This window comes from Phocoena sinus, chromosome 11 (assembly GCF_008692025.1).
Source record: "Phocoena sinus isolate mPhoSin1 chromosome 11, mPhoSin1.pri, whole genome shotgun sequence".
Taxonomy (NCBI): Eukaryota; Metazoa; Chordata; class Mammalia; order Artiodactyla; family Phocoenidae; genus Phocoena; species Phocoena sinus.
Genome location: NC_045773.1, coordinates 77470947 through 77543035, shown reverse-complemented (window position 1 = coordinate 77543035; position 72089 = coordinate 77470947). Strand labels below are relative to the sequence as shown.

General features: G+C 42.8%; 1 protein-coding gene across 5 annotated transcripts; it reads right to left on the bottom strand.

The window, feature by feature from the left end:
* Positions 1 to 18043: 18043 nt before the first annotated feature.
* TFAP2B (transcription factor AP-2 beta) lies at positions 18044 to 47091 on the bottom strand. 5 transcript variants are annotated; one of them, XM_032650368.1, is made up of 9 exons: positions 47011 to 47091; positions 42133 to 42591; positions 37287 to 37347; positions 29589 to 29808; positions 27942 to 28060; positions 25673 to 25814; positions 22544 to 22803; positions 21414 to 21476; positions 18044 to 19952 (listed from the first exon to the last, which is right to left on the bottom strand). In XM_032650368.1, the coding sequence occupies exons 1-8, from the start codon at positions 47089 to 47091 to the stop codon at positions 21415 to 21417; spliced, it is 1404 nt and encodes a 467-aa protein (XP_032506259.1). In that variant the 3' UTR covers positions 18044 to 19952; position 21414. The 5 variants fall into 5 exon arrangements, with proteins under 5 accessions (XP_032506259.1, XP_032506262.1, XP_032506261.1 ...); XM_032650371.1 differs by lacking the exon at positions 18044 to 19952 and adding an exon at positions 43782 to 43808 and having other exon boundaries at positions 20704 to 21476; positions 47011 to 47048; XM_032650370.1 differs by lacking the exons at positions 18044 to 19952; positions 47011 to 47091 and adding exons at positions 43782 to 43808; positions 46009 to 46112 and having other exon boundaries at positions 20704 to 21476.
* Positions 47092 to 72089: the final 24998 nt, after the last annotated feature.

Sequence of the window (72089 nt, the reverse complement as noted above, 5' to 3'; positions counted from 1 at the left end):
TTAGGGTTACATGACTGCCAGTTCCTTGCAGGCATTGTGGTTGGCTTGTCCTGGGATACTCGAGTTGCCTTATCCCCATTTCTTTTGCAAACTTAGTCAAGATTTTAAAGGTCATTTTTACTAGCCTTTGGGATGTCATGTTTCATGGAGTGCCTCATCCATGGTCTGGAGCTCTAAACAGTATGCACAGTCACCTGCATCATTGACAGAAGCTGCTTTACTTAAGGTGTTGCACCACTTGGGAAAGCTCCAGAAAGAGGAGAATTTATCACAATAGTAATATAGTATGAAGTTATCTGCAAAGAAATATATTACCAGATAAATACCCAACATGGATATCAGGGTGGATTAGCCCTGCATGCCATTTAAAGAAAGAAAACTACTTTGTAATAGGAAAATTATTTTTATATCTCTGATCTCACCTGCTGCATTTCCCTTCCATTCTGCTGATGATTTTATACACTTTTATGAAGAGCAATTCCAGACTTCATTATTGTTCCAAGTGCTGACATTCTTGTAGAAAATGAAAAACTGCCATCACCTTCCCTCCTGCTCTTCAAGTCCTCGAAGAGGTGGATCAGACCAGAGAATCTTCTGACTTAGGGTAAATTTTTTATTCTTTTACATAAATCCCCCAGGCAGGAATAAGGAAGAAGTATTTCAAACCAATTCCAAATATTTCACTTGGAATCGCTCCCTGAGAAGAATGGAGCCACTGCCAATTAGCATATCTGTAGATGTTCTGAACAAACCCAGTAATATTTTCATTAATGAGTTGACAGAACAGAGCCCCCAGCTGTCACCTGGGTACATACCCCAACAGAAGAAGTAAAACGTTAAATAAAATAAAGAAGGTCAAATGATTATTATTTCTTAAAATGCCTTTGTAAGGCATGGAGAGGCAGGGTCCACAGTCCAACTGGTCTACCTCAGCTCTCTCATTTTACAGGTGAAGAAACTGAGGCCTGACGAAGTTAGAAGAGCTTTACAAGGCCATGTGGCTACTTAGTGACAGAGCCAGCACTGATGCCCAAGTAAGTATCTTGACCACTGATCTAGTGTTCTTCTCACACTGATAAAAATAATCTCTAATGTGCTACTTAACTATTTTCATAGCTTAGAGAGATAACATAGCAATTTGTTTTGTTTTTCTCAAAAGCTTAATTATACCTAGTAATCACATATCATTGTTCTTTCAGATGTCCACTGAAACAACTGTAACGTCACTAAAATATAAATGTTGGTCCCGTTTCCTCTTTTTCATTTTTATCCAAAATATGTTATTGGGATGGTTTTCCACTCATCTGATTCAGGGTGCTTTTAGTGCCTTTTACCCAAGTAGTTGTAAAATGGTCCTCTATCTGGAGTTGCCCAGGGCACAGAGTGGCCATAACTCTCTACTTCCAGAATGCCTGAGACAAGAGGGGGAAACAAACAAACCACAGTGTTCACCTGACTCTCTCAGGTGCCCTCAAAAAAGTACCAGCTTTAAACTCTGGTACTCCTAGGACATCTGAAACTTGGGTTGAGATTAAAATAAGCCAATAACCAGGGGTGGTCTTTCTGAGCCTCTTACATGTGCCAGGGAGCTAGGTAGGAGCTGGTGAGATACAATGTCCGAGGTACAAATTTACCCATATTACAAAGAAACACTGATTTGGGCCCCAGGTTTAAAAGCTAAGGGGGTTTTCTCAGGGAGTGTCTTAGCTCAGCCAGCTACAACAAAAATATCATGGACTGTATGGATTTCTAAACAACAGAAATTTAGTTCTGGAGGCTGGAAGTCCAAGGTCAGCTGCCAGCATGGTCAGGTTCTGGTGAGACTCTCTTCTGGGTTGCAGGCTGCCGACTTCTTATATCCTCACATAGTAGACAGCAAAGGGCGGAAGCAAGCTCTCTCTCATCACACTTATAAAGGCACTAATCCCATTCATAAGGGCTCCACCCTCATGATCTCATCTAATCCTGATACCTGCCAAAGACTTCACCTCCTAATAATATCACTGGGAGTGGGGGTAGAGTTCCAATATATGAATTTGGGAAGTTGGGGTACACAAACATTCAGTCCATAAGAGGGAATGTTCACTCAGTTATGCATAATACAATATGAAATTTAAGATACTTCAAAGAACTTCACCTTATTAGTCACTTGAGTTCTTTGGGGAAAAAGGGAAATCTCAGGAATTAAATCATCACTCTTAAGGAAAAGAATGCACTATTTAGTATTTCTTTGGGTTTCATTAAATTTCTGTTTATGCTCTGCACTTCAGTTTTAAAACATGGCCAGATACATCCTTATTAACCACTTCAATCTTGTGGCTAATATTCAGATGTTTCCCATCATCTGCTCCAATTTTAAATGCTCTTACTTGTCCATGTCAACATAGACGGAACTCTTTATCAAAAGAAGTTTTCCTTTCTTTTTTTAAATACATTTGTACCTCTAGGACAGAAGCTAACATATTTTATGGATATCATGGAAAAATAATAAAATTAAAATACGATATGGCTATTACCAAAACCTAGAGAAGGGAAATAACGTTGCACACAATTTCAACCATTTGATCATGACGTATTTTTAGATTAAAAAATTATATCTGTGAACTCCAATAGTTTCCAAATTACCCTTTGATGACAGACTTCAGAGACTGAATCAATTGGGTTTTAGCAGCAGTAGGTACCAAGATACTGTGTTAATAGGAACAGTAAAGTGGTCCCTTCTTTTAACAACATCCTCTCCTTTTAACTTCATGCCAAATAAACACAACTCCTGGAACGAAGATTTCATAGGGGGGAAAAGGGAAAATTTCTCAACAAATAATAGCAGCAGCACTTAAAGCACATGAGGAATTAAGATACATCTCTGCCACCAGATTAGTAACGAATAAATAGAGCCCACTAATCTTTACTGTGCTTGCAGTAAAACAGACCACACAGGCCTTCTCTTCTGGAATCTGTAAGTAGTGCTTTAAAATCCTTACATGGCTTTAGCACCTGTAATGACTTAGGATGTTCAGGGATGTCTAAAGGAACAGGTACTCAGCATTTTCTTACACACACAGTTAAAAATAATTTCCTGACTGTTAGCTACTCTGACTCAGAGGACAGCTTCAGGCCCAAACATCAGGGGTATTATTTTCTAGTCACCTATTATCTCCATTAGCCTTTTTTTAATGTGACTCATCAATTACCCGTATACAAATTCATCCTCCAGCCCTAATGATTGATATAAATGTTCCCCATCCATGATAACATAATTTACAGTACTAACTCCTTTCATCTACAATTCTGCATAGGTTTTTGACTTGTACTAAGATCCCACATCACTTTAATTTTTCATATGGAATTCATTTCAAGAGCTGCACCCCGGGAACCCCTCACATGACATCTCATTTTCAGGACAATCTGTAAACACTATGACAATCTGTAAGCCAGCCTGATAGGAGGCTATGTTTACAGAGACCCCAAGGACCCACTGCTGCTGAAGGGAGAATCACTCCTACTGTGTTGCTGCTCCCCACATTCCTGAGAGTTCCTGCTAACGGCTGTGTTCTGACTGATGCTGGCACAGAAAGAACTCAGATACAGCAGAAATCACTCAGGCAGAGGCTTGGATAGCTGTACAGCCTTTAGTTCTCTGGGAGCAAGGCAGGGCTACGAATGTTTATACAGAGGCAGAAACATCCCACATTCCCCCTTTCCAACCCCAAAATTCCCACTGTCATTGTACTATCCAGATGTGCCCTGAGTTATGACGGAAATTTGACAGTAAAAGTTTTCAGGAAAGCCCCACGGATTCTGTGCATGTGCCACCCTTTATTTCCTATAGCTCAACTCTAAACCTGCTAGTTTTAAAAAAACAGACATGTCTTTAAAGATTATGATTTGGACCTGGAACATGTGTCATGGTAAAACTCACTGAGAACACTTGGAAGCATGGGTATATGACATATTCAACTGGGCATGAAACAGTTAAACAGTAAAAGCCTGTCGAGGCAGCCAGTGAACAGCTTTTAACCAAGGGCTGCTGATGTCATGGGGCGGGGGGGGGGGGGGGGGGGGGGTCCTTGAGAGCAAAACACAGGAAGTAACAATAAAGTAAATGACTTCTGAGTAGTGGGGGAGACTTTTTTTTAACTAGTGCTCAGCTTGAAGTTTGTTCTATTTCCCACCCTTAAATCTGAGAGAATCTTCAAAACCTTTCCATTACCACGGCAAAGAAAAGGCATTTATTTCCAGGCAGCTACAGAATAACTAAACAAGCACCAAATGAGAGGCTAATCATATGTCCAGCATTAACATGAATCCATATAGTAGGAAATGCGAAGCAAATAACTAAAGCCATGAAAATCAGTAGATACGGAGTTGGCACTTCAAATGCTAAACTTTGTAGCAGAGGGACTAAGAATTCTCCATAATTCATATATCAGTCCTGACACAAATAAGTGACCAAACCTACATGGGCCACTGTAAGATGGAATGCATCAGCATGGGCCATGGATCAACGTGATACCAGGTGATAACAGAAAAAGCAAGTGGCCAGACTTGAACCAGGGCAGTTTTTTGAAACAGACCACTTGTCATGTGTATTATCCTCAGATTTGGGTTTGTCTAATGTTTCCCTGTGATCAAATTCAGATTATGCGCTTTTTGCAAGATATCAAAGTCCATCGTGACAATGTAAGTGACATTTTCTTCTTCTCACGGTATCACACCAGGAGGCGCCTGGCCCTGATTAAGGCAGTGGAGGCCAGGTTTCTCCACTGATATGTTAAGAGGCCCCGCTGACTTCCGCCACTCGTTTTCAGTTCAACAGCAACTCCATCACATTGTCAAAGGCACAAAGAATATTTAGTTATAAATACTTCCCCTATATCCAAACAGGAAATAAGCTGAAATCGTCATTTACACTTTGATTGAAAGTCATCCGTACCGCATACTCTTTTACCTGTATAGTTGTACTTAAATGTTTTAAATTGGTAGTAGAGAATTGAAAGACTTTGCCTCGTGTCAGGGAAATTTCTGGCATCAAAAATCACGTAGAAGAGACCTTAGAGGGGAGGAAGGCTTTTTTGGTCTCAAAGTCTTATTAAATGTCTGGCCGACTCTAAACATAATATTTTAGGGTCCTAAATATCAGGTTTTCTGTGATAAAGAATGGTGGTATTACTATGATCTCACTCGCCCATTCCTTAATTCATTCTTTATTTCTTAGTTCTGTCTTTCTATCTTGCTTTCCTTTCTGTCCTTATATTCCCTTCATTCCTTCCTCCTGTGGATAATCATATAAGCTACTTTTCGTCTTCCTGTGCCCTAAGTACTGATGGCTAGACGCCAGAAAGCACAGGTAGATATTTCTCAAAATTCAGTGCCCTCTCTTTCTCCTGTCCCACTGCCCTTGACCTGGACATACACCTCTCCTTAGGTGCTAGATGACTGGAAATACACACTCATCATCTAAGCACACACATCCATCTAATTCATTCTTTCATTATTTACCTAAATTATCATAGTCGGATTGATAAGTGTGGTTTTCCGTTGTAGTTTGGAAGATTCTGGTGTGACTGGATGTCCACTGCCAATTAGAAGGCTTCCAGAGAATAAGCTGAAAGTCTCTTCATTGCTTGTCACGGGACAAAGCCTATTAACTTTCCCTGACTTCCCTTTACTCAGCCAACTCTGTGCAGTTCATAATATTCCAGACAACTTATGGTGGGGGTTAAATGAAACAAAATAGGTGAAGGCACACTACCAACTGCAATAAAGCTGAACAAATATAAATTACCGCTTTCAAAAAAAAAATTACCGCTTTCCAAAAAAAAAATTACCACTTTCATTACTCTTTTAGACAAAAGATTATCCTTTGAATTTGCTCAAGGCACCCGTCTGATACGTGTGCTTATGCACTGGTTCTGAAGATACCAATTAGAAGAAAGAGACATAGTCTCTCAACTGGAATGATAATAAAACTCCAAGACAGAAAAGTACATTAGATTTCCCCTAGGTATATCCTGGGAGTCCTACACCTAAAAATGAAGATTTGGTGGGCTCAGTGATCTAGTCAAAGGAGAAGAGGAAGAAGGAAAGGATGAAGATCATTTTCTACATCCATCTTTTACATCTATTTGTCTATCTATCTATCTGTGAGAAACGAAGAGAGAAAGTGCAAGAGAGGAAAAGAGAAAGAGGGAGATTAAAAGAGAGAAAGAGTGCACATCTTGGCTTCACTTATTAAATCTCTCTCTAAAATAAAAAAGAGGAGGAACACCATGAAACAGAATATCCCCGGGCCTGGCAGGTCTGACTAAATACTCTGAGGAGGTCTCATTAGTGGACCTGATTCTAATGCTACTTCTAAAGGATACCTGATGACCGGTGTCTACTGACGAACATTAATCGTTAAGTTGCTTTTCCTTCCCGAAACAAAGAGTCAAGTGCATTGCCTGTGCTGTGGTTTCCTTAATGCCACTATTGTGCAGGGATTCACTCAGCAAGCTAGGGGAATAGCATGTGGATATTGAATACAAAGAGACAGTAGTTTCCAAATGCAGCCTCCAAAAGACAAGATCGTCCCTGCACCCTGCATGGGTTGGAATGAAACTGTGTCTTGTCCAAAATTTATAAAGCCTGACCTGCGGGTCCTTAGAACAGAAAAAGATTTCCTATGAAGGTGACATCTGGATTCTCTCCTTGCTTCTGCTACTACCGCTGTTTTTACCACCATTTTCTGTATTCCCATTTCTTTGCTGCCACCGTCAAAAGTTAAGTTTGAAAATATTTTATCCAGCCCTCTTGCACTAAATTCAGGTGAGAGGGAAATTTAGGATTTCTCAAATGGATATATTTTTAAAGGGTTTAAAGGTCCCACCATTTCTTCCAGAAATTTTAATAAGCGTATAGAAATAACCAGCTGGCTAATCCTGGGAATATCCCTTCTCCCTGTTCATTTTCTAGAAAGATCATGCGGTCAGGAAATATAAAGCTTTCAACACACTGACCACAGCTAGGATTATAGCCTCATATGGTAGAGCTTTTTTCCCACTGTCTTTTTCTGGGTGTTGGCACTATCCAGCCGTTCTTTCACGCGTGTCGAAGTCACCTTCACCCTTCACTCACCGGGGAGAACTTCAAGATTGACTGCACTAATGAGGGAGTCTGGAATTGAGACATTACATGTAAATCCATCAGTGTGATTAAACTTAGTATGCATACTGTGTATGCTCGGTATTTTCAAAGAGCCTGGCTATTAAATGGCTTCATATTTTTATACCTTTTGGCACCCTCATAAAAGGACTTAAGGAAACAGAATTTTTCCTCCACTGCTACAGATGGACTAAGGCAAATCTATGCTAAGAAGCTATAAAATAATTTGAAACGTCTCAGGTTCATTGGTAAATCAAGTCGGTAGCTCTGCAGAATATTTTTACATGTATAAAAATGCATATATTAGTAAAGTTATAAGTGTATATAAAAGCATATATATGGTTCAAAACCTGTTAAGTTGCAAATAAAGTAAAACCTCATTAATTCAGACCCACTTAAATCAGAATTTCTGACCTGACAAAGGTCTGGCTGAGCAGAAGTTTTCTTTACCATATCAATGGAGAAAAGACTTGCTGAACAATTGGCCAGTGTAAATACAGATTACAGGGAGAGTACATAAACTGCTTAAGAGAATACACTGTCTTTAGTATTCTTGAGCACTTGAGGAGCACTTATTTACATACAAATAACTGAGAGTATGCTTACAAAGCAATCTTATTATTAACCAGAGTACTCTTAAGAATTTCTGAAAGGATTCTTTAATTATTTCGAGTATGCTTCTTCTGTATACTTGAAAGAGGTAAAGCTGCATCCTTTTAAAATATTTTATAGTTCCAACTTCTCACAAATGTATACACCTTTTTGTCCAGTTGATATAAATTAGTATGTGTTAAAATATGTATCATGCTATTATTCAATAAAACACTACCGTTGTCATTTTTGCATATCAAGTTCTGTAACAAAACTTAGTACAGTATTTGTGAATTTCTGTGGTTCCTGTAGATACAGCCTCCTGTTAAGTATGGCAGTATGGAATGATAGGAAGAGCATGGAGCTTATCTGCTCTCCGACTACCTGCAAGTTGACCTTGAGTCTCAACCTGAGCCTAGGTTTCTCATCCGATAAAATCAAGAGAGGTGCTTTTGCACCCACTTTACATCTCCAACTTGTTGCGAGGACCAACTTACATGATGTTACTTAAGTCAATGAAAATACTTCATAAAGTGGAATGCAAATGTTACACCTATTTTATCTATATAATGGATACTTTGATTTAGAAGGAAATGTTGATGAGGCATACCATATTAAGATATGCAGATATAAACTTCAAATTCATTATTACCTGAAAAATATACTGTGTCCTAGCTTGGGGTGGAACTAGAGTAAAAGAAATGGAAACAATCTATAAATATCAATACGCACTCATTCTATTTACCATCTAAAGTGCATCATTAGGAGTTGAAACCACCAGGAGTTTTAGCAATCTGTCGAAAACTTTTAGATTTTAAAAATCTGAGCTACGTTGTGTAGGTAAGGGTTAAACAAAAATTTCACAAATGTACAGGGTTTAGGAAACACAGGGTGGGTCAATGCAAAGCACAGATAAAACCATGTCCAAACCGAGAGCCCTTACAGCCTTGTGCATCTGCCCTGACCTAGCCAGGAACTAGCACAGTGGCTGGCACAGAGAAGGCACTCAACAATTACCTGTCATACTAAGATGCCTCTTGGCCAACTATCAGATAACCCTAGATAGATCCACAAAGGCAGGGTCAACATACTTGCCTTCCAGGACTAAAGACTGTACATTTCACAGGTAAAAGCCCATGTCTGTCTTGTTACTGATGTGTCCCCAAATTCTGCAATTTAGTAACTGCTCAGCAAGAGTTTGCTGAATGAATGAGTAAGAACTACATGTTTCCTGTAAGTTGACTAAGACGTGGCCTTTACACTTGGAGTTTATCATATGAGGTGGCCAGGGAGAGACTTTCATAATAGGACAATGGGGAAGTGTCCTGTTATGAAGTTAGTGCTCTGAGAACATAATGCATTGATTTGTTATCTCAGTTGTACCTTAGAATCACCCGAGGATCTTCTGAAGCAATACCAGTGTCTCAGATCAAATAAATCAGAGGATGGGGCTTGGACATCAGTATTTTTTTTAAACTGTCTCTGGGTGATTTTAATGTGTAGCCAAGGTTGAGAATCTTGGGACAAGAAGTTAAAACAAGTAATTATAACAGCAGGTAAAGGAGTTAGGAAAGAAGTGTTTCTCAGATGAGGTGATATTTATGTTGGGTCTGTTTGTCCCTATGATCCATCAAGCCCAGAAAAATGCTAAGATTTCTTCCCCTTCCAAATTTCCAACACAGCGTCTCTTCTCTAGGGAGTATGAAGACCTGCTTCTCCCACACTGCTTCTATAGACTCTTCCAAGTTATAAATCTCAAGGACTGAGAGGGGCATCAGTGAGGCTTCAGAGTCCTAAAGTCACACCTCCCTGGAGGGTAAGATTCAATACCTCAGTCTGGAGCAAGACTGGAATAAAAGGCAGAACAGAGACCTAGTGATTCTCAAATGGATGAATTGGCTAATAGTGTCCACTTTTCTTCACTTTGGGAGTTCTTCACATGTGATCATATTAAAGGTGTGTGGTTTCAGATTTAATCATGACTGGCATGATGTGAGAAGTCAAAGCATCATTTTTATCTGCCACAAGTTTCAATCATGTTCACCCTGAGTTCTGTTAACTTACACTCACTTTATCTTATGAACCTGACCCTCCAATCCCAACTAAGTTGGAGGAACAATTTTCACCTTCCTTTTGTAACTAATACAAAAAATTGTAATACCAAGAGAGTATCTGTCGTAAGGGATCTGTCTTTAAAATACTGTACTTCAGTCCCATCGGATCAGAATTTTTTAAGGCCTCTTCTTCAAAACTACTGAAAGATATGTTAGAAAAACAATTTGACACTTATTTAGAATAAAAACCAAAGTCCTAAGATCTTTTGTAGAGGAAAGAGCACTTTGAAACTAAAGTTCTAATGGCAATCTGCCAGGAGCTACACGCATGAAACTGGACAAGCTATTCTCTAAGCATCTGTAAAATGAAGTGGTCAGGCTGATGTCGTTAAAAGAAACTTTTCCATGTTAACATTTTGTCCTACTTTACATTCAACACATCGACAATAGTTTCCAAATGCATCCAAGGCAAGCAAGAGAGGATCCTGAGGTAAGAAAAAGCCAAGCCTCCCCCTAGTGCTTTCAACATTTGTTTAGCGATTTCCACATTAAAAATCCTTTGGGGTTTGATCTCACCACCACCACCTTTGGACAGGGCCTTTTTTTGTCTAAGTATATTAGCACCAAGGCAGTTCTACCCTGACCAAGTTCTGAAGAATCCTGGAAGATTACATCTATATAACTTTTATGAGTATAGGCAGCCCATATGGACTTTATTGGTCCCTAGAAACTTCTTCCTACACAACTACGCTCATTTAAATGAAAGAGCTACAGCTCACGTGCTTTATTTCTCTGTGTAAGGTAGGCTGTATGTGACTAAAAGGAAGGGGCTGCGAGGCAGTAGAAGGCAACATACAAAAGGTACTGTTAAAATTACTGTTTTCTGTCTCATCATACTTATTCAGGGACTATAAAGCAATGAATAAAAAGGATACGTGAGTAGAATGACAGGGTGGGTCAGTTCTAAAGACAGTCATACTTTCAGGCCCACCACCAGTGGATCCAACAGGTGTATTCAATACAACTGCATTTACAGATCTAACAGAGCTGGAAAGAATTTATGACCTCCATTGCCTGTGTAAACAAACAAAAAAAAGGTGCTTCTGGGGGAACATAAAACTTTCCCTTCACATCTATATATTTCATAGGCCCTTCTCTCATATTAATGAGATTTTAGATATTACCTATAGGATCTCTAAAACCCTTTCTATATGTATTTTTGTGGCCAGGTACTTATAAAGCCAAAGACTTGTCAAGGAACCAATTGGACAGAAAGGGAACTTAACGTGCATTTGATCAGCATCATGAATTAGCTTATTAAACCAACCCAGGGTATGAATGACGGCAGGTCCAAAGGAAAACTAAAATCACCCACATCTTCCCCAAAGCTGAGAAGGGCCACAAAGGACCTAACTGATTATGAGGTTAGAAATTATGTTTTCAAGCTCCCATCTGGAGGCATGTTTGTTTCTTACCGTGTGAGTTTGCTCATGAGTTCTTCAATGGTCTGTTCTGAAAGGGTGAGACTGACTGAAACAAATGCCTCTGTCTTCAGGACTTAAAAAAAAATCATTGAAAACAATGTAGGGATATAAATGTCTGTGCCCACAGCCAAGATAAAAAATGCAAAGTCTGGGCCACCTTGCCTTTAATTTTCTAACTGCTGTTTTGTAAGGCTGTGTCATGCTTCTCAGTTCAAACACGCTTTGGCTCTTTATTATTCATGGACCTTTTTCCCAGTCAGTGGTGTTGAATAATAAAACAGCCCAGGATCAAATGGGCCAATTCTCCACGCCTGACACCAACTGCTACTGTTCGCTGGGCTCTGCCAAGCATTGCCTCTGATAATGAGTGGGATTTGGTTAAACAGTAAATTAATGAATAATGAAATATCCAGGTTGATCAGTTAGAGAGCACGCTTGCTTTGCCCTGGGCTAAACGCTTGGGGCAGAAATTACTCTCAAAAGGCACTTGCCTGGCTGCTGGTCTGGATAACTATTTTACAGCCTATTGCTTGACAGAATGCCGGGGAGGGGGGAACCAGTGGGGGAGAGGAAAGGAAGAAGGACAGAGTTATTAACGGCAAAAAAAAAAAAAAAAAAAATGAGAGAGAGAGAGAGAGGAAGAATAACCTAGTTATCACCTTGTAGGTTTCTAAACTGCATGTGTGATAACAAAGTCACAAATATGATCTGGAGAAGTCTGAGTTCTAAAATTCCCAACACATGTTTAACATCAAGGAGGAATGATGAATGAAAACAGTCTTCCGTGTGTGCCTGTGCACATATGAGACTAAACGCAGAACGACTGCCCCGCAGACGCATGTTCCTGGGTAGGCGTTCGAGTGAGGACATGCAGAGAAGCCATCCAGTGTCTAGCTGACAGGAAAACAATACTCTCATTTGAAGGCTTCATCCTCTGATTCTTAGACATACCCCTTGTACGAATTTTAGAATATTAAAAATAGGACTTTTCCAAAAACCTCCATTAGGAACAACGTTTCACTGCAACTGAGATTCTATATCTGTGTATGTGCATGTGTGTGTAGTTTGTCACTTTTCAACTTTAACTTCACGCAAGAGTCTTAAATTGTTATGTAAGTTTATGCATGTATTAGTAATAGGTTTGCCCATTCAAGATCAGATACGCGTCCTTTACAAGAAACAAGCTTTGAATCATCAAAAACCCACAGCAGAGTGCCACAGGGACACCACATACTGAGAAAAACGTGTTATTTCACTCGATATTTGTTTTGGAAATAAATGTCTCTAATTGGTTATCTCTGGAATATCTTATTCTTTCAGAACTTGAGCCCCTTTCAAATGGCCTCAAGATGGGTGGACTTTGAAGTTTTACACAGTGGAAGCTGAAATACTTCTCAATAAATTAACACGTGGTGGGTGTTTGTGTTTTGTCAAGTTGTTTGGGTTTGGTTTGGCTTTAGTTTGTTCTTAGGTGCAAGAGAGAGAAGGGCTTTCATAAAAGTAGGAGGAAAGTGAGGATGTATTCAGGAACCTCATTAACTGTCCTCACAGCTGGAAGTAAACTCAGAAAAGTGCCGGGGAGAGGTGGACATTATCTTCTTCTGGTGCAGAGGTGACAAATGATAGGACTGTAAGAAAAAACTGCCCACAGCCTCATGGAGAAAGGAGCAACATGAATCACCTACAGCTTCAGTGTACACGATTACCACACTCCACTCCTAAGGGCCTACAAAGCAACAAGGCCTAGCGGCTGCTACTCCCCTAGTTTCACCCTGCAGACTAGTATCATAAAGTTTTTACCTCTCCACACCAGTATCCAAACCCCTCCCCCAAGAAAAAATAAAATGCTCTAATTGTCTTTATTACTTTCAGACACTAGCCACCAAACACAGATGTTCACTATTGAGAATTAAAGGAAGGGTAAAGGTCACAGAGACCCAGATCAGCTTGATCCTTCTTTGGACTATTTGACCCCATTGTCTAGAATGGCCCTTATCTTTGAAGAAGAAAAGAATATTTATATTGCACATAAAAGTGAATGAAATCATTCAGTGGGCCCATTTCGTTGGTAGGGCTCAGGCCTGTGCCGTACCCACCCCTTCCCTAACCCTAACCCTAACCTAACCCCTTCTTAAAAACAGCAAAAGGGAAAGTGCGTGAAACAACCCATAAAACGAGTCAACTGTACTTCTGCCTCAAATCTTGGTAGTTTCCTATCTTTGGGAATCTCTGGCCAAAAGAATTCTCTTGAATGCAAGAGCCCTAAAACCTAAAAAGCAAACAAACAACAAAAAAACCTTTCCTGGGTTCCTTAACACATAGGACTCCCTTGGAAAAGAAAATTCACACTGGTAAATGTTTTTTTGTGGATGTTTTTGTAGTCCTGCTATTAGGGAATTCCCATATTGTGTGTGTGTGTGTGTGTGTGTGTGTGTGTGAGAGAGAGAGAGAGAGAGAGAGAGAGAGAGATAAAGCCCTAACTACAACCCCCCAAAAGGTCTCATACCTTGTTTCTGGTAGAATCATTTATCAATGAGGATAAGATATACACAAAATTCAACCTGGTCCAAGACTGATACTTTGATCTCAAAGTTAGCACTAGCACCTTTTGGGGGGGGCGGCAGCGGCGGGGGTTTTTGGTTAATGGAGCACTAAGATTTGGTTCGGTTTTACACTTGTTTTCTCTGCATTGATTGGCATTTTCCCAGCCATTTTGTACAACCCCTCCCCACCCCTTCCCAAACCTACAAGGGTGGACCGTTTCCCAGTAAAATCCACTGCTGTGTAGAAGCTATCTAATATCCTGTTTCCTTAGAAACTCAGATGATGGTCGCACTCACTTTGCCCACTTGAACAGCCACCGGCGCTTCCAGGTCATCAGGTGTTTCCGAGCTGCCCGGCCTCTACTTGCGCATCCGGACGCCAGGTTCTAGCGTTCAGGACCTGATGGTTCCCGCAGGGAGCGCTAGAACTCATTGGGGTGACTTGTGTCCGATTTGGGTCCGAGTTTCCCCAAAGACTTGCAAGCGTCCCTTCCACGCCTCTGTACCCCACTGCTCACGTGCCAGCTTTTCTCCAGTCATTTGATAAATGTCTGTACAAGAAGGAACATTTGACTGTTTCAGAGGTCAGATTCTGACCTCCCCAGAATATTCTACGCAAACACGCCCTGGACGTGTCCTCCTCCCGGTAAAACGCGTGGGCTAATGGCAGCTGACAGCCACATCCTTGAAACGTTTGCTAATACGTCAGCGAACAGGTACGTCCCGGACGTTGACTGGTGGTCCAGACACAGATGACTGCCAGGCCTGCCCTCCGAGCGGCCTGGACGGGTCACGCTTTGCTAAGTCCATTGGCTATTCTGCTGCTTTTTAAAAATTTTAAAGAGCATTTTTATGCAGAGGCCTCTCCCGGCAGCATGTGTGACCCCTATTTGAGTCTGGACGCCTCTCGACTGAGTCAGCTCCAGAAGGCTGCAGCCCGTCCGAGAGAAGGGAAAAAGCGAAAAGCAGCAGAGTGGGAAAGAACAAATAGGTTCCGAACAAATGGGCCAAAAATCGCCGCTTGACCTTGCTAGTTTGAGACCAGCGGCAGCGTAGAACGTGTTGAACTTGTGTGACAAAAAGGCTCCCTCAATCTCAGCATAAACAGTTTGAAAAAAAAAGAAAAAGGTTGCCCACGCCGCAGCCGTTTGCAAACTTGACCTCCAGGGCGCGGAGCGAAAAGCCTGACGCGCCGACCGCGCCCTGGGTAGTCGCTAGGCCCGGAGTTACGCCCCGGGGCGCCGCGGCGCGTGCGTGCGTGCGCGTGCGTAGGCGACCGCGCGTGCGCGCTCGTTGACACTCGGCCCTGACACCCGGAGAGCGTGCCTAGTCGCGGGCAGGGGCGCCGCGTGCGTGCGCTCCGGGCGGGCAGGGGCGGCTTACGCGCGATACGTACGCACGCAGACTGGGCCAGGGGTGTGAATGGCTCAGCGCTGGTGCCTAGTCTCCGCGTTGCTGTCCGCGGCTGCGTCCTGGAAACGTGGCGGTGGGAGTGCTCCAACCTGTGACTTGAGGGAGGGACCCGTGCCAAGAAAGTGGACCCGGGGAGACGTTTGACTGAACTCGCCCTCAGGAAGCGCTGGGATTATTTATGAGGCCTGATTTAAAAGTAGTGGCTGCCAGGGATGTGAAAAAGGAGCTCACCCCAAGCTATGAGAGAAGTTATAGTCGTAAGAATGCTGTTTATGACGGTATAAATCAGTGTGGAGCTTGTGATGAGAAATAACGGAGAGCATGAGTTTGGGATAGACACAAGAAAACAAAGTCAAGAAGGAAAATTGAGTTTTCGCCCTCTGTGTTCTGCCCCCGCGTAGTTCCTCCTTTCCAAGGCGCCCACGATTCCTGCGGGGAAGCTGGGGAGGGGTGAGCCCGCCCCGTGGCGGGGCGGGTCGGTTCGGGTCTTCCCCAAGTTGAAACGAAGCTTGTTAGAGGGCGAGGGAATACATGTAAATAAACAACTCAGAAGATTTATGGGAAGGAGTTCAACTTTATAGGACTGTATTTATAGAGCCATTGCTGGTTCACTTTTTAAATAGATTAATGGGAATCTAAAATTAATGGACTTGTGAGCTGCACATTTAATTTCTGAGGCTTCGACATGACAGACAACCGCCTTCGAAGTCCACGCACGGACGGCAGCCTGCGTCGGGAGTCATGAGCGCCCCCAAGAAGACACACGTCCCATCGGGCCAGTATATCTCTGGTGGCTCTAAGCTCTGGCTGCCCGGGGTCCCAGGGAAAGGACCCCATGGGGCTGTTTTTGCAAATGAAGAGAAACAATGTGGCCTCGTAAAAAAACAATCGGCTCTTCTTCCTCCTAGCATTATTTTTAATCAGGGGCCGTAAGCCGCTAATGCGGGCGGGCGAGCAGGTGGGCTTCTTGGCCACTGGAAGCCGCGCACCTGGGCTGGCTGCCTCCAGGTCACCTCCTCCAAGGTCACCCAGCGTCCCCGCGCTGGGCCTGTGGTCAGGGTCCACGGCCTAGCGGTTCCAGCTGCCGTTCTTTCCTTACTCCTTCTGCAGCCTGGTTAAGACAGTAACAAAAGGGCCGGCGAGGAGCTGTAACTAGCAGCCCAGGGCCATTTTGTTAGGCAAGGCTCTCTCTGGCTTCCTATCTTTCCTTCCCTCTCCTCAAGTTCCTTCCCCACATTCAGGCCCCTCAGGACCTTGAGTTCGGGGTGACTGTCTCAGATCCTTGTCAAATGGTGGTGGAAAGAGGAGGTGGTCTGGAATTTACCTATGGAATAATAGATGGAAGGTCTGTTTCTCCAGAGCTGGTGTTAACCCTTCAGTAGGAAAACTTGCCATAGGATATGGAAATTACTCATCACCGCCTTTGTATAATCCTAGTGGTAACCAACCCCTCACTCTCCAAAAGGCAAATGAAAAGGAAACTCAATGTAAAACATTTGAGCCAGAGACAAAGGCATATACCTATTTTCTTTCTAGATAAATGGATTGCATGCCCTCTTAATCACACTTCCCTTGTGTATTTTTTCTTCCTTCTACTTCCCTTCCCTTTTTGATTCACTCATTTATAATTCTAGCCATGATACCCCCCCCTTTTTAGTTAATAGGGAAGCCAAGAAGTGGAAAATCTCACATAAAGCAGATTCCATTGTCCTTTCTGTCTTTCCCTATAGGGAAGTCCAACTGGGAATGAGTCATCTGAAAAACAGAAAATTGATATGGGAGGCATATTATTAATTACCTGAGTGCCAACTATATGCTAAGCACTCTTCTAATCCAGGGTTTTCGAGATTTAACTTTGCCAGTTATCCTTAAATATATGCATGTTGCTGTTCCTGCTTTTTATAATTAAACTAGACAATGTTGGAAAGGACCTTAGGAGGCCCACATTTTACAGATAAAGACTTTGAGGTCCAAAGAGAAACAGTGACTCGTGCATACCGTTTAACAGCTTGGACGGATTTACTTTCCTAGCCTCAGGGAAGACACCCAAGCCTTGGGATGAAATACAGATTGAGAAGATGTTTGATCACTGCAGCCCATTAGGGCTGGGCTGCAGCCCATTAACCCAAATGAGAAAAGCTCTGGCTTCCCTGGGCATCTTCTGAGCCTAAGGTAGGAAACCTCCTAAGACAGCCTCTTTCCTCCTCTGGTCAAGGGAGCTTTTCCTCATTTGTTTATGGAAGGCCTTGCACTGCTGGTGAGGTCAGGGTTGGGTTCAGTCCTGAAATGAGCCAGTTAACTCCCCCAGATCCCAAGGTGTGGGGTGCAGGAGCCCATACCTGGCCCTGTGGGCTTCTGTCCTGCACCATCTCCGTCAAAGACATCATGGCAGAATGCCATCCCACCAGCAACATGAAGGGAGCATCATCTTTGACTTGGACCCAGAGGCCCTTCGTTCCTGGGACACGGACTCTTAATAACCTGGGAAGTAAGTAATTTGACAACCTCATTTTTTTAAAGGGCAATATAAACCAAGAGATGCAGTTAATGTGGCTTTTATTGCAAATCCAGCTAGAAATAGAGAGAAGAGTGTCAATTTGGAATTTTAATGAATCAAAAACACCTTCTAGTGAAAACAAAAGTGTCCATTTTTTCTGGGAGGCAAAATTTATTGTATTTATTGTAAGGAAAACACTGCCTGTGTTTCAATGATTGGGGGGGGACAAAAAGAAAAAAAATTCTTGGCCATAAATTGTTTCTGTCTGTAGAATTAAACAATATCTATACTCAAGAAACTGAAGATGAAAACACAACAAAAACACAACAATCTTTTTATTTATGTAAATCAGGTCAACACTGGACAATAAACCAATTTCTACCCATTACCATAACAGCTTGTCTATAAAGAACAGAAAAATTCAGATAGGATTCTACCTAGGGTCAAGCGGTTTGTTTTTTTTTTTTAACCACCCATTCACAGAGGTATAGATTCACAGATAAATAATCCCAAACTACCTGCTCACCATATTTACACATTCCCATTAAATTAAGCATAAATAAATATATACAAACTTAACATGGATACCCTCCAGAGCTCTTCTCGTGAAGAGTCAATAGATTGATATTTCTCGATTGTTGTCAAAAACAATGTTAGTGAATTAGAGACCAACTCAACAGAGGAGTCGATTTTGGCATTTCAAGAAGAATAGTGTTCATTCTACTTTTTAAAAGAAAACAAAACGAATTTTGTTATTTTTTTTTAACCTGATCATTTAACATACATCAGCACAGGAGGGGAAACACTGTTTGGGCTCTTGAGGCAACATCAGATTATTTCCTTTCCACAGAATGTATTACGCATACAGGATATCAAAATGTGAGGACAAACTCCCTATAAACACTCTAAGTAGGGACAAGTTGCCCTTTTAAGTAAGGCTTTGTACCGGAGAAACAGTGTGTAGATAAGTTTGGGGTATTTCAGGTTTTCCATTCGACCGAAGTTTTCATAGGATATAAAATAGTTGTTTGAGAAAAAGTGATTTCCTTGGCCAAAGAAAATAAAACAGCCAGGTCTTTGAAAGGTTCTTCAGTTCTTTATGTAGGGGTGGAGAAAGCTAAGGATATGGTGCCAGAGAGAAGGAAAAAAAAAAGCAAGCTAACTAGGGGAGAATCCTCACCCAGAACAGCCCTTTTTTTCTCTCTTTGCTTCCAGGAGAGCCACAATATGTGCAAGACGAGGCAGGACTGGACAGAGAATGGTCAGGAGACCTTTAGAACCTCCAAAGGAACTTGCAAAGTGGGAAGTGTGAGGGCAGCGCTGCCACGTCCTGACTCTTGCTTTCTACCTTTAGCTCTTTTGGTTTGGGACCGGGCACTTAGGAGTGGGCACGCGGCTTGGATACAGTGTCTTAAGAGTGCAGGGGTGGGGTGGGGGGAGAGCAGCAACTCACCTGTTTAGTTTGGAAACAAGACTCAAAGGGGCTTGCTTTAAACGTTTCCCTTGACTTAAAAGGCAAACTCTTGAGTTAATCCCACTGTTTATTGATTTATGGGCCCAAGGAAACCAAATCTTTTAATAACTCAATTATCAGATAAACGTAGCAGGCCTGGCTAACGAAAGCAAGGGGGCGGGGGTCGTACAGGAAAGGAGAAGTGGGGGAGGGAGAGGGGGCAGTGGGTTCTCTCCACGTTGCGTGGAGGCGGGGTGCGGGGGAGAGATGCTAAGCGCTCTGCTCTGCCCGGGCGCCAAAGGAACGCCCGGAGGAGGGCGAAGGGCGACGAAGGAGCCTGCGTAGCCCAGTAAGACAATTCCTACCCCATCACCCGCCTTTGGGAGCCTGAGGGTGGAGAGATTTCGTACCGGCAAAGGCGGGGGAAGCTTCCGATCCCCTGGACATTTCTAGGCCACTCGCCCTCGGGAAGCACGCGCCCGGGGCGGCCGCTGGCAGCAAGGGGCTCGGGCAGCGCTGAGACCCCTCCCGCCTGCAGCCCGCGGGGCGCCGCCCCATTACCTACTGGAGCACCGGGCTTTCTCGGTCGCCTTAGCCCTTAGGGTGAGACCGAGAGCGGGAAGGGCCCGCGCGGCCCGCGGCCCCTCCAGCGGCTGATTCTATGTCCTCAACACGACTGGGCGCGAGTGGCCCCCACGCTCTCGGGACCTGCACAGTAAGAGCAAGGCGCGTCCATCGCGTCTCTCGCACGTCACACGCGTGGGGCGCGTTGCCCTGCAAGGAAAGGAGACGATGGTTTTCAGTGCGGTTTCTCCCGGCCTTTGGCAATCAGAATACGTCTAATGCAAGCGGCCAGGCCCTCGGACAAAGGCGCAGGCTTCTGAGCTGGGAAGAGATGGAGTGTCTACACGCTCCCTGAGGTCTAGTTCCCGGCCTTTGCACTCCTGTCAACTCATCAATGGCTGAGCCCTCAACACCCAGAGGCCCCCAAAGAAGCTGACGTGGATGGGCTGGGGTCTGACATCAGCCATTGCTTGGGCCCTCCTGGTGGTCTGAAACCAGCTCCCTAACTCAGCCCCCCCATAAAAATGTCAGTGCAAAACTCATTAGGTTCCTAAATCCAACCCTCTAACCTCCCTCCTCCCCAGGCCAAGGCCCATGGGGCAGCAGACCTGAGAGTCCCCGTGGGTCCTAACTGTAAATCCTGCAGAACAAACCTCTGGATCTTTATATTCAAGGGATGCTGCAAAGGTCCTAATGCCTACTTTGTTTAAAGAGATGCGTTAGGGGCTTCCCTGGTGGCGCAGTGGTTGGGAGTCCGCCTGCCGATGCAGGGGACGCGGGTTCGTGCCCCGGTCCGGGAAGATCCCACATGCCGCGGAGCGGCTGGGCCCGTGAGCCATGGCCGCTGAGTCTGCGCATCCGGAGCCTGCGCTCCGCAACGGGAGAGGCCACAGCAATGAGAGGCCCGCGTACCACAAAAAAAAAAAAAGAAAAAAAAAAAAAAAAAAAAAAAGAGATGCGTTCATGCACACTCTATTTAGAGACCTAGGTCATCCACTCCTCCGCCCCTGGGGATTTCCCACTGCTTTGGGGATGGTGGGAACAATGGGTTTCAGATCTTATTTCAAGATAATGCTCAGGTGAAGCCCAAGAAAGGAGCAGGGCTGCCAGAAGTGAGAGATATTAAATGTATGAAACTTTATCCACTGGGAATAGTCCCAGTGTATCCAGACAGTAACATTCAAAGCTGAAATACATCTCCTTTCACTTTGCATTATTTCACCATTATTGCCAAAAACAAGTGCACGTCTGGGAGGGGAAAAAACGCCTCATTCATAAAGCATCTTGTAAGAAAGCAATTGTTGCTGAAACACGGGAGCTTGCACCACCCCCTCCCCGCGACCACTCGACCACTAGCAAAGCTGCTGCTTTCCCCACAATCACCAAAGAGCCCAAGGAAATGGAATCCGCTTTAAAGGCAAGGGAATAATGTTAAACTATTGGGCTCCAAGAACACTTACTCCTCTCCCCTAAAATTCATTTAGCAGCTCCCCACTTCCCCGGAATTCTGTGTTGAGGTATCTGTTAGCAACTAGACTCAAAGCTGTTTCAATCTCTTATTGGCCACTTTCTAAATTATTCCCTTTGAGCTTCTTTAAAGAAGTGCACCTGCAGAATTCTGACACACAGGCTGTGATTAAAAAGGGATCGGAATTTTTTTTTTCTCTGTACCTTATAGATTGTGTAGGAAGCCCAAGTCCTCTTTGAAGAAGCTCATAAACCATGCGGGCAAAGCTTTGGAAAACAGAAGAGAATGAAATGGTACATACCCCTCCGAAGGAATTACATACTAATCAACGTATTCATATTGTGTTTGGGTTTTACTATTGTTCTTAAAATTGGTAGATGACACATATGATAACAAATGCAAGATGCTCTGTAGGCAGATGCTGGCAAGGCTGGGAACTAGTAACGTTTCGGAAAAGAACTGATGAGGAGTCTGAATCAACTTATTTGTCCGGATTTTCCTCGGCCGGGCCGCGGGAGCCTCTCCTCGGCCAGCCGGCCCGAGAGCTGCAGCCACCGCCTGCGTCCCTGCGGGCCTCCCGCCCAGCCCGCCCTCGCCCTCCCTAATTAAGCAAACGGCCCGGAGTTGGGCCCCCTTGAGTTAAGGACACAGGGCGGGGCGGGGGCGGGGTCACCAAGGGGACCACAACAGCGCACCAGAGGGCTAACCACACGCCTTTTCATCCCGGAAGATTCCCGTGACAGCCGGAGGGAGGGAGGGCAACGTAGAAAAAGGGTGGCTGGGAGAGGGGCGAGGTGAGATGGAAGGGCGGGGACTGCCAGAGAGTTTCCTAAAAATATATTAAAAATTTAAAAAGTTCGTGCGTTTCAGTCAACCAGCTCTCAAAGCACTGACACCGACACGGTTTCTCCGATTTTCTTCCAATAAGTTAGAGTTTTCTCACGTTTAGTCTTATGTTTATTTTCCAAAGGGAAAAAAATTCATGGTTTTCTTTTTATTATCAGTATTACTAAGCTCGAAAGAACCGAAGTGGAAAATCCGGACGGTTGTCTCCAAGTGTATCTTGAAATAGACACTGAGAACCGATACTGTTGCTCCGTGGTACGCCTCAAGTTTTTTTTTTTTAAGTTATTTAGCTTTGTTTTTTTTTTTTTAACTTTGATTGTATGTGTATTCTACCTAATATAATTCTTCCAAAGCCAATCCAATATTTTTAGAGCTAAAATTAAAATTTTTTCTGTTTTCCTTTTGTATTTAAAACATTTTTCCTTTTTTTTTTTTTTTTTAATTTTTCATTTCCTGTGTTTCTCCTCCTTGTCGCCAGTTTTACTACCTGGGCCTTCCCCAGACGTGTGCCTGTTAGTGGTGGTGTTGTTCAAGAACATCTTGTCCATGCCTTTGAGCGCCTCGGTGAGATAGTTCTGCAGGGCCGTGAGCGCGGCGCAAATGGCGGGGGCGCCGAAGCCATGCGTGATGAGGCTGAAGTGCGTGAGGCAGCTCTGGATCCCCGGCTCCAGGATGGGGCTGGGCCGGCTGTTTCCGATCGGCGTCCGGTCCTGAGCCAGCAGATCCGTAAATTCTTTACAAAGTTGCCTGCAAAGGGGCGGGAGAGGAACAACAACAATAAGAAAGCAAAACAACAACAACAAAAAAAAAAACCACCCTCAGTGTCGTTGTCATTGACATTCTAAAGGAGACGCTCACAAGAGCCCAGGGGCGCCCAGTCACGGGAGAGCCGGAGAGCGAGGCTAATGTGGGCGATTCCGCTCTGTTTCCTTTCCCAGCGTTCTCCCTTCTAGAGCAGCTGGGACTGGAAGGAAAGCGGGGGTGGGGATTTTAGGCACCTCTTCCATCCCAAAGCCTGGCCTCTCCCCCCACCCCCCGCCCGTCTTTCCCCCTTCATTCCAGGACTGCATAAACCCCGCTTTGGGAAATGTGCTAGGCTTTAGCGTTTGATTTGCAATCTTCAGTAACTTTTAGCTCTTACCTGACAGTTCCTCTAAAAGCCCTTTCCCCCTCCTCTCCCCTGCCTCTCCAACCTCTTGGTGATCAGACTCAAAAAGCCGGGAAGGAGTTAGGGCCCTGGGCCACAAGGCCTGTCCCTGGCACAGAAGCAGATTGCTGGAGCCTTGCGTGGCCCAGGGCAATCAACTGTTTATTCCAGGAGAGAATGCCGATTCCATTCAAAGCAAAAAGCTGTTCACCTGCAGCATTTGAGAAGGGAAGTATTCCCACCACCACCACCCCTTTTCCCCTTCCTTTTAAAGTACAGGCTACCGAAGATCTTTGTACAACAATATTGTTGTCCATATAAAAGGATTCCCACATTGTTTAAATAAAACCTAAAGGTAGATGGTTAAGACTCCAGGGAGGGTAGATTTTTATTGTTGAAGGTTTTTATTTCAAGGCACTGACAATTTAGAGGAATCTCCCAGCCTTAGAAATCCTGCGTGCCTAACTATGGACTAAACTTATTTGAGAAATTTTTAATATAGGAGGTGGACAAAAGGATTTTAGCCCTGAAGGTCCAGTGGCTTGGTTCACCTTGTAGTCAGAAGTATGGCATCCCAAAGGTCATAGCCTTTCACAGGCTGGCAGACTTCTGCCAGCCTGCCTCCACCTGGTCTCCAGGGTGGTGAGAAAAGAAAAACTACAGAACGCCAATCACAGGCCTCCCTGGGATAGTCTGACACTTGGTGACACCTGGCCTGGCCAACAGGTGAATAGGGCAGACACCTGGAGGCCCACATCAGTGACCCTGGGGCACCTTTTCCCAGGGGATTACTCCCAGGAGGAGAAATGGAATACCTCCTCCCCAGCCTGCAGCAGCCAGAAAAGGTGTTTGGTTTTAAGGCTGATGGGTAGAGGACACTACCAGGAATCCTCTCACTACTCGTTTCTCTGTTCAAAATGCATACATACATCCTCCCAACCAGGAAGAAACGGGTAACAGTTCTGACCTAAATAGGGCAGCTCTTAAGTCAGACATACCTCAGGATCATCTGTGGGGTTCAAAGACACACATCCAGGCCTCCACCCTCACTGATTCCCACTCAGGGAGCCTGGGGCTAGGTCCACAAATAATTACCTTGAAAATGCTCCCCAGCTGATTCTGATACTCCCCCCAGGTTAAGAAGTGCTGCTGGCCTTAAGAGAAGCCACAAGCACTCCTTAGGGAAACCACAGAGTTGTTTGTGGAATCCTGTCATCTAATTTAGCCACTTTAGTTTTATTTTTTCCCCAAAGTACCTTTACTCTTTTATAAAGCACCAACAGTTCCCCTGCCACTAGCCACCAGGGCAAGGGGTAAGAGGGCGATTTACTGATAAAGATCTATTATATCGCTAGCTGGTACATCAGAGGAAAGCCTTCTAAAAAGACGGTGGGTGCCAGGTTTTGATCGTTGGAAGAGATGGTTAAAGGCTTTCCTGAAGTTTGTACTCATTACCAAAGTGCCAAAAAGGAAATGCTGAACTGAGGAGAACAAATGCTTAGAGTCAAACATTTTAAATCTTCAAAGCCCAAACCAGGGTCTGTAAGCAATTAAAGTTCTGGGACATTAATATTTTTTGACCCTGCGGAAAGGGGCAATCAAATTCCAATCACGTTTCAAAAACATCTGGACAAATTTGAGCAAATGATTTTTCAGCCTTCCATATATTTCTTTAAATTACGCTGTCAACAGAACAAACCGCGTCCTCCAGCACTAAATAAATGAGCGCCGCTGTTTGGGCCGCGCCCGCGAGAGAAACGTGCGGGCGCACGCAGCGCCGCCCACTGCAGGCCTGAGCCGGCCATAAAACACCAGCAATATGACATCGAAGCCAAAGACAGGAGTAAATCAAATAAATAGAAAACCCACTGTAAAAGTTCAAATGAGCTCTAGACCTAAATTTAGCCAAAGATTTACTATTTTCCCCTCTAGAGTTGTAGTAAATTTTACGTCTGTGGAAGATGCCAAACAGCAACGTTGGAAAGAGAGTAATTAGAGCTGCGGGTAGAGATGGGTGAACGTGGGTGACATATAGACACCCTGAGCGAGCACGCGTGGCTGTGTGGATAAGACAGGGAGATGTGGACCCCACGGAGAAATATGCATCCAGGGATGCAGGAAATAACTGGAACAGGGACCCAACCGGAAAAGGTCTGCCTGCCATCCCCAGGGTTGGGGATGTGAATTGTAAAAAGCCTGGATTCGGATTAATAAAGCCATCCCTCTCAGAAACTAGGAAATAGAGAAAACACACAAATACGAAGTCCATAATCAACGCTGAGGGGTGGGTGCGGAGGGGGGCGGAGGGGGGAGGGTTCCCTAGCCAGCCATCCACGGGCTTTCCACCACTGAGCTGCTTCCCTGCCCCACCGAGGAAGTCTGCGCTGCCGCTCCCACCGCCTCCCCCCAAGCGAGGCGGCTCCGCAGGTTGGGAGTCTGGGATGAGGACCACGAGTCCAGGACACTCACTTGGTGGCCAGCAGCATATTCTTCCGGGAGTGCAGGTCACTGGGGTCCGTGTGCTGCCGGTTCAAATACTCAGAAACAGCTTTGGCGGGAAACTCCGTTTCGCAAATGTACCCAAAATCCCGAGCTAAGTGAACAGCCTCTCCTGAAAAGACAACCGCAGAGGAAATAATCAGCAGCCAGTCCCTGACCATCCCAAGGGCAGGAGGCGTTTCCTGGTCAATTCTGTTATTATTTACAAAAGAGGCCAACTGTTAAGGGTTAATAGCAAAGATGAGACAGATGCCCAAACTAAACATGGTTCTCAGACCGTAATTGACGTTGATGGAACAAACTTTGTTCCTGCCGCTCTTTCCAGCCTCTCCCTGATCATCCTTCCAGCCAAGTCCTAGCTAGACATCCCCTGAACAGCTTCAGGTCTCCCACACCCCATGCTTTGTCTTAAGGGAAAGGTGGTCAGGCATTCAGGAACTACCTTACAATTGCACCTAGATAGACAGTGAGCTGGATAGTCAAGCCAGAGTCCCCCTTTCTTTTTTAAAGCATCTGTTACACCTGCTTTAAATAAAATTTAAAAGTCTTCCTATCTTTTGTATCTTCCTATAATAACTAATATATACAAATATAGATGCCTGTGTGTCTATGTCCACATATATTAAAGAATATGTAAATCGTATATGGATCCGTTTCTATCCAGCAATGAAATATTTAATCTCCTTGTCAGTTTCCTGCCAGTTAGGTTTCAGGTTTCTCCTCTTCAGAGGTTCCTGCCATCATTCTCTTACTTAAGGACTTTCTACTGCACAAATGTGACACAGCAGCTATAGAAAACCTGGACAGCTGAAAGATTCCTTAACTTATGTGGAAGCCCCTTTCGAATAAAGCATTATTGCCCTTTAAAGCACAGCCTTTGGGGTTCAAGGGAAGATCCCGACATGAAAAAGAGATATGTTGAATTATCCCATAGCTATGTTATTTTAAGGAGCATGACTTACTTTTAATCATCATTAGCATAGTAACCAGACTTCAGGTAGAGTGCTTACAACAACTCATAACACTGAAAACTGCCAAATGAATATTGGCATTTCAGTGCGTTTTCCAGTTTCCTTCCTTTTCCACCTAAATCCGTCTTGGGCTGAAATTACTTTGACTGCTTTTCAAAATGAAGATTGTGATATTAGCAATGCCTTAAAGGGCAAAAAGTAAAAACCCCAGGCTAAGAGTCAACCACTAATAAATGTGGTCCAGAAATTTAGTGACCGCTGTCCCTGGGGGTAAGTTTGGGCCAGGCAACTTTGCCTTAAAGATAGCAAAGTGCATTGCCTGTAAATGTGATGACTTTATGGTTGCTGCCTAAATATTCTAAGATCCCCTCCTCTAAAAACTAACTCCCCACAGGAGTGTCATAATATCATATCCATAAAAATAGAAGAAAAAACCAAGACCTACATGTTAGACTCTAGAGAAAATTCTACAACTTCCTCCATTAGGTCCATCTGGCTCTATTTCCTATCCCTTCCACATCCCACAGATTCAAATGCAGATCCTCTTGTTCTAGACTGTGGAGAAGATCCTGTTTATTACATACCATAAATATCATCCGCAATCCCAAAATGATGAGCAAATTAGAGTGTGCTTGTTATAAGTATGGGCCTTTAAATTCACAGCTGAAGATCATACGCGACTCCCCTCCATGTTTCCTCACTCCCCACCCCATCTTTTTCCTAGGTCACTGATCTTATAAAGCTGTATTTCAATAACAATAAGTCCCAGGTAATCAGCAGGAGATAGGGGCCCTGAGAGTGACACGAGTTTTAAAATAACCATTAGAGGTCATGAATGCAATAATAGTTTCATAAATCGACTGTGTTTTCTACTACTAACGACTCACAGGTAAAATCTGGGAAGGAGAAGGGGTATAGAATACATTGCTTCTTACAGAGTTACTGTTGCAGGAGTTCATACAGAGGGTGTTTCAGGCACCATGTCCTGCACCTGGCGGCAGAGACGACCCCTACACTGGCTTGGAGACTAGACCTGAGCACTCTCCAGAGCTCAGGGACCCTTGCATTGTCCCTTGGCCTCTGGACAATTGCCGCTCCCTCTAAGTAAAAGGACCTTTGAACTTCTCTCAAGCAATCGCTTGACATCCAACTCAAAAGGGCACAACAATTGCAATGATTTCCAGTTAATCATAAAACATGTAAAATGTCAGCCTTCAGCCGACAGTTAAGCTCCACCACTTCGTGAAATGGCCAAACGTCTTGCTTACCTTCCACCAGGGAGGTGAGTAACGTGACATTTGCTGCCTTGCGCCTGCCCGCGGGTAAATTCAAACCGATTTTTTCTAGCCTTTCTCGCAAAGATCTCCCCCCATTTTTCGATTTGGCTCTGAAATTGCAAGAATTAACATTCTGATTAACCTCAGAGTGTTCCTGAAACAAAGTTTAGACTTAGCAATCTAAAGCCCAGTGGAGCTTGAAGAGGTTTTAACTTGAGGTTAGCACTTTTTTTTTTTCTTCCTTTTGGTTATTTGCTGATAGTTTGCTGAGGTTTGCTTAATTTCTGCAATACAGAGCATAAAAAAAAAATTGAGTCGTTTACTTTTTTTATCTGGTGAGGAAAAAAAAAAAAGATACCAGATGGGAATAATTAGGGTGTAGGTTGTCGGTCCAGAGAAGGTAGAAGTTGCACATTCACAAGCCCAGCTCTTTCCTTGTCATGGAGCCAGTGAGGTGAGCAGAAACCGGGCAAGTACAACCTTGCCAAAAAAAGGGAAAGAACTGTGTGGTCCAGAAAGGAGAAGGCTTGGCCTGAAACAGATGGGCTTTGAGAGGAAGAGGTCAAGAGTTGCTATAAAATGGAATTGGGTTAAAGGGGGAAGGACACTAATGACGATGGTCATAATAACACTAAAACTAGCATTAGAGAGAGTTTAGTTATGTGATAAGCACTTTATATTGATTATCTCACTTAATCGCATAGTAAGTTTCATACACCCACCATCAATGCCCAGGGGTGACTGAAAGAAACTTCCACATTGTGGGGCTCAAAGGACTCAGTTGAAAACTGAACTACAAAGTAGACCAGAGCAAAAGGACTCAAAGTGAGAAAAGTCTGTGGGTCACACCCTTACTGCTTCCCAACAACCCTCCTTTATGTGCTAAGGTCTGAGCAAAACTACAAGAAGTAAACAGTTACTCTGACCTCTCTTGCTGTACTGTTCACCCAGCCACTCTTAGGAAAGAAAGGGACTTTCAACCCCCTTGAAAAATTCATCTCATGCAATGTCACTTTCATATCAGGGACACTAACCAAAGGGTTCAGGCGTTAGCAGGGACTTTGGGGGAGGCGTTGAATCTTAAGATAAAAGCCACCTCCTTCCCCAGTTTCCACAAGGAGTCTATAAGATTGTCTTTCTCCAATATCGGGGAGCATATGAACGGCCCCAAGGAATAATTGTCAATACTTCTAAAGTGGTGTCACTGTTATTACTGGTGGTGGTACTGAAGAAAGGAAGTCACACCAGTCTAGAACAGAGCTTTACAAACTGCGGGGCACAATGCATTAGTGGGACTGGACAAACTTAGTCGGCCGCCAAGTGCACTTTCAAACAAAGTAGAGATCAGAGTACATTGCAGGTACGAAAGGGGTTGCTCCATGAAACTCCTGTTTTAGGTAAGTTTAGGTTGTGGGTCCCATTCAAGGTAGAGAATGCCCCGAAGGGTCCTGGGGATGGGAAGAGGGGCGCCAGGTGCCGGGCAGTGAAAGTGGAAGGTTCCCAGGCCCGCAAGGTGAGCGGAAGGGCGAGGCGGAGCGTGCGGGGGCGCGCGGAGCCCTTGGCGTCCGCTGCACGCACTTAGGGATCCGGTTGCTAGGCAACCGCGCAGTATAAAAAGTGGTTGATACGGGGGGTTACCTTCTGAGGACGCCGCCGAGGAGAGACGCATTGAGGCATTCGGGGGGCGACAGCCGTCTCTGAACTTCCCCCACAGTTACTTTGTATTTTGAAGTTGAACTGAGCAGAGACAAACGGCCAGGGACCGAGCAAAACACCTCACCGGTGTTGACAGACATGCCTCCCAGGAAGCCATCTTTATTCATCATCAGAGAAGTCACAGATTTGGGAGGAACCGGAACTAGAGAGGGAGAAAAAAAAAAAAAAAAAAGCCATAAAGGTGACCGGGTTTCGATCCTGGTGACCGGCCGATAGAATGTGTCGCTGAGTGCGCGGGGGCGAGGCCACAGGGCAGGAGCCAAGCGGAAAGCTGCAGTAGGAAGTGTTTGTTCCCGTGGTTCTGCGGTGCGTTCAGAGCACTGTGTACAAACAAATGCAAAAGCCATCATTCCTCTGGAAACTTACCCCATGCGTGTGGACATGTGAGAGTCGCTTGCCACTGTCCCGCTCACTACACAAATCAAGAAAAACAAGCAACCCAGAGTTTGGATTGTGCTGTGAAACCTGGCAAATTCGATTCCATCACGTGCTGGCTGTGTGACCTTAAACATCTCACTAAACTTCTCTGAATCTTAGTGTCCTGATAATCACATTTGGTGCTGAAGCCTGAAGGTGATCACCCCTATCAATGATATAAAATAGTAATACCAATGGTCTTTATGGGAACCCTTCCCTTCTCTCCTATTGGACACAAATCTATGATCATCACTGGCAAGGATCAGGAGGGTGGGCACCATCTGTCACCCTGCCCAAGAACAGCCAAGAAATAATACCATTAAACAGGGGAGTTGGGCCCCAAAGAGCTGCTCATTTCTCTACAGTGGATCCCATTCTTTCCAACATCCTAACAACAGATTCGTTTAGAAATGAACCCAAATGCTCCTCTCCAGTGAAAGCAATTCTGCGGTGACATGAATTTTGTTTACAAATTAATGTAAAGCACCGGCTGGTGATTGTTTGGAGCAGTTATGATTTACAACAGGTGCCCTGATCAATCAACCAATCACTCTAATTCATGTGAGCAGCGGTCTTGCCTTGCCCCAGTTGTTTCATTTCGGCAAGTAATTGATAACAAACCGCACTCAAGGTATGTTTTATGCGGAAGTTAATAAGAGCTGACAGCTGGTTGCCACTGCTACCCAGGCGCATTCAGTCTCTTCAGCCTGTATTTCTGTTTAATTGTGTTTCAGTGTCATCTGCACCTCAGGAAGAGGCGGGGCTTGATAGAACCAGAGGCTGGCAATGAGCTGGGAATGAGGAACAGTGAAAGGTCAGCCTCCCAGTTCCCTGACAGTCTCCTTCCCTTGGACTTCTACACTGCTGATGCCCGTTTTTCTTCTGCAGGCTCTAGAAGCCACTGGGCAGGCAACATCCCCTCCTGGCTTACCCTACACCTTAGCTACTTCCATTGGGATCTGAAGCCCCTCAAGCACTATTTGGTGATCACCAGTCCAGGGGATTTATGCAATGTTTCTGGCATGAAAAAGGATGCTTCCATTCCCCCTCTTTAATAAAGACTGTCTCATTCTATAACTCTAGTAAGAGAAAGATGCTCTTTCTACCATCTGGAGCCTAGAACCCCACACACCAAATAAGTTATATAACCTCCCTTGTCTAGAACAGACTAACCACCCTGAGGGTTCTTGAAACAGCTATTCTCTCTACCACAGACCCTAGCACTCAGACCTCCATGATTATTTAGAGACTCCTAAAAGCCAGGTAGGTCCCAGATCTTTTATTCACTATGAATTGCATTTGGTCCTTTACAAACACCTGCAGAAAGGGCCTTCTGAGGAAAGTGGATGGGAAGACCGAAGCATTCCCTTTTTCTACTTCTTAGTAGACATTTTGGGATTTCTGGATCTGTCTACAGAGTCTGTCTCAGGGCAGATGAATGATGTTAGGTACCAGAGTGAATCTTCTGCCCTGTCACGGTGGTGGTGGGGAGTTACAGAGGGGGCTTTCTTCTTTCTGATTCTCCTGATCATAGTCTCATCAGTGAAGTGCTTCTCATTTGAGAGTGAACCAATGCAAATTTGAAGTGTATTAATTAAATTTGAGTAAAATACGGATTTAAGTGACTTACTTAAAAAAACAGTGATTGGGGTGGGAACACCCTGCCATTTAATTATCTTGCATAATATCCACGTCTATTTTAATATGTCTTTTTTTTCACTGCAGTCCTGATTTCTATATTTCGGATTCATATTCAAGCACTCTAAGCAAATAATATATAATCATGGTAACCCTGGAAAAACTTTTCCGCAAAATATAGACAGCCCTTTGTAGTTTTAACATGGTATGAACTACAGAAATAAAATGTAGAAAAAAATCTCATCTTTGATATTCAGCAACATTTTAAAATGTAAATACTATTTAGAAAGAATATTTTAATGGCTTGCCCTACACCTTAGCACCGAGCTGAAAATAGTAAGTTCAGTTCCTATTTCCCAGACTGGATAACTGAGTATCTCCTGAGAACTGGAATTCTACCTGCTTTTCACAGTCCCAGATGCCAAATCTCTTGAAAACCTAGGTCTATAGAGACATTCTATAACCTGCCCTCTAATTTCACTGTTGTTAATTGCCTGATTTACCAGACAAGAGCAATTTCCTCTGGGGAATGTATATCGCTCCCTCCCCAGGGCTGTACGTTTTTGCATATACATTATCACCTAAACATCACCCGCCCAGTCAGCTCCCTCAGCACTCTGCTGTCTAGGGAGAGGGGGAAGAGGAGGGTGGCGTTGTTTTTTCCCCTCAAAGACCAAGACTATTAGAGCACAGGTGCTTCAGGTTGTATTTCTATTTTCTAATTTAAGTATCAATCTTGTTTGCACCCTCTACTCTCCCGTCCTCAGGTTCTAAACCTCTCTCCCACCTGGGCCTTTGCACTGGTCCCCTAAACCAGACTCTACGTATTTCTTGTCCCTGCGCTTTTCTAAGTCCATCCTACTGTTAGCATCTACCTTCCCCACCACTGTCACACATGCTTTCCTCAGCTGATTAACCCCATATTTTATCCTCTTTGTCTTTTCCCTTCTGCTTTCCTCCAGCTTATCAATAAACCCAGGGAGCAACAGGGCCCGGTTGATTTGTTAGTAATTATGAGTGCACTGCCCTGCTCACGGAACCCAGAGATGACTAAGATAGGTTTAAAGCGACAGCAGGAAATGGTAAGGAAATGGAGCATAGCAAAACTCAGCGTGAAGCTTTCAGTTTTTTACATGTTTACAATTTTCTGTGCATACATTAAAACTTAGAGGTATTTTTTTCTTCTTCAGTTCTCAGTTGGATAGCATGGCCAACTTCTGGACGTTAACACCTCCCAAATTTGCTCCCCTCTCTTTAAACTTGCATTATATGGGAGGAAAAGACAAAAAGCTTTAAAAAACGATTAAAAATTTCATTACAAGGACTGGAGTTTTATTTAAGAGAGAGGAAGGAAAACTGGAGAAAATCTTATTCATTAGTGGACTCTATAGAGCCCAAGTGTTAATAAGTTAGCTCTTCATCTTTACTCTTTAAACTTAAGTATGAAATCACAGCTTTGAGATCTTTGTGTTTGACTGGAGGCAGGTCCTCTGTGGGTCTGACCTGCTGGTGGGAGAGAAGGAAGAAATGAACCCATCTAATAGATTGAAGCATAAGTCCCTCTGTAATGTACCTGGACTTAGATGTGGAAACTACACCAGGAAGCCACAAGAGGTAGAGCATTGCTTGAAATAATTACTTCTTACCAGCAGATCACCGCTTTCCTCATACTTGCATTGTTTCTCATCTACCTGTTGGCTAAATGTTATTCCACGTGTATATAAAAGCATGGGTATAAATGTGAGCACTGAAATCCTGGAAAGAGAAATAAAAGGATTCCCACAGAGAAAGCTGGAACTTAAAAAAAAACAAACAAAAAACGTCCAGTGTTGGCATCCTTTAGGGGCAAAGCCTAAGAGGCTGAGTTAGGTCCCATCACTTACTCGGTGTGTGGGACCTTGAGAAAATCATTTGTCTTCTCTCTGTCTCAGTTTCCACACTGGGGGGTGGGGATGGGAGTTGGAGAAGAGTGTCTAACCTTTCCAGCTTTGAAATTCTATGAACTCTGATTACTCCCTGGGTGGCTGGAAACGTCGCTGAGAGTCTCTAGTTGAATAAATACCAGTTGGGATCCAAGTCAGCTCTGGAAATGTGAACCTCTCCATTTCAGAGGAAACTCATACCCTTCTCAAAGGCTCCAACAGATTCTGGGAGCTTTTACCTCCTAGGTCAGAAGGAGGAATCCCAACAGAACCCCTTGTAATTGAAATTGGCAATTTCCATATCTCCCCCCATCTAGAGAAAATCCACACCAATCAAAGTGTTTATGTGGGGAAGGGGCCAGACTAACGGGGAAAAAGTGGGAGAGAACAGGAGGTTGGACTGAAACTAACCAAACAAGATATCCCCAAGACCAGTGAAAATGCCCCACAGTCACAACATTTGGACCTTGGACTCCAGCCACTCTGGCCTTTCCAAGAAATCCCAGCATCTTTTCTGCTACCCAAGGTGTCAAGCCGATTGCATATTGGCCTCTAATTGCACCAAAAACTTTTTCTGAAAGCCTAGGTGAGCCTCCTTTAGGTTAGGCTGTAGGATGGTGGCAGTGATCATTTACGTGAGCTGGGCACCACCCTGGCCCCTCCCAGCCCAGATTCCTAATCTTAATGGAACTGAGAGTTAAGAATGATTTTTTAATGTCTCGTTGGATTTTTAGACTGTTAATGCACCGAATCCTTCTCATTATTACTTTATTGATTGCTCATGGACCAGCCCCCTTCAAATCATATTAACCACCCTCTGCCGGTTTAGATTAGGAGAGTTTAAAAAGCACCTTTCATTACTCCCCCCACTCCTGCCATGGAGTTGAGACTCACTGGCTTAATGGGAGCTCTAATGGGGCAGCTAAGAGGAGAGGGGCCCCCGTCCCTGCCGACTGCATTAATAGCTCAAAGGGGGCCAATACAGAAAATTAGCCGTAAACGCGCTCTGGAGATCTTCAAATGAAAGAGCCATTTATCACGCTGGCTACCTTCACTCCACTCGTTTGCTCTCTCTACTGGGAACAACTCATTTCCTCTTAACTAAATTACTTCAGAAATGTCAGCTAAGCCCAGATAGCAAACATAACAAGAGAGCTCACCTACAATCTATGGGGTGATATCAACACGGGTGGAAATTGGACTGGTTAAGTTTTAGGAGGGAGACCTTCCATAATTAGAAAGAGAGACACACACACAGAGACATATATCCTTTATGTCTAAGTCTTCCGCCTTCAATACATCACACAGAAGCAGAGACACCTAAACCTGGGCCAGTTGCTGCCTTTTTTATTAATAAGGTAGAATTTTTTAAATCTCTCTAAAAGCCCATTAGAAAACAAAGCAACCTAGTCCCTTGCCAGTTGTTGAAATTTAGTTCAGGAAACGTTCTCACCTCCTCTTTTATGAAATTAATCTCTGGGAGTCATCCCTCATAAAGGTGGCGGAGGGGCAAAGACGGGAGACCAGAGGGCAGGGAAGGAGCTAATGAACCCATAACCTTATTTTAAGTGAGTCACAGTGATCTAGAAAAGTAAATCAACCACTTATTCCTCTTTTGCCCATGGCTCTCTAAAGATAAAAATATATTAGTTATTTTCATCATGTAATAAAGCAAATACCTGAAATACTAAATAATAGAATTGACCTCACACTTTATATTCATACCACACTCCCTAAATCAATAAAATGACTGGGGTGCCACTTAGATACTTTAAGCTGCACATTTTTAAAAAAGATTCTGGAGGCCATAAAAAGTACTCTGAGTTTCCAGAACAGAACCAGTGACAGTCAGCATTCTCCTCTTCTTATTCCTGGAGATACCCATATACATACGTATTCACATTTCACTGACAAACATATACAAGCCCTGAAACCAAAGCATCCCACATCTAAGAATATTTTCAGCTCCATTTTGTTAGGTAAGCTAAGTTCCAAATATTTTTATTGGCCTGGCTGTTAAGAACATTTCTGATTGGTCATCAGTTGGGCATGCCCTACAGCCAGCCCCAATGCTGTTTCTAGGATACAGAACCCCGAGCTAAGGGGTTCTAGCTTTCCATGAAAAGGGATGGAAACTAAAACAGAAAAGAAACCAAGAAAGCCAATGAAGAAGCGCCTCTCCTCCTCCCCATACCCACCTCCCATCAACCAGCAATTAACCAGAAGAGAAGACCCAGGAGGAAATGGTGAAAGTGAGCTGTCAGCACAGTTGCAAATCAAAGCATGAGCCTGAGTGTCCCAGCAAACCCAACCCCTGGCATTAAAAACCCAAACGATACTATCTAAAGAAGAGCAGAAGAGATGTTTGGAGCAACACTTAAAATAGTTTTGCCCCAAACCCTAGTAGTCTTCTTGGCGATATTACGTTCCAAAGCCAAATGGCATCATTTCAGGGACAGCTTCCGCCTCCCACCTCCCACCTCTCAAAGCGACTTTTTCTGCTTTTGTGAGAGAAGAAAATTGAGAACACCTCACCCTGTTTGGAATCCTTCCTTCACAACCCTCCTATGCTACCGGCTTGATTCTGCATTACTTTCTGAAACATCTTTTTCTCTTTTAATTGTTTCTGTGAACGTCCTCTGGCTCAAATGAATCAGAAGTGACTGCAGCTAGGGATTTTTGACACCAAACAGAAGGACAGGCCTTCTCCAGCATCGATAAGAAAGGGTTACAGTAGTTAAAATTGTAGCTCCAAATACCAGTTCTTGTGATAATTAAAGATTGCACTGTTTACACATTCAAACTCCTAAATTTGTGGCATGTGAGTGACATTGGGACCTTTCGGCAGGCAGCCATCCTAATCGCCAGGCATTCTCTCTGTGACTGTCAGAGAAGAGGGGGGAAAAAATTAAGCAGCTGCAATACGCCTGAAATGAGTTATTGTAATTACATTTAATTAGTTTAATTAGTTAATTATTTTGCTTACAGCTGTACAAGAGACTGCAAACATTTGTTAATATCACATGCCCTTTAACAGTATGGGGTGATTCCACAGTCACACTAAATCGTGAATGCATATATAGGAAGATTGAGAAATGTGCAGAGCCCCGCTCAGCTTCTCAGGAAGAGCATATTTAGCAACACATTTGGCACAATTTTAAAAAATCTGAAGAAACAACTCATAAAACACAGAGAACTGGGAACAAAATTACCACCCCAAAAATCAAATACAAAGGCCAAGACAGAAGGAGCTACCCCTAATGGCATAGGGTTTAGCTCAACAAACTCCAGTTATCAATGAAATAATTATAGCATATTTTTGAAAGCAGTGTCTCCCAGCCAGTTCCATACGTGATGGTAGTTCAATTATTTACAATGTATCCAGAATTGCTAGCGAAGGTACTGTGAGAAAAATGGCAATAGTTTCTGTTCCTCTGTCTCTCTCATCCGGGTTTCTCCCTGCGGTCCCCCACCCCCATTCCTTCTTCCCAACAGGCATTTTCATCCAGATAGTCGCTGTGCTATGATTGTGAACAAACATTTGTGTCTTATAAAATAATGAAATCCTTCAAAGTGAAAACTCATCATAAAGACATGAACGCAGAGGAAACTTTTCTTACTTTGCGGGGGGAAGAATCCATACCTTTTTTTATGACAGACTGGTCCAATAGATTCATGCCGCTGTTATTGGCATCTTCAACTGACTGTGAATATAAAAACATCACTATTCAAATCGACTGGATATTAAAGAATCACACTCATAAATCATGTCATTCCAAACTGGAGTTGCTGTTATTTCCATTTATATTAATTCACAAAGGGAGGTTTTATTATTATCATTATTACCTCCAAATGGACACAGAAATGAAATACACCCAAATTATAAATTCTTCCAATGGAAGAAGAGGAAAAAGGAAACTGTGAGAGACATCTGGGATGCAGGATTGGTTTAGTTATTACGTTAAACATAGATATTACATAGACACATAAACTTTTATATTATTTGCTCTTATGAGTTGTGAAAATCTGGCAGCACTGAAAGATTTTCACCAATATTAGTCAGAGCAGTTTCTGTTTTCTATGCTATCCCAGTGCATCTTAACCCCAGAGTCATTTTACAAATACATAATAGTTTACGTTATAGGATTTTAATTAAAGTCTGAGCAATTTGGAATGGAATGCGAACAGCAACACATAGGAACACGTCTGCAGGCTGTCAGGACCGCACACCCACTGCAGTTCACACACATCCCTGTGCTGGGTGAGCTTCCTGCTGCAGGACAATCGCTTGGGGGGACCTGCACAATCTGCTCCCCTCCCAACCCTGCCACCTCTGCTACCCAGCAAGAAGCACACCTGTTAGAAAGGCAGTGACTACAGACACACCAACACACACACACACACACACACACACACACACACACACACACGGAGGATCTCCCAGTCAGCACCTGGGTAATGGCAAAGAACATTCACCTTCCTTGCCATTTTCATCCCAGAGAAGGAAAGTTTCGACCCTAGTTGTTGGCTGCATTTCAGAGGGGACATAGCTGTTAGAATGATATTCTTACTGTCAGGATGCACCAGAACAGGGTTCTAGCCGTGCATCCCAGGGCACCCAAAGGCAGTGGATTCCCTCCCCCTACTCCCAAGAGAAAAATCAATGCTAGGCCTTTCTGCCACGTACAGCTGCTTTCCTTGATCCTTAGACACCTACGTTTGGACTAATCTGTCACCCACTCTACAGAGGAGTAAAAAGCAAAGGGCTTGTAAGGGGGGTTGTGTTTAGACAGCACTTCCCACCCACTCAAGCTGCGTCCCCAGACAGGGCGTGTGTTCATCACAAGGAAGAGACTGTGTACCCCAAACAAGCTGCACATTAGAAACGAGATGATCTAATCATGGAGGGGTCATGTTCATTTGTTTCTTTTCGTTTTTCATAGCCACTCTTCTGTTCTCAGAGAGATGGGGGAAATTGTTATTCTCCGTAAGGACCATTTTCCATGTCGCAACATGCCATCTCCAACTTAAGAAATAGTAACAACGCTTAAAAAAAAAAAGGAAAAATGCTTCATGTAACTTGTTCGGAACTCCCAGCAGACCCCACCATGCACACGGGTGCGCACACAGACGATTCACGCCTTTTGTGCTCACGTGTCTACAGTGGCGACGTGTCCACGCGGAACAGAAATATTCGCCTGTGTCTGTGGGTGGGCAGACCCGCGATCTCACAGGCCCCGGACCGTGAGCGCCCACACCTCACCCCCACGTCGGTACGTAAATATGTATATACGCCCCATCAGCGACGTGGGGTAGTTGTGGTAGTTAATGAGAAGGCTCTTGTCTGATTTTCTATCTAATTACGGACGCCTGCTGGGTTTTTGTACAGGATACTCACGCAGCATGCTGGCGCTTAATCGTCACAGGGAGGATCGTAAAGATTTAATTAGGACTGAGTGCGGAAGCTCAGAAAAACGACTCCGACTCGTAATTACTAGACTTCTTTAGTTAAAAGTGATACCAGGGGTTGCTTTAAGACACTAGGGTGTGTTTGAGTGTGTGTGTGTGTGTGTGTAAGGGCTTTGACTTAACATCCTTATATGTTTACACTCTGAGGTAGTAAAGGTGATGAGAGGTTAGAGAGCAAAGATCGGAAGAAGGAAAGAGGTGTTCACAGCAACTAAACAAGCTCCAAACTAGATGTCACCTCACGCTCTCTTTCTTTCTGATGCTGTTTTTCTGACTTTTAAACACTGCCCCCCTCCCCACGTGCGCGCTCACACACACACACACACACACACAATGGGTAGAATGTAGCATACCCAGAACCCAAGCAGCGATTTGCTGGCTTAATAGCCCCTGTGAGTAAATTGAAATAAAGATTGACAGGGTTTTATAGTTTCATTTAAAAAATTATTAGAAGCATTTGGTTAATTAGCTCTCCTCATTTGCTTCTCTCACGGTCGGGGCGGTGGCCCCGCGCGTGTGTCTGGGTCACACAACATCTCCCCTCAGCCCTAGGCCAGGTGAGCACCGCTGGGTGTGAGGGCCCCCCGGCCCGGCAGCGCCCTGGGATCTGCCTGATCCGCGGCTGGATTGGGGAGGAGGATCCAGCACACACAACAGGCCCTTGAGATGGAACGAGTGACTGGGGTCCAGGCTGAGGCACCCCTGGTCCCTTTTACAGACAGGTGGGGCGCAACCCACGCATCCCGTAGCTGCAGGAAACGCGAAACGCCGAAACCGCCATCAGCTCCTGCAACTTCAGCCGCCGTCCCCCACCGCGTTCCAGATTCCTAAGTCAGAAGTGGATCCTCCGAGACTGGACGGAGGAGGCAGAGCCTCTGGATTCGAGGGTCTGGTCCTAGGTCCATATCTTCCCCTGTCTTTCTTTGTCACCTGCCCCGTGTCACGTCAACCACACCCCGGCCTCAGGACGCCTGTCATCACGGCGGAGACAGAGATCGCCCCAGCCCCTGTAGTTCCCCTCCTGGGACGGGCGCAGAGTGTATCCCCCGCTACCCCTTGCAGTGAGGGTCGATCCGAGAAAGTCCCGAGGGCCTCCCCACCTCGCCAGGCGACCTGCTGGGATGCATCTGGGGAGGAACGGGGAGAGGTGGGGTGGGCGGGGAGCAGCGAGGGCCCTGGGCCTGCGCCGTCTCTGCTCTGGGCTCTGTTCACCTCCCGGGTCTAAGCTCCGGCCACAACTCGGACAAGGGTGCTCTCCCAAATGCACACCGACCTGGCCCTGTTTTTCTCTGGCCCCTTGCATTTGACCAAACACTCCAAACCTCTCACAATTCTCTCTTTCAAAAAACAAAAAACTAAAACCAAAGAAATCTGTTCCCTCTTTGGGCGCAATCCTTGGGTTCCGTCGCCTAAACCACTAGGCCTGCCCAGTGCAGTGACACGGCCAGTGCAGCATTGCCAACAGCAATGCTGATGAGTTGATCCACTTTCATTATCTAGCACTTTGAACCGTACCCAGAAAGGTTAATTTAAAAACTTTTCCCCCCAGACATATATTACTCCAATGCATTAAAAAAACCCCACGATTAAAGATTTCCTTTCTCATATAATATTCTGAAATCAGCATTATCTCCAGACAGGGACAGTTAAACTCGCCTAAATCAACAAAACTGCCATTCTTATGACTATGGGTAAATCCAGCCACAACTCAGGTGATTCTGTCATTTTTGGAAATATTAAATAACTGAATTTCCTTTAAAGCAGTAAGCCATCATAGACTACACACAGACAGCATTTAATTCTGTCCCCACATTTTAACTGTTCAAAATACATTTTCTTCAGCAAGGTAAAGAGGAAGGACTCATGCACCCTTTCCCTTTCCCTTTCCCATATTGTTTTCCTTTTCTTCAGAGGTATGTCCATAATGATGCATAATATATACAACTATGCCAATGAGACCGAAGGATCCATTGAATACCTTTCAACCATATTTATCTTTTCTGGAGACTATTTAAATTAGGGAGGAAAAGGAGACCTGCTCAGAATCACCCAGAGAGTTTTTATAAATCATTTCTTTGATGTTCCTTTGTTTAGTTTAACCAAGTATTCTCCACCAGATCAGGCTCCATTGTGTAGATTGCAGATGGGATAGTGAGTGGGTGGGGGAGTGTTTGGAGCCTTTTAAGAAACAAACATATGATGCCTCTTCAGCTGGGGTGGTGACACTGGGGAGAGGGTATTAGTGGAAAGGAGGACTGGAGAGGGATGTGGAGAACATTGCTCCACAGTCGCTTAATGGTCCAAAGGGGGAAAAGAATCTCCAAAATCATATGTGTCCTCATGAATTCCCAAACAGAATTATGACTTTCTGGGTCTCTCCTCACAAATCTTCCATTTCTCAGATAATGACCCTGGAACTCAGTTATCTTGGAAAAGGGTTCAACAGCTTATGGGACATTCAAAGTAAGACCTGGCTTGGACACAATAGCACATGTTTTTCTTCCACTGTGCGTTGTCATGCTCAACAAAGTCTTTGCAAATCCAGCAAGAACCTCTATAGAGGTCCCTGCACCTCCATGCTGTAGCTTCAGGCAGTCAGGACTCCACCTGCCATGTCAGGGGGCCCAGGCCCACTACTGGGCATGCAGAGCGGGTGGGTTGGGGAGGGCACCCAGCTTGCTCGCACGAAGCGCAAGAGAACAGGAAGGAGTCGCATAGCTAAGGCAAGACAAAAACATCTAGCCTTGATTCTGATGATCCTAAACTAGCCAAACACACATATATTTTTCTTCTTCATTCTTTCATTTCTAGTGCTTCTGGCTTTCATCATCAGACCTCCAGAAATCGCCACTAGAGAGCCATACACGTATACACACAGTTACGTACGTGGTGTCCAGCTGGTGCTGTTCTAAAGATGAATACTTCCTCCCCCAAAGGAGACACAGCTGTCCCTCCCCGCCTGTCCCCCCACCCGGGGCATTTGTTATTTGTTTACTGTGTGTTTGTTTGTGTGCCGTTACCTGGACATCTTCCATCCCGGGGTGGCCGAGACCGTGCAGCGAGAGGCTGTCACCCATGCCCGCGTCCAGGCCGTGGTGTGCTGAGTGCAGGAGCACGTCCGGCCGGCGGACTGAGTGGTAGTCCCTCCGGGGGTCGAGGCCCGAGAGCTGGGGCAGGGCGGCCCGAGGCTGGGGCAGGAGAGAGCCGGCTTCTGAACCCACTTCTTGCCGCTGTCGTTGCCCCCAGGGGTGCTGCTGGGGCTGGTGCAGGGGGTTCAGGGAGTAGGGGTCGTTGACGTGGGAGTAGGGGTCCTGGCTCTGGTGGTAGGGGAGCGGCTGGTAGGGGGGCGGGAAGTAGGGTGGCTGGAAATCTGACGACGGCGTGTGGGACAGCGGCGGAGCGCTGGAGTAAGGTCCTTGGGACACCGAGCCCAGCTGGGAGAGCCGTGAGCTGTGACTCGGGACGCCATCGTGCCGGTCCTGGGAGCGGAGAGGAGAAAGAGAGAGAGAGAGAAGGGGAGGAAAAAATACAATCGACAAATGGAGAAGCCCGCCTACGGCATCTTCTTCTTCCCGAGATAGGGGACGCAAGAGTCTGAAACTTAGACTCCCAAGCTGACTCAGAGGGTACATGATTTCAGCAATTCCAAATGCGAGGCTTTGGGGGAAAAGGGGGAGAATCACTCACTTAACCAACATCTAAGCCCTCTGTTGGGGTGCAAAACCGGCAAAAGGGGTGAGGGTAAAGTAACAGTGTGTATGGGGGGAGATTCTCAATTCCCTAATGAAAAATTCAGGAGTCTGACATAGGGTATTTGCTTTTCTGGGTGTTTTAAACTATTTTTTCCTAACTCTTCCAGAGGCCCAAAGCATGACCAATAAAACTTCATTCTATTGGCTTTGCTGTTACTCTTCCTAACCCAGCCGGCTGACCAGGAGCTCCCCACACGACTTGGTCGTTCCAGGAGACCCAGGAATCTGCCTGATCTGAGTTTCCAGTCCCCCCTCCCTCCCCAAGAGGAATTAAATAATTTATGTAGTGTTTGATTGAAATGGATCTCATTCAAAATCATATCCTGAGTCCCTGTTAAAGTTGAACTGTGGTTCACAGGAGTTTTTCTAAGGTTGCTTTTCTAAATATATCTATTGCTGTCCTACTCCAGGGAGTGAAGATGAAGGACCTGGGGTTGGGAGGGGGAGAAAAAAAAAAAAAGAACAAATAAAGGCCCAGACAACTTAGTGCTGGTCCTAAGTGGAGTGTTAAACTCAGTGAAAAGGGAGGGGGGAGAGGTGTGTGTGTGTGTGTGTGTGTGTGTGTGTGTGTGTGTGTGTGTGTGAGTTTCTCCCTCTCCTCTGTGGAAATGTCGTGGTATAGTCCCCACGGTTCTTTTTGGAGAAATAGTCACCTAAATTTCCAAACTGCAATGGCAAATAAAAAGTTTTTCTGTTCGGCCTCCCCCCTCTCCCCAGTTGACTCATGGAGCTCAGACGAACACACAATGCAGAGAAGCAGCTGCAGCCTCGTCCAATTATGGTGCTAAATTACCAAGCCAAAGGCGCTCGAAGGAAGACAGAGACGAGAGAGTGAGACGCACACACAAGAGACAGAGACAGAGAGACAGTAAGAGGAGGGAGCATGCAATTCTGGTACAACGTGAATCCAGACTCACCATGGACGAATAGGTGTGCACTAACATCTGGAAAAAAAAGCCTGGTTACTGCTCAAAATCAAACAATGATTTAAAAAAAAAATCAAGGAGTCCAGCAGAGAAACGAGCTGGACACAGGAGCCGAGCTTGAGGTGTTTCCAGGACAAGCCATCAAAAAAAAAAAAAATTTTACCCCCCCACCAAACGAGATTGGCGTCGCCTGTCACACACACACAGAGCTGTTCATCGGTCTCTTGCTGTTTTTTTGGCTTTTTTCTTCTGCGGTTCTTCGGGGCTCCAGAAGCAGTCCTCTTCCGCCCGAAGCTGGGCTGAGACTGCTCGGCCGCCCCTTCCTCCCTCCGCTTGCCTACACCTCCTCATAATAATTGATATTCATGACTATTAATATTACACGAGTACTTTAAAGGGAGAATGGAGGACAAATGGAGCGTGAAGCAGCAGCGGGCGCAGAGCTCCCTACTATTGTAAATGACGTTCATTCAGTGGAGAATTACTAGATGTAATCAGACGAGGGGGCTGGCGAAGGCAGACCGGGGAAAAAGTTTAGCAGGAAAGAGGCAGAACTTCAATTAACTGAGCCGGGGACGCGCGTAAAGCAGCCCCTGCTCCCCTGGACCAGGCGGTGAGGGAGAGAGCATCGCTGGGGGCTTGTGCAGAACGTAGGTGTCCTGGTTCCTGGAGAGGGACTTTCCTACTGGGAAGAATGGATCGCCCTAGGTGCTTCCCGTGCAGATTAAAAAACAAAATAAAAAGGCGTTGCCTCCTCCTTCGGAGGGGACAGCAAAGTAAACCGGTGGGCCCGGTTGTTTACAGTGACGTTTGCAGACTTTCACGCATACTGGAGATTATGCTTATTTATTAAAGGATAGAGGCGAGATGGGGCTTTCCATCCCTCCCTCGTGCAGCCTTTCCCTCTTTAGTGCTCCTGCAGTCTGTGATTTTTTTTTACTTCAATTTAAAATATATGCAGTCAATCTTCAAGTACACTAAACTTATCCTTTCCAGGCAAAGCCAGGGGCAACAGAAAAGCTTTTTGGATGTTTCAGGAACCCGTTCAACTGGCCTAACTGCCATTTCTGTTAAAGTTCAACCTTTCTCCCGACTTAAATAGGCTCCTTCCACCGGGCTGCGGGTTCTATATTTTTTGAGCAGAAAAATTAGTTAGATAGGAATACCTGCAGTATTTCTCTCTCTCTCTCTCTCTCTCTCTCTCTCTCTCTCTCTCTCTCTGTGTGTGTGTGTGTGTGTGTGTGTGTGTGTCTTCTCTCTCCCTTCCCCTTTATTCTGCCCTCTTTCCCTCTTCCACTCCACCCCTCCCTCTTCCTCCCTCCCTCCCTCCCTCCCTGCTTTCTTCTCTCCCTCCCTCCTTTCCCATTTAGCCAGTCTACCTTCCAGACTCTTAGAACGAGTTTTATCCTGCTTACTTTTCGGAACCCAGTGAAGTCCCTCTCTGTATACCCTGAGCTATTTACACCGTGGCCCCTTCCCCGCCCGTGCCAAGCCCACTTCGGGCGCTCACATTCTTTAGGACAGTTCGAGCTCCTTCGACTAGACCATTATCCCGCCTGTTAAAGAAGGAAGAGGAGGCCGAACAGAAACAAACCCCACCAGGCGGAGGCGCGGCTCTTCGTTACAGTCAATACACAACCACAAAGAGGAAAGGAAAGCCCCAATCATCATTCCGCAGAAAGACGAATCTCTTCTCTCCCTCTCATCTCTCTCTCTCTCTCTCTCTTTCTCTCTCTCTCTCTCTCTCTCTCCCCACACACAAACACACACACACACACACACACACACACACACGCACACGCACACACACCCCAAAATCAGGATTCGGGGCTGGGCAGAGCTGGGAGGCTCCAAGCGCGGGCGCCGGGCGCTGCTTGCGAAACGCAACCGGGCAGCGGCGGGGCGCGCGCGGGCTCCGCGGAGCCGCAGTCTGGGTCGCGGGGCTGGGCCGGCGGCGTCGGGAGGAGCCCGTTTCTAGCGTCCGCAAGGCGGCTCCCCGCCCGGCTTTCAGGAGTCGTCCCGGAGCCGGCGGGATGGCGTGTCCCCCGCGGGGTGGGGATCCTCTTTGCGTCCCATCGCGACCGCCTCGTCCGACCGAGCGCTTCCCGCGCCGATCGCCCGAGACTTGGCTTCTCGTCCTCCTCCCCTCTCCGCCTTCCCCTCCTTCCGACCTCCGACTACTGCCCGCTCGCCAGCTTCTACCTTCCCCGTCCCTTACTCCTCTGCCCCTTTCTCTTCGCCTTCCGCCAAGTTTTTCTTTCCCATTTCCCTCCCTCGACGTCTCCTCGGAATCTTCGCTTCCCCGCTTCCCCTCACGCCTAATTCGGGGACTCCCAGGCTGGTGAGCTCGGAGCGAAGTTCCGCGGTCCTGGGCCGCCGTCCTCTCTCCTCCCGGCAGCCCGGCCCACGCGCAGCCCCGCCGCCCCACCGCTCCGTCGGCGCCCGAGACCCGAGCGCACGGCCGCGGCGCCCCGCCCGCGGGGAGGCAGGCTCCCGCCTGGCTTCGGGCAGCATCTCCACCCGAGTCTCCCTGGCCTCACCGGTAAAGAACGGTGCGCACTCAACCCGGGCAGAAATTTTCGTTAAAAATGCGAAGACATGGGGTGGTTTGGACGCCCCGACTCTCAAAGAAGCAAAACACGAGAAAAAAAGAAAATTTAAAAATTGTCTGCTCCGGCTCCTTGGCTTGTGCTGTCTCTGCATCCATCTATCCATCTGTCCGTCTATCCGTCGACCTCCCTCCTTCTATATTTTCGTCCTGTACTGGGATCCGTTGGTTATCGATTTCAAAAATGTTATTGAAAATAAAAATTAAAAGCTCGAATCTGTTACGAAGTAGTCTTGAAAACCTAATTCTCTCCCACACTCAAAACGTGGAGAGCCTCTGCCTTTATCAGTCTCTATTTTCTCTGCCCATATTCACTAGCACCACTGTTCCCCATCAGATCCTAAAGGGGGGGGGGCGACGAAGAAAGAAAAATAAAATAACAAAAAAAAGAGAAATCCCCTAAGTTAAAGTAGTCAGATTTCCACCTTAAAGTCCTTTTTCAGAATAGCGAAGTTTCCCCAAGCCAGCTTTTCCAAAAGTTGGAGAAAGCTGAGAAAACCAACCGGAAACCTACGAGCAAATAGCTTAAAAATATAGATGAGTTGGGGGTGTCAAGAAGCTCAAATTCTCTATCTGCAAAGCTCTAAGATGCAACCGGGGGTGTCGGCTCACCTCATAGATATCTTCGTACTTGACATTCTCCACGAGCTTCCAGAGCATGATGGCAGCCGGGTCTCTAGGAGGTGAGTGCATTCATGTGAGGAGCAGATGTCTGGCTTCTCAGGACTCCGCTGTCTGTAATGATCCATCTATAATTGGAAATGGGGGATACACACCAAATCCGACGCTCCTCTCCCATCGCAACTTATATCTGTTGTCTCAAACAATAGGCTGGAGAAGTAAGCCTCAGCTGAGAGAAAAACATTATTACACACACAGGAGTTAGATGCAACCCACAGACATATATATTATAAAAATCATAAACACGTATTTATACCCAGACACCCACATTTAGTTATATAAGCACCCCTGGGTCACACAGAGCCTACAGACTCTAAACATGCATTTAAAGGAGAGAGAGTCGGTCAGTGTGATTAATATAAATATAGACATTTAAAAACCTCTATATTGAAAATGATGAATCATTGTAGCCACTGACTAAAGTCTTTACAGTTCATAAGGAGAAACCAGGGTGCCAACAGTCCCCCATTTTCTATGTAGATTTTTAAAGGGGGACCATTACTGAGATTTTTAAACACAAAAGCTCCTCTTCTTGTTTGTTCAGCAGGAGGGTTTTGAAAGCTGGATTTGGGGATTTTAAGGGTGATCTCTCTGTGTTGATGGCTACACAACTTTTTCTTTTTTTTCACTGTACCTTAGTCACTGTAGAACAAAAAACCCGGCTCACCACAGTGACCATTTCTCATATTTTCCGGTCATTCTGCCCAACAAATTTGAAACCTTAAACACTGTATGAAGCACCTCAGTCTGTACTGCTTATCGTTTAAGGGTTGTTTGTTCGTCTGTATTTTCAATGGATTTCATGTGCCATTCTTTTCTTGGCTGAAGTCTCCATTTTATGAAGGTTTTTTTCTTTTCTTTCTTTTTTCAGATGTAGGGAGCAACATACGTGCACAACAACACAATATTAATTTCAAGCCTTCTTTGCAGAGACATGGGACATTTTATATCTGCATCTGCTGTCTAACTTTTAAGTGATTTTAATCATGGAGAGTCAAGAAATGGTCACCTGAACCTCTGGAAGGTTTAAGCAGAATGTTTTTCAAGGAGATATTGAAAAATACTATAGGGTGTGTGGGTTTTTGTTTGTTTTGAGTGTATTTTTTCTTGGTAAGGTGATTTGTATAGCTTTTTTATCCCCCCAAGAAAAGGAAAACATCAACAAGAACAAAGTTAACCAAACTTTGAAAATGGGCACCCTTTAAGGCACAGGGTTTCCGAATTTCATCATAAAGTGAATACTCGCCTCACTGGCCCTTTTTCCCACCCACCCCCCTTTTTTCTACTTCCTTCCAGGGTGCGGAAGGATTCCCACAGCCAGAAGGGAAGTCCAGTGAAGGCTCTCTGCCCCTGGGGCAGAAAATAAATGACAGGAGGGAATGAGGAGGGACCAGGGCAATTTGGGGTGGAAGTTATTAAACCTGATAAGAGTGAATCTGCAAAGGGCGATTGTCTGTAAATCTCAGGACTGCTGAGCGCTGCTGTGCGCTCGGAAGAGAGGGCTCCGGCCAACCACGGTGGATATCGATTCGATAAAAACCAGGGAGATGCTTCATATCGTGCAGAATGAAAAATTCTGCAGATTTTTAATTTAATTTTTTCAAAGATAAGCCAAATGAAAGGAACTCGAAGAAGGTGCTTCAGAAGGGACTTCAGAAATAAACCCTTTCTTCATTTCCTGTTTAATTTTTATGTTTTGCCTTTCCCTCCCTCCCTTTCCCTCCATCCCGTTTTCCTTCCTCCCTCCCTCCCTCCCTGACTCCCTTCCTTCCTTCCTTTTTCCTTCCTTTCTCCTTTCCTCTACGTTAAACATTAACAGCTTAAAGTATACAAAATCTGTACAGATTTTCCACTAGGAGCTTGAGCGAAGATTTCCTTCTTTGCTCCCAGAGCTAGTCTGGACATGGGGAGGCATTCTTCCTAATTTTGTTGTGTGTTGGGATTTGAAACGGCTTTTACCCTCCCTTTCCAGAACTAAAATCAGTCCCAGATCAATATTTTGCAAGATAAGTATTATAGACTTGGAAACTCAGATTCTCTAGACAGAAATTTATTAATAGGAATAACTGTCTTTTCCTTTTCAAACCAATAACTCCTTTATCTTTTTTACCTAAAGATCATTCCAACCCAAATAAAAAGCACTTGGAAAAAAATCTTTATTTTTTTTCCTCTGAATACTTTTAACACCTTTTTCATCTCTTTTTGGTATATCATTACTTAGTCTATAATAAATAAACTCTAAAACTTGAAACTAAAAGAAAACCTCAGAGGGATACTTTTATATTAAAAAAACTACTTAAAAATATGTTTTTAGTGTAACTATTTATATAGCCATATATACATAGATATAATTTCAAATTTTCATATGTAATTTTATTTTATGGTGAAATAGATATTTTAAAAATTAGAAACGTCTGGAAATATTTGGTTAACATTTATGTAAATTCTTCAGAAAAACTGAAATCTGGTTTATTAAGAATGAAGCATAAATTTTAAAATATACACACATATAAAGAGCTACTCAAAGAAATACATAAGTACAATTAAAGTCCGAGTCAATTTTTCAACGTGGGCCTTATTCAAAAAATCCTAGAAATTGCAAGGGAAATTTTTCTTAGGGAACCTTCCGTAAGTCATTGAACGGGCAACAGCGCCCTCTGTCGGGATTTTGTGTAAGCAAATCCTGCACGGCCGCTCGATTTTTTTTTTTCCTTCTCCAGCGATTTCTTCCAGTTCTTGAAAACCTTTTATTGCTTAAGAGCATTTTAAAAGCTCAATTTTTATCATATCTACTAATTTTAGAAATAAGTGTTTAAGCATCTATAAAGTTCAAGTGCCTCAAAAAATGTACAAATAAAATCTCATTCTTTACTAAGAAAAATTTCCTAACTTGAGCCAGCTTCTCTCGCTCTTAACTTTCTGTTGCATTTCGCTTTAACCTTCCAATCAACGTGAGGTAAGGAAAGATTTCCACAAGGACTCAATAAATGCAAAACAAAATAAAGGCAAAGGCAAAAAACCCTCTGATTTTGAAGGGAAGATAAACGAGCAAAATATGTATTTTCATCATCATTTCATTTTCCACTTCGTCTTGTCCTATGCCCATTTTTTTGTTTTGTTTTTGTTTTTTCAGGGGTGGCACAGGCTTGCCTAAATAGAAGCGTACTGGAGACATCCCAAGTAGTTATATTCGTATTTTCCCCTCTCACTTATACTTATTTCACTTATATTTATAATAGTAGACAGGCGAGTTAGTAATACCCCCCTTTTCTCAGCCTCGGATAGAGGGACTATTTTCCGATAAATGTAGGAGCCACTAATGGAGGTGAATGCACCTAGCTTGGAGCCCTCTGCTGGCGGTTTTCCGAGTAAGTTTCTAACTTTTTTTTTTTTTAATTTCACCGAAAAATATCATTATATTAAATCAAGGTCAGCTGTTAGCACTCTCTTGTCTCACTTCTTCTTTCTTCTAAAAAATCTAATTAAGAATTGTCTAAAGTTCTCAGACTTCCTTCCTTCCTCCCCCTATTCCTTACCTTGGCACCTGTGAGTTGAGGCTTCATGAGCTCTCTCCCTCTGCGGCTGCCTGATGGACTGCCTTTTCTTTTACACAATACACGGTCCGCCTGGATTTCCCTTTTCCGTCTTCCTAAGACACACAAATAATAAAATGGTAAACACCAAGACTTAGGATTATTGTGACAGTCAGGACCCCGACCCCTCTCATTATGGGCGGTCGTGTAAGCTATTTAATAGCCAGGGTACTGAGCTATACGATGGGAATGTAGGTGAGAATTTGTTACAACAACACAGTATGAAAGGAATCTATTCCATACTGTCACTTTGTAAAACAATTTAATTTCCCCTCATCAACTCAAGACACGAGCTGCGTGTCAAGAAAGTGAAGGCTTCCATCAGCTACGGACGTGCATAATTTCCTGTTTAGAAAGTGCCGGTGGGAACCCCAGCCTGGATCTCCCGACTATGTACAGGCTCAGCAGTTTGCCCACGGCGCTGTGATACTGTCTTTCTTTCTTCTTTCCTTCCTCCCTCTCTCCCTCCCTTCCTTATTTCCTTCCTCCTTCCGAAATGAAGAAGACAGTATTTTTGGACAATTACTTTTTTCCAGAGTTATTTTTGTCCTGGATTCATAAACAGGCAAAGGAAGAGAGACGAGAGAGCACTGACTTGTGACATACCAAGATACTACCTCCACCTCTTACTCCTCACGAAGCATGATCGCCCACCAAGTCGATTAATAAGCTGTGACAGGAGCACGTTTCATTGTGGTAGTCTAACTCTAGTTTTCTACCGTGTTTCTATCTGGAAGCTTTCTCATGATCATATTTTGGGGGAATCTTGATTATGTATTTTTAACATCAATTTGGAAAAATTACTGTTGAATGTGTGAAACTACAATTCGAACCCCTGCCCTTAGATTTATAGGGCTTTGCTACCACATAGGTGTCAGCGATCTGGGTATGAGACAACAAAATAAGAGGGACTAATGTTTGCATAAGGGGGTTTTAAAAAAAATTAAACGGGGGTAGAATGATCTCCAGAACGACTCTTCGTGATCTTACAGATTGAGGCAAACATTGAAAAGGAAATAGCATTTCTTACTTTAACCACAATATTTAATCAAGGGCATAATTGTGAATTTTTAAAGTGAAATCCCTTGTGAGAATGAAAAGCAGTGTGACTATGGAAACTTCTACTTGGTCTTGAACTTTGAGGAGAAGTAATTTTATTGCATATTTTAGATGTTCTGAAGTCCTCAGGCTTTTCTGTTTACTTGTGGGGCTGTGAAGTTGCCAAAGGGACAGTTTTCAAATTTCTATCTCCTGGAGATAAAGAGGTTAAGGAATGGAAGATGGGGGCGGGGGGCGGGGGGTGGGCTTGGAGTAGATGGTGCAAACGGCCAGAGAACAATTGTTTCCAATACCAATGGATACTTCACATACACAATGTGAGAGGTGCTCATTTTCCCTGGCGTGACCGATGCAGGAGGACAGGTATTTCCATCATTCTGGATATTTTCCATATTACTGATTTAAGAAGGGGCAATCTCAAAGGGTGAGAACACTAAACAATTTGGTTTCAAAATGCAACCAATAGACCAATACACATCGGAGAGGAAAAATTTGCAAATAAAGACATGGAAAGATGTAGAGCAGAAATCTAACCTTTAAAGCATGAATAAACACACAACGATGCATAACCTCAGAGCTGAAATGTCTCTTAAGCACAAGGAACATTTAGGAGAAATTAGCATTACTTTGGAACTACTTCCTAAAACTCACATTCATGCGTTTTGAGAAAAATAGAGAATGATATGTATCCTATGACCCTCTTTATTTCTTTAACATAAGAAGATTCTTTCACTTACCAGCTATGTTATCTTGGGCAAGTCCTTTGACCTTTCCATGTCTCAGTTTTCTCATCTATAAAATGAGGCGAATTTACTGGATGATATATAAGCTTTTTTTTCTTAGAAATAGACTTAATGAGATTTAAAAGCAGCAAATAGTAATGAATGAAAAGTTTAAAATGGAAGTATTTCTGTCTGAACATGTTGCAGCAAAATCTCAGCTCTCTGGGACCCTCTAGGGTAGAGTTTAAGAGAACTGACCCTGATCTTTTGATAAATACTAATCACACACACACACACACACACACACACATTTTTAGGAATATCATCTTAGAAGAAAACAAAGGAAGGATAAGAATACAGCTTGAGCAGCTCATGCAGCCCAATGTCAAAAAACCAAACAACCCAATCCAAAAATGGGCAGAAGACCTAAATAGACATTTCTCCAAAGAAGATATACAGACTGCCAACAAACACATGAAAGAATGCTCAACATCATTAATCATTAGAGAAATGCAAATCAAAACTACAATGAGATATCATCTCACACCAGTCAGAATGGCCATCATCAAAAAATCTAGAAACCATAAATGCTGGAGAGGGTGTGGAGAAAAAGGAACCCTCTTGCACTGTTGGTGGGAATGTAAATTGATACAGCCACTATGGAGAACAGTATGGAGGTTCCTTAAAAAAAACTACAAATAGAACTACCATACAACCCAGCAATCCCACTACTGGGCATATACCCTGAGAAAACCAAAATTCAAAAAGAGTCATGTACCAAAATGTTCATTGCAACACTATTTACAATAACCAGAACATGGAAGCAACACAAGTGTCCATAGACACATGAATGGATAAAGAAGATGTGGCACATATATACAATGGAATATAACTCGGCCATAAAAAGAAACGAAACTGAGTTATTCGTGGTGAGGTGGATGGAGATTACTTCATACAGAGTGAAGTAAGTCAGAAAGAGAAAAACAAATACCGTATGCTAACACACATAGATGGAATCTAAAAAAAAAAAAAGGTTCTAATGAACCTAGGGGCAGGACAGGAATAAAGACGCAGATGTAGTGAATGGACCTGAGGACATGGGCTGTGGGGGAAGGGTAAGCTGGGAGGAAGTGAGAGAGTAGCATGGACATATATACACTACCAAATGTAAAATAGATAGCTAGTGGGAAGCAGCTGCATAGCACAGGGAGATCAGCTCGGTGCTTTTTGACCTAGAGGGGTGGGATAGGAAGGGTGGGAGGGAGATGCAAGACGGAGGGGATATGGGGATATATGTATATGTACAGCTGATTCACTTTGTTATACAGCAGAAACTAACACACCATTGTAAAGCAGTTACACTCCAATAAGGATGTAAAAAAAAAAAAAGAATACAGCTTGAGGGAAGAGGCTATCATTTTAATAGTTAGTACCTAACTAACGCTTTGAAAGAGATGAAGCATCAAGTCTAGATGAGTGACATCTTAATATAGTCAAGAGTTTGAAGTTTTGATCTTGAAATTATGATCAGTAACCTTTGATAACACATGCAAAAGGGAAGCAATGTCTAATAGCTGAGGCTGGAAAAAAACTTCATTTTTCAGAAAGAGGGAAGAAGAGGGGCTCTAGAAGTTACAGGTGGGGAATTACGCTATTGTTTCCTCAGAAAAATGATAGTTTAGGTTGTCAAAGTGGTTAGTCAGGGCTTCCCTGGTGGCTCAGTGGTTGAAAGTCCGCCTGCCGATGCAGGGGACACGGGTTTGTGCCTGGTCTGGGAGGATCCCACATGCCGTGGAGTGGCTGGGCCCGTGGGCCGTGGTCACTGAGCCTGTGCGTCTGGAGCCTGTGCTCCGCAACAGGAGAGGCCACAACAGTGAGAGGCCCGCATACCGCAAAAAAGAAAAAAAAAAAAAAAAGTGGTTAGTCATGCAGTCTGGGAGGGAAAGAGGGGATATCCCGAGGCACCAGTGTGGCTTCAGGAAGAAGAGATCATTCCATGTATCCTCATGTCCTTTGCTATAGATTTACTAGACTGAGTATCAGGCCCATAATGTATCTGGAGCTCACAGAGACATTTCAAAACTTTCTCATTGGCTCCCCAGTCTGAGCTGAGTGATGCCATGGTATGTGGAGACGGCCTGCCTTCTGACTCAGGACATGGGCTTTGGAGTGGGACAGACATGTGTGATTGCAGATCCACTCCTTACTCTCTTGGATATTAAAAAATTACTTAACCTCCCTGACCCATAATTTTCCTGTATGAGACACTTGAGGGACTTCCCTTGCCGTCCAGTGGTTAAGACTCAGTGCTTCCACTGCAAGGGGTGTGGGTTCAATCCCTGGTCTGGGAACGAAGATCCTGCATGTCATGCAGCCAAAAAATTAAAATTAAAAAAAAAAAAAGAAAGAAACACTTGAAATATATTTCCATATAAGAGACACATTCATTATATGAAACATGTGCATAGCAATAATCATTGCATGGGCGTGTTCATGATGATTAAATGAGATAATACATAAGAAATGCTTATGACCTCCAGCATAAGGAAAGCACTCAGTATGTTGTAGTTACTGTTACAACCACAGATTGGCAGCTATTTGAATAATTCTCTCCCAAAGAGGTTGACTGATTAATGGAAACCAATTTGAGGCAATTGTTTCAATACTTTGCTATGGGGCTCGTTCTTAGTCTTATTCTTTCTAATATTAAAGAAAAAGGGTGACTCAGAAGAAGAATTAGAATATGTGTCCATTATTTTTCAGGTGCTAAACATTGGGGAGAAGAGTTAGTTCCTTGGATTACAGGATGAGGATTCAAAAACATTTTAACAGGCTAATACTCTGGAACAAATCCCCAAAGCTATAACTTAACAAAGATAAAAGTAGCAAAAACATTGTTTGAAGGGGAAGATCAGAGGCGCATAGAGGTGAACATATGTACAGTTTGGGAATTCCCCGGCGGTCCAGTGGTTAGGACTCTGTGCTTTCACTGCCGAGGGCACGAGTTCAGTTTCTGGTGGTGGAACTAAGATCCTGCAAACCGCGCAGAGCAGCAAAAAAGAAAATATGTACAGTTTTCCCCTGCAGAAGGTCCTTGTGGTTTCTGGAACACAATGATCACATCAGCATCATACCCAACAACTTACTGAGACTGACAAACCCAGAGAGTGAGGGAAATCCCAGGTTACATTAGTAAATTTCAGGGGTGACCTGCTTAAGACCTCATCGATAAATACAAATAACCCTAAAAGAAAGCAACCAGATTAAAGAAAATCCTGGACACCATGTCAAGGGAGAAGGAGTTGAGGAGACTGGGATAGTCATCCTAGAATAGAGAAAACTTAGGGATGTGAACCCTGTCTTCTAATATTTGGGGCTGGTTTTGGGGAAGAAGGTATAGACTGGGGGAGAAGTTGGCATTTGTCGATTTAATTTTACATTGCCAGCATATAGCAAAGTGGCTGGCCCAGATGTGCTCAAAACATTTTAGGTGAAATAACGCTCTTTTCCTGTAAAGATACAGGATAAAGATCAGTACAGAGATGTTACCAGGAGGCCGATTAAACTCAACGTGAGAAAATTTTTTTCGTAAAAATTTAAAGTGCTGGGAAGGGCAGCTTTGATTGTGAACTGACCATCCCTGCAAAATACGAGCAGAGCCTGGGCGACCTCTGTCAGGGGTGGTGTAACACAGCTTGTATAGCGCTGGGCGGGAGGTCCTTAATGAGGCCAAGGTATTGGGATTCTACTCCATGAGCTTAGCTTGACATTCTGTTGCAATTTTAGCAGGTTACTAATTGTAAAGGACTGGCATTGAGAGGAATATGTGGAAGATCCCATTATTTCTGCATCTGTATAAGTATTATCTGACTGGGGAATTATACACATTTACTGAGCCCATGTTTCCATGTACTGCCCGTGTTATCTGATTTCTATTAGTAGAAATAACATCACAGTCATTATACTCAATAGCCTTATTGGTCTGTCAGTCTCTGATTGTTTTGCTTCTGTCATTATCGGTTTTTTTCTATATTTAATTGGATTTCTGTAGGTAGCTTTATAGAATTAAAAAAGGAAATTTATTTATTTAGGTTATGGATGAAGGGCACTTAGGCTTTCATTTGTCATCATTTTTGAGGGACGTTTGTTTGATCCAGAAAAGTAATAAACCCTTTGCAGAGGATTTATCCAATGACCACACTCCAAACCAGTTTGGAGCCAGTTTCAAAACCCTTTAAGTTATTACAGCTTTGCTGCTTTAAACAATAAACAGTAACGTTTATTTCTGGATTCTTTTGTGTAATCAAATCTTTTTGCTCCCCATACTATAGTAATACTGTGTCAATTTAACTCACAGAAAGGTATATGTAAATAATTTTTTTTTTTTTTTTTTTTTGCGGTATGCGAGCCCAGTCACTCCGTGGCATGTGGGATCTTCCCGGACCGGGGCACGAACCCGTTTCCCCTGCATCGGAAGGCGGACTCTCAACCACTGCGCCACCAGGGAAGCCCCTATAAATGATTTTAAACAATGACAATAACAACAAAATCTTTAGACAATTTAATGAGCACACAATAATAGAAAAGTCATTCTTTCTAAATCTTTCCTTAATTGCTTTCACTATTGTTTCTAAAGAAATTATGAAGTGTGTTCTTTTCCTGTTGTATTGTAAAATATTTTTATTAACTCCACCATCACAACCTAAACAAAGAGTGAAAAAATATTTTAAGACCCAACTAAGCATGGACAGTCAGTTTTTAATCATCTCTCTCTCTCTCACCAGTTTCCTTCAGAATTTTGGTCAATATATGAAATATGGAGTTTTTGGCATGAAAACTCTCTGTAAGCTTCCAGGGAATTGAAATGGAAATTTGCATTGGGTCATACCTGCAACTTCGGAAGCTGATGCTTTTATGGGGCCCATTATTTCAATAAATATTTACCAAGGGCCTATTATTTTTGCAGCACATTACACAGATATAAAGGCAAGTCAGAGAAGGAAATTACTTGGAAAGATTTTACTGTCTTATCAAAGGAGGTGAAATATTATAGGATGAGAAGAGTTTGTGATTTTGACTATGAAACTACATTAAATGGTATTTTATATTCTAATGTAAAGCCTTAAGTAACATCACTTTCTATCTAGAGTTTAAATGCCCTAGTTCAGACAAATTTTCCTTTTTTGCCTAGGAGTTTTGTTTTATTTCAAATAGAAATCATGATTAGTGATTAGTAAATGAAAGGCATGTGTGTGTGTATGTGTAGCGGGGAGGGTCTATTTGTTCTTTACCAGGCTCTACAATCCCAGAGTTTTCATTTCTTAATAGGAGAAACTGTTCCCTATTCTGCCACTGGTGACTGTGTCTCATAAAGTCTCACCCTGAGCATCCCCAGATCTTGATTTACACACTCACTAGTGGAAGCCTACCTTCAGGGCCACATCTCTTATCACCCTTGGCCCAAGGAAAGAAAACAGCATTGGACTGTGAACCAAAGAGGAGGCTACTCCTGGCCTTGACACCAGTGTACTTACTATCTGGTCTTTTGACCTCCCTGGGTCTCAGAATCCAAGATCAGGATTCTGTGACTCACTGTGCCTGCCTGTTGAATGACAGATCAAGGAGAGAGCTGGCTCCGGTAGTAACGCAGCAACTAGTCAGTTATTGGAGATGCTAAAAAGGATCTGTTCCAGGACTTAACAGCTTTACCAGCTTTTCTGATTTTCACAAATCTTGAATGCAAGCCTGACCTTAGATCATTCTTAACTTGGTTTCTTGGGACAATGGCTCTTTTTTTTTTAATCAGTGGGCTTGATGTTATTTTTGCAAATACTTTTCATTTCAGTTCTAGTATGGCGACAGTACTAGAAAATGAGGAATACAACTTTAAAGCATGTTATAATGTTGGCTGCAAATTGACCTATTACCCAAGTGATTCCAACGACAACAAAAATGACTTTGGCTACAAAAAGAGGCCTTCCAAATCACATTCAACGTGAAGGGAAGCAGCATATCAGCTCAAGCCTTTGGAAATCAGGGTGTTTCAAAATTTTTCTCCAAACATTATTTAGCTAGTTTAATTATTGTTTCCAGCTAACATTTTTTTCTTTAATAGAAGGGAGCAATTACTTTTGGAATGATTATTATATTAATATATTTTCTAGTACCACTGACTTACATTCGAGAATAAATGCAGTTGTTCCTGTGAAACGGTCACATTACAGACGCTTTGATGGAATTAGCAACTTTTTTATGTAACTCGGCAGAAAGACTGAAAGGATGACCATCATTAACTTGGCCCTTTATTCTACATTTATTTTCTTCAGCTAATTAGATTGTACCTGTTTTGACAACTAACAATAATAATGCTTTAATTTTTTTTAATTTCGAACTTAAAACTTTACTCATTTTTTTCCAGCTTTATCAACATACAATGGACATATGACAATGTATAATTTTAAGGCAAACAATGTGAATTCGATACACATATATGTATATTGTGGAATGTTTACCACAATAAGGTTAGTTACATCCTTCATTTAATGTAATTATCATTTTGTTGTTGTTATGGTGGGAACATTAAAGCTCTACTCAGAGCAACTTTCAAGTCTATAATATAATATAATATAATAATATAATACAATCATAATGCAACTATAATTTCACCACACCATACATTAGATCACTGGAACTTATTCAACTTTTAACTGAAAGGGTTTTTTTTTGCATCTATATCTATATATATCTATATATATCTATATATATATACACACTGTAGTATATACTATATATGGTATATACATATATACCATATATACTATATATGGTATATATATATAGTGATAATGCTTTAATTTCTATTGTGAGCTCTTATATTCTTAAAATCTCTCCACTGTGACTGAGGTATAGCTTCCTCATTTCTAGTAACATAATGTTATTAAGTAACAGCTGCTGCCTATTGAGACCTCCCCATGTTTCATGCCCTAAGCTAAGGACATTAAATAGTTTAGCTCACTTAATTTAATCTTCACAAGGTCTATGAAAAAGGCATTTCAGATGAGGAAACCAAGGCCCAAAGAGATTAAGCAACTTTGCCAAATTGTCACAGAACGAGTAAATATTGCAGAAAAAGGATTTGAGCCCACCCTTGACTTCAACGCTGTCCCCTTAGCCTTATAGCCATTCTATGGGTGCTCATCAAGGTCTGGAGTCGGCTTCTCTCTGACCTCCTAGTGCCAGTGGTTTGGACAATGGAAAAGTTAAATCAGATGCAGTAGAGACAGAAAAAAGAAACAGAGAAGAATAAAAGGAAGAGAAAAAAATCAAATGGAGGAAAGGGAACAAAGATGAATAGGAAAAGAAAGTTAGAAAATGGACAGAAAGGGAGGTAAACAGATACAGCCACTGGTGGGCTGTTGACTTTCTGTCTAGGAAGTGGTCCTCAACGTGGAGATGACCTTAATGCCCCAAAGACATTTGGAAATGTCTGGAAACATTTTTTAATCGTCACGATTTGGCATGTAGGGGGTGATACTGGCATCCAGTGAGTAGAGACCAGGAATGCTGCTAAACATTAAACAATGCATAGGACAGCTTCCACAGCAAAGAATCATCAAAAGGTCAAAAGTGCTGAGGTTGAGAAACAGTAGTCTAGGGTTTGCCGGTCCAACCATTAAGATGGGACATTTTGGAATAACTTTGTAATTTTCTAAGAGATTTTAAATCATAGTCCTCAAACAGGTCTAGGGCACATAAAAGAAAGAAGCCTTAGTACTGTCAATCTCTTTTTTTTTTTCTTCCTACAGGATTTGAAAGAAAAAAAGTCTATAGTGTAGTTTTAGAGTGATACAGTTTATATTTTTAATATAAATTGAAAATATGTATTATTCCATGTAAATTTCAATTCAACTAAATCCAGCCAGCTCTAAGGAAGCAGCCCTGGGTTGAACAGTTAGTTCTAACTGTTCTGTGTGAGGACTTTGGGAGGCCAGTATTGGAGCTGGAAGGAACATAAGGAATCATTATGCCAGGCCCTTCATTTTACAGAGGAGCAAGTTAAGGGCTCAGGAAGATGAAATGCCTCGCCTGAGATCACAAGTGCTGGGCTGGGACAAAACCCCAGTTCTTCCACCTTCTAATTCTTAGTTTTTCACCTTCACCTAATTTGCTTCTGTAGTTCATTACTAACTCTCACGTGCAAATGACGTTTTAAGCATCTTTCTCTTTAATTCCGCGGGTCTACTGATTAAAAGCATCTAAAGACACAAGCACGTCCCCTAACACACACGTTAACGTTGGCACACTCTCTTAAAAGCTTTGTGATGATGGATACAATATTTGCTCTTTCTTCTATGGAGAGAAATATAAGAATAATGAAGTACTGCAGTTGATAGAACCAGATTACAGTTTTGCCATGACTGTAGTTCATGAGCTTTTATAACTCACAGTAACTGATGAAAATACTAATTGAGTGTTTCTCTTCATTTAATGCAGTTTTCAAATGTGTCTGACTTCCGTATCAGTGTAACTTAACCACAGAAGAATGAGCTCAACAATGAAAATCAAATACATGAATGAACTGTGCATTTCTCTGTGTCAGGCAAAGCTCTAAGTGTATAGGTGTTATCCGATGTACTGCACTAGCCACTGGATGATCTGGAAATGAGAAGAAATAGAAGTAGGATTCCTTTGTCCTTTGGGAATATGTATTTAATTAGAGAAGCAATACATACGAGACTGAAACCCTCTTACATATGTAAATGCCTGACCCAGGGAAACAGGTAGGAGGGAAGGCTAGTACTAGTCAGAACATGACTGTATTCATAAAGAATTTCTAGGAGAATGTAGATGTGCAGCTAAAACTTAAGGGAAGCAAAAAACAAAACAAACAAACAAACATGAACAAAAAACAACTTAAGGGAAGCAGAGGAGAAGGAAAAACACAAAGAGGCGCAGGAGGAATGGGTACCAGGCATTGTGAAAATATAAAGACACCCCCTCCCAATGGCAACTGAGAAATCCTGTGAATGATACTGGAACGTGCCCTTGACTGATCTTTTTCCATGGTTATATCTGAAGGTGGAGCTCTAAAGCTAAGGAAATGATTCAAGATGAATCTAATTCAACTCGACACTCCTGAATTTGGGACCTGAATGAAGACTTTGTGTGTAAGCCAGAGGCAGCCAGAGCTGGGTGGGGCTCCAGCAGGGGGACTGTGCTCTTCTTGGATGCAGAAATGGATGTCCATGCCTCCAAAGTGCATTCAGTAGTTTGTTTCTTCATCCAGCTAACAATCTCACTCAGTGGGAGGAAAATAGAAAAAAAAAAATCTATTTTCCCGGTTGACCAGAAATGTGCATAGGATGGTGGATAATTGGCTTACTGATGTAGTCAAATATTTTTGTTCAGTGGTGTAACTCATTCAAACCTTATATATATGAGTTGATTTTTAAAAAGCAGCAATAATACCACCTTTGGTTTAATAACACTACTTAATTACTTTAAAATTATTTTAGAGACGTTGTAACAAAATCCTAAAACCTAGGTGTGAAATTTCATTATGTGGTTTATTAAAAATATGTTTAAAAAGAATGGTTTTGGTTAAAAATTATAGTCTACTAATTTACTATAATATTTTTGGGGGAGCTACCTCTAGTTGAACTAATGCAACAGAGGCCTGGTTACCTTTTTTGTTATGTAAGGAAATCAGGAGGAATGGCAAGGTTCAGGGACACCCCTGGGTCCATGCAGTGACTTGTATCATTAGGGAGTAGACCGTTCTTTTGGAAAGCAAATCTGGCTCTACTTTTACTTACTGATTTATGTTTGCTTTTACCTCTTTGATTTTTTTCCCACCAGTTCTCATGTGCCTATTCCCTGGATCATTATTTTTGAAGTCTTTAAAAGAAAGTTGTTATAAGCCTTTGACATTCCCTATCCACAAGATCTCAGGTTAGGAATAAATTATATTAAAAATCATATTTAGGCAGTCCAGTGGTTAAGACTCCACGCTTCCACTGCAGGGAGCACAGGTTCGATTCCTGATTGGGGAATTAAGATCCCACATGCCACATGGCATGGCCAAAAAAAAAAAAAAAAATCATATTTAAAAAGTTTTGTATAAAGGGGATTTGTAATTAAAATCAGACATTTCAGATTAATCCCTGATACGAAATGAAATAAATAAAATGAAGGAAGATAAATAGCAAATGCTGATAAAGAAAATATTTCTTTTCATTAGCATGTAGCTTGGGTTTCATAAGGAATGAAACTTCATATGGCTCTGAAAATTTGAACTTTGGCATAGTTTGCTATTAGACAATGGGAAAAATATAACTTTCAATTTCTATGCAAATAATAGCAATATTATACTTGGACCATTCATGGGAAAAGAGAAAGAAAATTTACTTTAACAAATATTTTTAAAATATTTTGGGCCTTTTAATTCAAGTGAAAAAGTCTACACCAGCTTCAAGGAATCAGATAAAAAATAACATAATAAGCAATCTTTTTTTTTTTTCCAAATTCTGGGACATTGGATAGGAACTAAATTTTCACTTCAACTTTCCAGATTATGGGTGTACATATTTACATACAGAGAAATAGTGAGAACATAATTGGTTAGATACAAAGGGTAGAGGAAATGATGGGAGCCTTGAAACCCAGATGTGATTACAAGTGAAAAAAATATACTTGGAGTTGTCTTTGTAGCACTCACCCTTTTCTTGCTCATGAAGTAAATCATGAAGTAAATAAGGTGGTAGGGGCTTCCCTGGTGGCACAGTGGTTGAGAGTCTGCCTGGCGATGCAGGGGACACGGGTTCGTGCCCCGGTCCGGGAAGATCCCACATGCCGCGGAGCGGCTGGGCCCGTGAGCCATGGCCGCTGAGCCTGCGCGTCCAGAGCCTGTGCTCCGCAACGGGAGAGGCCACAGCTGTGAGAGGCCCGCGTACCACAAAAAAAAAAGGTGGTAGAACTCAGTCCTTGTGATCTAATGACACATGGTTCATTCTGCAATTACGACAGATAGACAAGGGTAGAATGCAAGTAGAGACATTTTGCTTGAATGTTTTGGGCATATTACTAGACATAAAAGAACAATATTAGATTCATGTTATGAATTTTGGGTAGGAATAGCACAGAAATTATGTGTTCTCATGGCATCCTATCAGGAGGCAAATGGTGTTAGCCTCTGCCATGGTTGGTGCTATTAATGCTGATTGCTTAGCTCCAATGGTGTCTGCCACGTGTCTCTACTGTAAAATTACTCCTTTTCCCTCATGAGGAGGGAACACGGGGCACATGCAATTTGAGAGATATATGACAAAATAATTGCTCATATAATAAAAGAAAGATGGAGAAACTGTTCCATATTAAAGGAGATTAAAGAGATAGGACAACCAAATGCAGTGCATAATTTGATATTCTCTTTTTCTTTAAAAGACCTTATTGGTATAATTAGCAAAATCTAAATAAGGTTGTAGATTATAAATAGTATCCTATCAATACAAAGTTCCTGACTTTGAAAGTTGTGTTGTGGCTATATAAGAGAATACCTTCGCCTACTGTATATAAAATAGATAACCTAATAAGAACTTACTGTATAGCACAGGGAACTCTACTCAATACTCTGTAATGACCTATATGGGAATAGAATCTAAAAAAGAGCAGATATATGTATATGTATAACTGATTCGCTTTGCTGTACAGCAGAAACTAACACAACATTGTAAATCAACAATACTCCAATAAAAATTAATTTTAAAAAAAGGGAGAGAATACCTTTACACTTAGGAAACACACACTGAAATATTCCAGGATGAAGCAGCATTATGCCTGCAGTTTGTTCTCAAATGGATATATAAAAAGCAAATGAGGTAGAATGTTAATATTTGTTCTTCTTTAGGTTTACAGAGGGAGGCTGAGTCAAGACTTTTGTGTCACCTTTGGATCTTCCCAAATAGTTGCAGGTGGAGGACCTAGAGGTATAGTGATGACAGGTTTCTTCTGGTGCACAAGGGGTACATATATTTCTCCTTTTCTTCCAAGACTTCAGAAGTTCACTAGGTCTGGAAAAGGAAGGCTTCTGATCCCTGGGAGAGGCTGACAATGTCAGGACATGCCTATTTTTGAGGGAAACTTACAGCAGACTCAGTATCTAGCTTAGACCCTCCTAAGACAGCGCTGTTGGTGTCTCCCCTTCATGCTTGAGACTTCCACTCTATTGCATCAAACTCTCTGTCTGGACTTTAAGGCCGCCAGAATGTTTCTCCATGCCCTTCATAGGGCTTATTGTTTCTCTCAGTCCTTGTCAAGCAATTTTCATAATTGTACATCATTACATAACTGTACATTTCATAATTGTTACATCATTCCAATCCCCATTAGTGACTTTTGTTACTCTCTTCCCAATTTCAATATTATTTAGGAACCAGTCCAAGTTTTACCTTCTCCTTGAATCATCCCCCAGTAGTTAGTGCTCCTTGATTTCTCCAACTGCAGTTAAAGTCAGCAGCACACAGTTTAGTGATTAATCGTTATATATCTCACGGCATAGCCATCTCCTTGCACAAGATTAACACTTCCTTGAGGGTAGACAATACAGCTCATCCCTAGTGTATCCCATAAATGCCTCCTCTCTTCTTTTGTGTACATGGCTTTCTGTATCCTTGCTATTTTAAATTTCAAAACACTCAAATGAGGTGGATGAAAGGTATCTTAAAAAACAATTATTTAATAGGAAGGAAAGCCATAAGGCTAAGAGAAGTGAAATCAATGGAGAATAAATTGCACAAGAAGGATTCGAACTCAAATCTTGTTTCCTAGATCTTCCATTAGGAAACACAAGTAAGAATGCAAGCTCCATGAGGGCAGGGACATCAGTTTGTTTTATTTGTTGATACATCCCCAGTGCCTAGAAGAGTGTCTGGAACACAGTAGGTCCTCAGTAAACATTTACTGATTAACTGATGGGAGCTTTTGAGCCTAGATAATAATTTGCTCTTTATTTAAAAAGACCATATGAAAAAAAAAAAAAAAAAAAAAAAAAGACCATATGGACAAATAAGTGTTGGTGAGGATGTTGAGGAAAGGGGACCCTCCTGCACTACTGGTGGGAATGCAAATTGGAGCAGCCACTATGGAAAACAGTTTCCTCCAAAAATTAAAAATAGAAATATCATATGATCCAGCAATTCCACTTCTGAGTATTTACATGAAGAAAATAAAAATACTAATTTGAAAACACATATGCCCCCCCCACGTTCATTATAGCATTATTTACAATAGCCAAGCTATGGAAGAAACCTAAGTGCTTATCAACAGACAAATGAATAAAGAAGATGTAGTATGTATATATGTATACACAATTGAATATTATTCAGCCGTAAAAAAGAACGAAATCTTGCCATTTGTGACAACATGGGTGGACCTAGAGGGTGTTATGAAAAAAGTCAGATGAAAAAGAAAAATACTTTATGATTCCGTTTTAATGTGGAATCTAAAATAACTAAATAAATAAACAAAACAGAAACAGACTTACAGATGCATAGAGAAAACAGGTGGTTGCCAGAGAGCAGCAGATGGAGGGGGGAGGGTGAAATAGGTGAAGGGGATTAAGAGGTACAAACTTCCAGTTATAAAATAAGTCATGGGGATATAATGTACAAGATAGGAAATATTGCAATAATTTTAAATTATGGTAACTAGACTTACGGTGGTAACCATCTCATAATGTATATAAATGTCAAATCACTATGTTGTACACCTGAAACTAATATAACATTTGTACTTCAAAAAAAAAAAAAAGCTATTTTCCCATATATTCAAGAAGGTGTCAGAAGAGGTTCAGTCTATTCAATGGCAGGAAGCAAACAAAAATACAAGGTATGTTTAAAACAAAGAAAAATATGCATAAATATATATGAAGCACCTATTTCTCTCACGTTCTTAATTAGCTGATAAAATGAGACTTCAAAAACCAGGTTAGTAAAATTGCTATTTTTTGTGTTTACAAAACAAAGCATATTTTTAAGACACTAAAAGATCATTTATAAAAAAGGAAACTGATAATATATTTTGAGAAGTGAAGAATTCTTAAATGTGACTTTATTGCCATATAAATTTGTATTATATTTACAGGGGTAGCAATTTAGAGTATTTTTTAAGAAATAAAGATACCACATGCAGTTGGAATGTACTGATTAGTACCATGGAAACTAACATGAAGTTAAGTGGAAATCCCCTCAAATTTTCCAACTTAGAGTCATAAAAGCCTGTTTCACCAGAGGGTTTATGAATGAACCACGTAATTTCGTGGCTCACAAGTAAGGTGTAGTCATGGCACCATCCCATCTGTTACATACTTATGCAGGTTGGAGCCGCAGACACATGAGGAAAGATTTGAAGGATAACATTTCGATCCTCTGGAGGAACCACTTCAGCTGGTTAAGGCAACCAAGGAGTGTAAACATTCTGTACAGGGGAGGACATTATGGAATGATTAATGGAGTAATCTGGGCTGAAGACATGCCTGCTGAAAGGAAATAAAACACCTCTTTCCTAAAGCCATTGAACCTACAGGGAGGATACCTCATTGCCCAAGAGACTCTGTGAGTCAAGAATGACAACCTAATACATCTCTACTGTGGTCCCCGGATCTCACATTGCTTCTAAATAATGACTCATGAGAATGGATTGATTTTCACTCGTTCTATGCATTTGGGACATGTAGATTCTTGTAATAAATATCAAGTTCAAATAGGGTGGGCTGGTCCAGGTCTCGGTAAGTCATAGTATTACTCCATTAGTTAAGATGTGAGTGCTGGAAGTAGGAAAGCCCCACCTTCATAGCCGCTCTGGATGCGAACATCATCTCTGCTAGGTCGGAGAAAGGGAAACCATCTTATGGCTGTGTCTAACCAAGCTGGTCACGAATAAATAAGGGGGAAAGAGCTGGGGAAGCAATAGTACATGTAAAAAGAAGGGTGTTTCTCTCTCTCTTCCGATTCTCTACAGGGGCTCCAGTTTCTCCTAGCTGGTCACATGCTCTTGGGTCTCCACCCTCCAAATGGAGGGTCTAGGAAAGGTCATTTTTTGGTTTTCTTCTAGCCCTGAATTCTTCAGAAAGACTCTGCAGTGGCTTTATTGAGTGATTTACTGCTATTAGAAACTGGATAAATGTCAGGGAGTCCATAAGGACCAAGTCGTTAAGGGACCAAAATACCAGCAACATTTTTTTTCAGCACCTACTAGATACGAGGATCTGTGCTCCACACTCTGTATACATTTTCCCTCATCCTGCCCCAAATCCAGCAAGCTGTGTCTCTTTACTCTCATTTTATAAATGAGGATAATATAATTCAGGGAAGAGACTGCAAGGCTTACTAACTCTGGGGCTTAAGTACGTGAAGGGGCTCTTAAACGCGGTGCATACTACACAAGTGTTTGCTCTAACAGTTATTCAATGTTTTGTTAGAGCTGAGATCAAATTCCAAGTTTATTTGAGTCTAAAACCCATGTCTGTTCCCTGCCTGATGATGGGATAACATCCTTGAGCCAGTGTTCCAGCCCAAACACGACCCCAGTGAGTCATGGATGGAGGCATCGTTCAGAAGGGAGTGTCAGCAGTACCTGTCAAGGGAGGATACAGTATGTTCCCAAACTAAGACCTATCAAATTTTTAAGCCATTATATTTCACATAACCCTTCTGGAAACTTTGAGTTAAATCTATGCTTCCGATAATACTATGACATTAAATATAGCATCCATATTTTAAGAAAATTTACACAGAAGCACACACAGTTTACTTGTCACCCTCAGTGTGCTCAGAAGGTTGGAGTAAAAACTTTAAAGGTGGGTGATCTAAGGCACAGTGCAATGCAGCTAGTTATTAAATGTTGTAGTAAGTGCTCTCATGGACTTCACATAAGTAAATGGAGATTTGACAACAATTTTCCTGTGTCTAACCCAGATCGTTCCCCTCTCCTGAGCATCTTCAGCTTATCAGTTATCTGTACATTGGTTAGAAGTATCTCCTTCCACATTCCCTACTTGTCAAGTGCTTACCATTTAAAAAGTGTTATCCTAGATTTATTTTGCAGGTTTATAGAAGTTTGACTTAGATCGGAAAATAGATCTAGTATAGTGGCAGAATATGCTCAGTCTTGTCTCTGAATAATAGTCTATCTATACACCTATCAATTATCTATCATTTCTATCTATCTATCATCTATTATCCATCATCTATCTACCATTCATCTAGTATCTATCTATCTATCTATATCTAGATATCCATCAATCTATTCATCTATTGTCTATCTATATCCATATCCATCATCTACATTAGATGATACATTAGCTGTCTGGTGATAACTTGTGGTTGAAGGGATTATGGAGAGAGCAGCCATTTCCTCTCCAGTTGATGGGTGATAACTCCATCTTCCAGCAGAGGGCAGTAGAATACGCTCTCTTGCTTATCAAGGCCTTGGGAGCTATTGCTGATATTTGGAAAGGAAGTATACGTCTGAAGACAGAGTAATGTGAAAATTCTGGGTGCAAAAATTTAGAGGAACAGTAAGGGTTACATTAATTCCTGTTATAAGAATGAAAAATTATTTTTTATTGTAACTTTTTTCTTCTTCAGGGAATTGGTAATTGGTGTATGACTCAAAAACATTCATCATGACATAACCCTGTACTTTTCCTGTATCTTTGTGGATTATCTTCTATATTTGCATAATATTTCATCCATTTTGTATTTCCTTGTGAAATGAGTTATAGGGAAAATAAATATAACCCCTATGGTTACTAGTTTATTCAGTAAGGTAAATCCGTGCCTTATACTTCCTAAAATATTTAGTAGTCAGATAAACCCATGCCCTATAATTGCTTGTTTGTTTACTAGTTATTCAAGAAACATTTCAAAATAACTTAAAAAAAGCTTTGGGGGCAGAGATCGTCTTCCAGAGCCCCGCCTCTATAGATGATTTTATCCCAAACCTTGTGTATTTATGCCACTCCTGTAAGTGTGTGAAGATATGCAGGAAGTTCCCTCAGTTTTTTTATCTCACTGCCTGTTTGATCATATTTTCATTCCCTGTCACCTGCACGTACACATCTCCACCATCCACAAATATCCCCACCGCCCTCGTCCCTTCTTCCACTGCGGTGATCACTGTCGGTACCAAGTTTCGATTAGGAAGACAAAGTGCAAGGAGTTAAGAAAATGGAACTGTTCCCCTAGATCACATGTGTTCCCCTGGAGACACTATTTTATCTCCCACGAATGTTTACAATACAAACAACCTCCAAGAGCTAGTTCAGACCAGAGTGGTCAGTGCAAAAGAGAGAAACACAGGAGACTCACGGAGAACAGTCTTCTGACAGATTTGTCTTTGTTTTAGTCAACTTAAAACCTGGGCCACAATATTACTACATGGCCAAAATAAGACTGAAGTTCATCTGCTCCTTTGATTAGTAACAGTATACCTAGACCTATCCTTAGTGGGTCTGTACAGGTGAGCTTTTGTGACTAGCTGGCCTCTGTACAATAGATCTGCAGAGTTTAGTCCTGCCTACAGACATGTTCTGAGGGGCTGGGAGGTTTGGGGTTTTATATACTCCCTTTTATTATTGCTGGAAGTTTGTTACACATTTTAGCAAACTTCAAGGCAGCATTTTCTGTTTATGTGGCATTTATGTGTTTATATAAAAAGATAAGAACAAGGTAGGATAAAACATACCCAGAAATAGGGGCTTCCCTGGTGGCCCAGTGGTTGAGAGTCCGCCTGCCGATGCAGGGGACACGGGTTCGTGCTGCGGTCTGGGAAGATCCCACGTGCCGTGGAGCGGCTGGGCCCGTGAGCCATGGCCGCTGAGCCTGCGTGTCCGGAGCCTGTGCTCCGCAACGGGAGAGGCCACAACAGTGAGAGGCCCGCGTACCGCAAAAAAAAAAAAACCTACCCAGAAATAAATTTCTCCCCAAAAATTAGTTAGTAAAATTGTCAGAGAGAATGGACTGGTGGTTGCCAAGGGGGTGGGGGGTAGGAGAGGGATGTCTTCAGAGTTTGGGGTTAGCAGATGCAAACTGGTATATATAGAATGAGTAAACAACAAGGTCCTACTGTATAGCACAGGGAACTGTATTCAATATCCTGTGATAAACCATAATGGAAAAGAATATGAAAAGAATGTATATATGTATAACTGAGCCACTTTGCTGTACAGCAGTAATTAACACAACACTGTAAATCAACTATACTTCAATTTTTAAAAATTGTCAAGGTGGTAGCTATTAAGGAATTGCCACAGAGAATTTTCTGGCTGAACTTTTAATAAGATATTAAATTGGGCATCCTTTTTGATGACTACTTTACTCTGCCAGTGCCTCTAAGTGGTTTTTAATCATATAAATAATATTTTAATTATTACTTTTAATTCTAGAACTCGAGCTAATTTGAAATTTAATGTTACAATATTTAATTCTAGAACTCTAGTTAATTTGAAATTTAATGTTACAATATTTTCATATAACATACATTTCATTTCTTATGCAATAATTATTATGAATTTAAAAAATGAGAAATGATACACTTGTCAAACATACAAAACAGCCATTTTGGGGGGTTGCATGGATAAAAGTACTTTAAAATACCAAAGAAGATAGGACCAATGGCTTAATTAGGTAGGCATAGGATTTTTTTTTTTTGAAAAAACCTCACACTTGGAAGATTCATTTTGTTTAAAACCACTGATCAATCCAAAGCAACATTCAACTTCACATATTGATTTTACCCCGTCTCTGTCCACTTTTTTTAAAATAAACAATTGTATGCTAAATCTAGATGACTCTTACCTATTTAAATAGGAGTGGCTTTTTCCCATTTTATCTCTAAAGAAGGTAAAGTGGGCATTTTTGTACTAATGTCATCAATATTTATATTCCTTGATATCACAGGAACATTCATAGTTTTAAAAATTAACACAGCATGAACTGGAGTTCTTTAGGCTAGTCTCAGTGTTTTTTGCTTACCTTGTGCATCGGTTTTGGGAACAATCTCATTCACGTGACAATGTTAAACTTTGCGGGAGCCCTGTGTTCTTGGGAAACAGCAATGGTTAAGAAATCCTCCCACTCTTCTATGTGCAGGGAAATGCCTTACTGCCAAGAAACATTTTTCCCCATATGACTTAGATAAGAGCCAGATGTCCCATTGCTGACCTTTGGCAATGCCAGACACACACCCTCCACATTCTCATTCCTTGTCTCATAAATGATGGGTTGAACTGTTTGTACCCACTGACTAATCTGAACAAAATACCTGACTTGATCAAATTAGAGTGAAGCTGGTCTCCTTCCCCCAAGCCCTTGAACTCTGAGTTACTCTCATTCTGAGCCAGTGTACAAGCCTTCCCTAACCACCCTTCTGAGAATCAGCTGACCCAAAGGAAAGACATTCCTGGATTAACTGTCCTGCCACTCCACTTATTTCCCCACACCAGATTCCTTCTAGCCTTGTTTACTCCCCATCCTGTATTAAAGAAAAATCTTTTCCTGCTGGACCGTTGAGATCCCGCAGATCTTCCAGTTGGGGTGTTCTCCCTACCGCAATAGGCCCCCTTCCCTTCCTGACCCCT

What these genes read in the sequence shown, in the direction of transcription:
- TFAP2B (XM_032650368.1), bottom strand. Translation starts at nt 47,091, where the DNA reads ATGCACTCACCTCCTAGAGACCCGGCTGCCATCATGCTCTGGAAGCTC. An exon ending in AGTACGAAGATATCTATGAG is followed by an intron (nt 42,592 to 47,010) that starts GTGAGCCGACAC and finishes CTCCGCTCCCAG; the next exon opens with GACCGGCACGATGGCGTCCC. An exon ending in CCAGTCTGTCATAAAAAAAG is followed by an intron (nt 29,809 to 37,286) that starts GTATGGATTCTT and finishes CTCCCTCTCTAG; the next exon opens with TTCCGGTTCCTCCCAAATCT.